The following is a 72089-nucleotide window of genomic DNA, read 5'->3' on the forward strand; positions in this document are numbered from 1 at the left end:
GTTTGGGTTGTATGGTTCTAGGTTTGGGTTTAGGTCGTATTAATGAGTAAGGCCCAATTGGGCCATAGATGTTTGGGTCTGAAGTTATTTGGGTAATGGGAGTAGCTCATTTTAGGTTGGGGCTATAGGCTAACGTTGTAGGTAGGCTTAGTAGGGGTTAGGCCTAACTAGGCCTTAGGGGTTTTGGGCTTGGAACTTAGGACAACTGTGGGTTCTGGCCATGGGTCTTTGGTAGGTCTAGGGTTGATATGAGTGAAGTCCTGAGTCAAGTTTAGGTTTTTGGGGTTTTGGTCCAATTGATCTAAGTCAATTTGTTTAATCTCCTTCAATAGTTAGATGTTAATGATGGTTAGGCCTAACCAGTACATATCTCTCTTGTTTTTTGACATGCTCATTCTCTCCATCATCTAGAAGCAGCCTACGTTTTCTAGTAGATATCTTGTTATTGTCCCATCATCTTGTCTTTGTTTCTTTTTCCTTCCTTTACATTGGGTAATCGAATACATAACTCCTAAAGTTCTAGAGTTTGTGAGTGCACACAAACCTGATCTCGCTGAGTAATCATAGAGACTGTGTGCATTATTTGTAATGACCCAGAAATTCAAAACTATTAAAATAATTAGGAAGTATAATAAATGAAATGGATTTATGGATAATAAGGAAAAAGGAAAGATTTTAGAGGAAGTAATAGCAAGCCTCGTCAATGAATGTTCTGTCTTCATCAACGACTGTCCTCCTAGAGATCATGAATGAACTCTTGTTCCTTGTCGACGAAGAAATCCCGAGAGAGTAATTTCAAACTCTGAATTTCGTCAACGAATGTATCTTCTCATCAACTAAGTCTCTTCAGTAGTTCGTTCACGAACACATGTGTCTCGTTGACGAAGTCCTACCTATAAATAGAGTTTCTTTCATTTTTAGCGAGAAACTTCAGGATTGTTCTCTCTCTCTCTCTCTCTCTCTCTCTCTCTCTCTCTCTCTCTCTCTCTCTCTCTAAAAAATGGATTTCCAACCTTCTCTCTTCGATTTTGGGTTGGATTTGACCTAGTTTGATGATCCGAAACCAACACAAGGTTTGTAGGATCATTCTCTACAAAGGCTGTAGGAGCTAATCATTGGTTTGAGAGGTTGGGAAACATCCCAAAATCAGGGTGAGTTATTTTGAGAATTTTCTTAACGAATATTGTTATTTGGAGCCTAAGAAGTATTAAATAAGTATTTTTCAGCAAGAAACTTCAGGATTGTTCTCTCTCTCTCTCTCTCTCTAAAAAATGGATTTCCAACCTTCTCTCTTCGATTTTGGGTTGGATTTGACCCAGTTTGATGATTCGAAACCAACACAAGGTTTGTAGGATCATTCTCTACAAAGGCTGTAGGAGCTAATCGTTGGTTTGAGAGGTTTGGGAAATATCCCAAAATCAGGGTGAGTTATTTTGAGAATTTTCTTAACGAATATTGTTATTTGGAGCCTAAGAAGTATTAAATAAGTATTTTTCATAAGATTTGAGTTAGTTGGGGTTTATTTAATTAAACTAGGATTTTTCATTTAAGGTCCAAGTGAACGCCACGGGTATCGGTTCAGGGATCCTACTGGCATAGTTCAGAAGTCAGGTAAGGGGCAATTGTATATTAAACTAGATTTTATGAAATTAAAGGTAATAAATTATGTTATATTTATGTATATGTTTTGGTATGGGTTATTAAAATGCCAACCATGTAAATTATGTTTTCTGAGCCTAGGACTGTTTATTTAGTTATGTACATGTGAAAATGAACTGATGAAATTGAAAGGTATTTTTTGGGAAATTATGTGAGAAATGAAAGGTATTTTCAGTATATAAAAGTTAAAAATAGGTTGGCTTATTTTCCATGCAATGTATGAATTGTACTACTAAATTATGTGGCATAAGTAAATGTAAGTTTTGTGCAAATAAATGTTAAATGTATGAGATGCAAGCTAAGCAAGTAAAGCATTAAGAATAAAATATGATATGAACCATGCTTCTTGTGTATGTTAAATGCAACCATGTAAATGTATAACAGCTGAAAGCCATGTTAGCATATTCTAGCGCATTTCTATGAGGACTAATTGATGACAGCTAAAAGGAGTTGTGTTAGCAGATTCTAACTCATTTCTACGTGGACTAACTGATGATGACTAAAGAGCGGTTGTTGTTGGCTTTTTGAGTCTGATCTATGTTTTGATGCTGGCAAACTACTAGTATCTTATGTGTGTGTTTAGTGTTTGAACAGGTTGTCATTTCAGCATAAACATAAGATACTGCAAAATGGAAGTCAGCAGGGACATAAAGCTCACACACTTCTGGCGAATTCCACTGAAAATGAAGAGCAAGAGAAGAAGACATTTTGATTCTAATTTGTATTGCATTTATTTTTATTATTTGGTCTGTAATAATGCGTACATCTTACATGATATATTTTGAATGCTCAGATGACCATAGATTGACCATAGGGAACCAAATGACCTTAGGGACCCTTCAGTAGACCGACGCCATGTTTTTGGCCTTAGATAAACCTTAGGCTCCTACACTTAAGTGAACAAAGCCCTAAAATAGTTCTCATATTATTAGGGAAATTTTAGTGCAAAGAAAATGACCTTAGGTAAAAATCAGTTAGCTTTCGGGCGACTGAACTAAGCAGTTCAGACTGCCTCGGGCAACTGAACTACTCTTTGCTCAAAAGTTTGACTTGGTTCGGGTGACCGAACCAAATTGAATTGAGTGTCTCCAAGCGACCGAACTCATGTCAGGTACTTTTTCACCAACCGGGGAGCCCGAACCCACGTTCAAAATTTCTCGGGCGACCGAATTGGCTAGTTCAGTTAACCGAAGTCAACTTCGGCCATGCGAACCGCGGACAGAAAGTTTCTAACTTTGGTTCATCCAACCGACCCTAGACTCGGGCGACCAAACTATTTAAAAATGCCTTTTTGACTTAGTCTATTCGGGCGACCGAACCTCGATTCAGCTGCCCAAATCTCGTGGGTTAAATTATTTTTTACCAGGGTTAAATTTAATTAAAATTGGGTTAATTCACTAAACTCATTTAAAATCTTTTTAATAATTCTCAACGTATCCCCAACGGTCAAAAATTTCCCTGAGTCTATATATACCCCTTCATAAGCCAAGACTAGCAACTTTGATTAGCCAACTTTTCTCTCTAATTTCAACCTAATCAAAGTTCCCCCAAAAAATATTTTTATTGCAAAAGCTCTTTCATTGGGGCAAATATTTTAACTCTCCAAATCTCTCTTTATTATTCTTTAGAAAATATTTTCAAAAAGAGCATACATTTTATTTGGGCATTTACTTCTTGCATTCATGCTTTCATAGAAAATGTTTATCTTGCAAGAATCATTTGAAAAATCAAAACCATGAGTTCTGCAATCATTTGTTGAAAAATATTTTTGGGAGAATATTTTATTAAGGTCTAAATCTTTGTTGTGCATATCATATACACTACTTTTTAAAGAATGAAAATATCATGTCTAGAAAAGCACCCTTACTCTACTCAGCATTATTGCATATCATAAGAGAGTGCATATTTTATGAGGTTAAGCGTGTACATCTCTGCTTGTATTTCAGAAGCATGTTTCATGTATAAAATGGTTTTATTGTAATGGTTGGGTTCAACCCATTAATTGAACTGGGGAGTCTCAGCCCCATAAGTGAGACTAGTTCAACTCAACCTAGTAATAGAGCTGGGGTTTTCCTCGCCCCGTAAGGAGAGGATGTAAAAGGCTTTTGCTCTGCCCGATTAAGTGGACAGGTTTAGTGGAATCCTTGGGGGAAATGCCCAAGGCGGGGACGTAGGCTGGTTTTGGCCAAACCTCGATAACAAATCTTGTGTGTGTCTCTCCCTATCTTATTTAAATTACTACACTTTAAATTCAATTTGTGTATGCCTATTTATTTACAATTATACTAAGTTGCATGCACACATTTACTTTGAATGAGATACGTATATATGCATGAACTGGTTGGCTTAATCCTTTTTCATACATGCGCTTAATATTGAATGAGATATGATATATGGTGTATCGGCGTAATTGTTCAAATTAGTGAAAAACATTTTAAAACCCAATTCACCCCCCCTCTTGGGTATACACCAATTCCAACAATTGGTATCAGAGACTGGTTGCAATAAGCTTAACCGTTATTTGCATAAAGATTGCAACGACTCATTTTTCGGTGTATCCTTGTTTTGAAGGTTATTCCTTCACAAATCCTCCATGGTTTTATTGCATAGATTTTACTGTGTTAAATTTGAAAATACTTTTGTAAAATCAAATGATTGGAGGATTTGGAAAGTGTTTGTCATGCTTATCATATCCCATTGAAAATGTTTTCAAATTGCAAATTTCCCAAATTTTGAAAATGAATTAAATTTGCATGACTTGTGTTTCAATGCATATCATTTGAGTGTGATGCATACTTTTACTGTGCCTTAGTCACTAATGCTTTTATGAGTATATATTCTTCTATGTGCTAAGGATTTTGGGAATCATAAGGATTTTGAGAAATTAGGAGAGAAAAAGACACCACTCTGAAGATGAACTATTATGGAGGAGTAAATTGTAACGGTATATCTTTCTCCTTCAACTTTGTTGAAAATTCTATGTCATGATTTGTATGACTTGTGTTGTGTTAAATTTTTATGAATCATGATATATTGGATATTGCTTGCATGATGTCTTATGAGGTACATCTCAAAGAAATTTTGTTATACTCATAAGATTTTAGAAATTGTTATACATAGGGTTAGAATACTTTAAATGCCTAAATGATGTATAATGCTTAAAATTCAAAACCTTAGTATACACTATTATCAGTCTGAGAACCCTAAGAAAAATCTAGCCAATGTGTAAGTTTTAATAATTTTATCCAATTTAAGCTTAATATATGTACATGTAATTATGATTGGTTAATACATGTTGATATTGGCTTGTGCATGCTTATATCATTATCTTTTGTTGAATTAAATCTTATAAGCATGTTTAAATAAATTTCATTCAAATGGACAAAATATTTTAATTGTTATATGATTTTTGGAGCTATATATGCCTAAATTTAAAAATCTTAAATATAGCATGACTTGTCCTTCACACAGATTTTATGTTTAGGGAATTAACATTATATATATCATACAGCCCTAAATTCACAATGAAACTTAAAGCTCATCCCCATATTCGAAAAATTTGTTATGCCAAATATTGTTATTGAATATAAAATTCTTTAATTGGACAATTGAGGGGGAGCAACAAATTTTTGAAAATTCTTCCAATATGCATTTTGTTGTATCGTGCTTATTATTTCATATATATTGGATGCTTTGTATGAGATGGACGCAAATATCATTGTGTGCTAAATGATTATATTTTCTGATGGATGGATATTATTTAAATTTGATCTGCTTTGAGCTGAATGCCACTATCCATCACTTGCCTAATGATTATATCTTCACATGGATAGTTTATATTTTATTTATTGATTAAGTTACCTGATTGCATCCTTAGTCTAAAATGTCTCCTGCATGACGGATGCAGTTGATGAGAATTGCATGCTGGTAATGGAAATAGGTTCTTGCATGCTTAAAGTGGATTATTATTTTTTGATTGCGTGAATCTATTAGGTTTTAGGTACATGGAAAAATGGGAAATATTCAATTTATAGACGAAATGTTGTCGAAATTTCGGTAGAATTCTCCCATAAGTGAAACCATGTATTAGGATAGATAATCTAATGCATGCTAAAATATTTTTGAAAGGATGAGTGAATCATAAAAGAATATTATTTTTCATCCTTAGTTATAGGTGCATGCTAAACCGTCCACTCGTGCATGTTGAATTTTAAATTTTATGTGCTCTGAAAAACATGCACAGTATTTATGTTTATTTCTTAGGATGCTAAATAACTGAATAGGTTGTACTTGTAAAATCCAAACCGCTATATAAATAGTAAAACATGTACACATTATGTTGTCCTAGGAGAGACTAGTTGATGGACACCATTTGGTACAACTCTTTGTGTTATGTGCTTTCACTCAGACCCAAATGGTAAAGCATCATCCTTCAAATTGAACATACTATATTTTGATAATGGTCCATAAACTTGGAAAATTGCATGACTTAGGGGGAATTTTTCATTTTATGCACACTCATTGTGTTTTGAGTTGTGTCATACCCTTTGATCCCAAAATTGCATTACCCTTGAGTATAGCCTTGATTGACTATTGTATATTTAAATTAAAATACAATATGTCATGTTGCATGCTAAAAGTTCAATATTTGCTCCATGCTGAAAATCTTTTGAAAGGATGAATTTTTTAGGAATGCTCTTAAATGACTATCATCCTGAACTTAATGCAAGTATGTATGCATGCAAATATACAGGGGGAGTTTAAGCCCCACTTTTAAGAAAAATGAACTTAATGTCTATAATCTCTTGCATGCTAAGTAATATTTAGAATGATGAACATGTGTTGAGTGTGCTTAAATGAAATCCATCCTTGAACGTTAATGCACTTTTGTATGCTTGAGACTATACTAGGGAGGTTAAGCCCCATCCTTGAAAAAGGATAAGAATCACCTGACCCATGGACTCACATTATTTCTATTGTTTCTACTTTTTGAGTCTGAAGGTTCTCTAGGCACCTTGAACATCATATCCTGAATATACTGAATATCTTTGATATGGATTGTTCTAGGTACACATGAACACCATGCATGACTTACTTCTTAATATTTAGTGCATGTGTGTTTAGGGACATTTTACTAGTAAAATTTATTTGTCTAACATATATCCAGTAAAATCTGAAATTAATACCAATACTGTTTGGACTTTTAATGAATTTTCACAAATTATATCAGTATAAGTAGTTGAAAGAATCTAAGCACGTATTCAAATTGATCGGGGGAGTACCTAGAAATTATTTTTCTATCTTGTTGTGCTCACAACATTTCTTTCTTAGATTTGGTCTTTGAATTCATTGTGGCTTGTGCTTAAGTGTAATGTCTTCATTAAATATAATAAATGAAAATATTTTGTTTGCCACATTGTTTTAGGCTTTGTCATATGATCTAGGTCTAATTTGTCTAAATCATTGAGAGATCTATATGGCTGGCTTCTCTGTTTATACTATGGATTGCACTTAAATGACAAATTAGAAAAATATTGCTTGCTTGATCTTTAAATTAGTTTCTTTCTCAGCAAGCATCGCCCCTAGTATTTATTGAAAAATTTTAAAGGGATATATTTTTATACATACATACATACATATATATATATATATATATATATATATATATATACATTTATGAAAGCAAGAATTGAACTTATATATAATAGATTTTATGTCTTACTTGTGTGCTTAAATGCTTTCATGACTTGTGCTATTTTGTGTTGAAATTTTATGTCATGAAATTGCATTGCTTATAATTTTTTTTTAGGGTGTTGTATAACTGGTTCATGGATCATATATGAAATGCATATGAACTAGTTAGACTGCATTTATGCTCAAACCTACATTTTCTATCATATGCCGTGTGTGTTGAACTCAAATCTTTCACGGGTCCTATGATATGTTTAAATTGCCATGTTTTGTGGATAATCCTGGTCTGATCTTGTTTGTCATGTGCCTTTTAAATCTCTTATTGACCAGTTATACTGTTGTGTGCTTTATTGCCATATTTTTTTTTTTTTTGGAAAATATAAGAATGATTTTCTATGCCCACATCTTATGCCAAAAAGAGGGAGAGTTTTTATAAGAAAAATAAAATTTATGTTAAAAGGGGTGAGTTTTCTTTGCTAAGTCTGTTTTTAAATAATAAATTTTTTTTCCACTTAACTTAGCCCTTTTTGTTGAAGCCAAAAGGGGGAGAATGTTTTTGAGTAAAATGATAATGACCGAAATATGGGGGTAAAATATATGAGTGTGTGCTTTAATGTTAAAAGTAAATACATAATCTCTTATAATGCCTTCTTTAATGAATATGCTTGAGCTATTGGTGTTATTTTTACATTATGCATATTCTGAGGGGGAGCCTTTTCAGGTTGTACCCATTTTGCTCTTGGCTGTTTTTCATCATCAAAAAATGGGAGATTGTTAGCCTTTTGAGTACGATCTCTGTTTTGATGCTGACAAACTACCAGTATCTTATGTGTGTGTTTAGTGTTTGACAAGTTATCATTTTAGCATGAACATAAGATACTGCAAAATGGAAGTCAGTAGGGACATAAAGCTCACACACTCTTGGCGAATTCCATTGAAAATGAAGAGCAAGAGAAGAAGACATTTTGATTTTAATTTGTATTGCATTTATTTTTATTATTTGGTCTATAATAATGCATACATCTTGCATGATATGTTTTGAATGCTTAGATGACCGTAGATTGACCATAAGGAACCAAATGACCTTAGGGACCCTTCGGTCGACCGACACCAGGTTTTTGGCGTTAGATAAATCTTAGGTTCCCGCACTTAAGTGAACAAAGCCCTAACATAGTTCTCATATTATTAGGGAAATTTTAGTATAAATAAAATGACCCTAGGTAAAAATCAGTTGGCTTTCGGGCGACCGAACCTAGCAACAAACTGCCTCGGGCGAACCAACTACTATTTGCTCAAAAGTTTGACTTGGTTCGGGTGACCAAACCAAATTGAATTGAGTGTCTTCGGGCGACCGAACTCATGTCAGGTACTTTTTCACCAACCCGGGCACCTGAACCCCACGTTCAAATATGCCTCGGGCGATCGAATTGGCTAGATCAGATAACTAAACTCAACTTCAGCCACGCGAACCGTGGACAGAAAGTTTCTAACTTTGGTTCATCCAACTGACCCTAGACTCGGGTGACCGAACTATTTAAAAATGCCTTTTTGACTTAGTCTATTCGGGCGACCGAACCTCGGTTCAGCCGCCCAAATCTCGCGGGTTAAATTATTTTTTACCAGGGTTAAATTTAATTAAAATTGGGTTAATTCACTAAACTCATTTAAAATTTTTTTAATAATTCCCAGCGTATCCCCAACGGTCAAAAATTACCCTAAGTCTATATATACTCCTTCATAAGCCAAGATTAGTAACTTTGATTAGCCAACTTTTCTCTCTAAATTCAACCTAATCAAAGTTCCCCCAAAAACATTTTTATTGCAAAAATTCTTTCATTGGGGCAAATATTTTAACTCTCCAAATCTCTCTTTATTATTCTTTAGAAAATATTTTCAAAAAAAGCATACATTTTATTTGGGCATTTACTTCTTGCATTCATGCTTTCATAGAAAATGTTTATCTCGCAAGAATCATTTGAAAAATCAAAACCATGAGTTCTCCAATCATTTGTTGAAAAATATTTTTGGGAGAATATTTTATTAGGGTCTAAATCTTTGTTGTGCATATCATATACACTACTTTTCAAAGAATGAAAATATCATGTCTAGAAAAGCACCCTTACTCTACTAAGCATTATTGCATATCATAAGAGAATGCATATTTTATGAGGTTGCGTGTACATCTCTGCTTGTATTTCAGAAGCATGTTTCATGTACAAAATGGTTTTATTGTAACAGTTGGGTTTTGCTCGTTAATTGAACTGGGGAGTCTCAACCCCGTAAATGAGACCGATTCGGTTCATCTTGGAATTGAATTAGGGAGTCTCAACCCCGTAAGTGAGACTAGTTCGGCTCAACCTAGTAATTGAGCTGGGGTTTTCCTCGCCTCGTAAGGAGAGGATGTAAAAGGCTTTTGCTCCGCCCGGTTAAGTGAACAGGTTTAGTGGAATCCTTGGAGGGTATGCCCAAGGCGGGGACGTAGGCTAGTTTTGGTCGAACCTCGATAACAAATCTTTTGTCTCTATCGCCCTATCTCATTTAAATTACTGCACTTTAAATTCAGTTTGTGTATGCCTTTTTATTTACAGTTATACTAAGTTGCATGCACACATTTACTTTGAATGAGATACGCATGTATGCATGAACTGATTGGCTTAATCCTTTTTCATACACGCGCTTAATATTGAGTAGGATATGATATATGGTGAATCAGCGTAATTGTTCAAATTAGTGAAAAACATTTTAAAACCTAATTCATCCCCCTCTCTTGGGTATACACTAATTCCAATAGATGTAGTGTGAATGAATGAAATGACAATGGAATGAAATGTGAAATGTGAACGATGTAAATGGGAAAGAGTCACTTAAAGTGAAATGTAATGCAATGTTTAAGCTATGAACATGAACAGATGTGAAAGATTGAATAATGACAGAAAGAATCATATATTATGATATTAGAAGTATCTATGCACGTAGAACATGTTATGATTGGGCGAGGTGTATTCTTCGCCTGAGAGCTTGCTAAGAAAGGCGAGTGCGCTAGTAACTTCAGATGTGGCAATAGCAACATAACGAACTAGGGCAAAAGGGAACCTACTTGTCTGGGCGGGCAGATTTCCCTATCCTTGGGGCCGTCACTGATAAACCTTTGTTTGAACTATGTGAGTACGAGATCAATCTAATACTTTAGGGCTTACTAAGTAAAGTGAGTATCCTGGGATGCTTCACCAGCGACCCTAGGGTTGCCTAGGTATCAAAGTAGAGGGGTGCTACTTGTATGAGTGGGTAATCACCCCTATCCTTAGGAAATCTCATGAATTAAATCTTTTGCATATGAATGATTAGGTTCAGAGAATGATTTCAGTATTATGATAATGTTTTGCAAATGTTATTAAAATGATATTTATAAACCTCATGTTAGCCACACACTATTTTTAATATATTATTTCTTCTTTTACTGAGATGTGTCTCACCCGAATATGAATATTTCTTTTTCAGGACATCCTCGAGATTAAGCTTAGAGAGCTCAAGGGTCTATAGCATTTTTTAGGATTATAAAGAGAAACTGTATATTTTTGACAATACTGTTGGGTTATATAAAGTTTAAGTTTATGTTTTTATGTTTTAAGTCTACTAAGAAAGGAATGATTATGAATACTGAAATGTTTTAGAGATATGTGAATATATAGAAATGCAGGTGATGAATGGATAATATGGATTATAGATAGGAAATAGTAGACTCTGGTATTATATTTAAGGGCTTGGGGTGTTACATTTTGGTATCAGAGCAATGGTTTTGGAATTATATTTTGAGGATTTAGGGATGATTTATACCAGAATATAGGAAATAGTTAGGATAAGGATACTAGATGGATAGGTCAGGTGTTGATAAGTATAGGATTTTGTCTTATAACTTGGAGACGGAAATCCCTTGGTGGACTTCTATGATTTTCTGATTCAGTCGACAGTCTCAGAAAACCACGGTAAATCCATCGACGGTGATGTTTCTTTGCCTTGAGATTGGTCTTTTTATGGAGATTTTGGATTTCTATTTGATTTAATTTAATGATTATGTTGTTTGAGGTTATGATATGAAATTCTTATCTCTTCTTTGTCTAATTTTTAGGATGGATTTTGGAGATGAGAATGTAGAGGTTGAAGGAAGGGAGGATTCAGTGACTTCTAGTGAAGACGAAATAGATACCTCTAAGGTGTTGTGGGGTATCACACGTCAGGTTAAAGCAGAGATGAAGAAGGATCCAAAAGAACAGAACTGTCCACTTGTAGGATAGGGCTGCAGCATTAAAGAATTTATGAGGATGAACCCTTTAGCCTTTACAGGAGGACTTGACTCAGTGGTTGTAGAGAATTGGGTACAGGAGATAGAGGAGATCATGGTTGTATTCAACTGCACAGACGAATAAAAGGTCTGTTATGCTGCATTCAAGATGACTGGAGAGGCAAAGCGCTGGTGGCTTTCTGCGAAGCTACTAGAAGATTAAAGGGTGGTAAAGATTGCTCTTGCCTGGGAGAGATTCAAGGAGCTATTCTTTGATAGGTATTTTCCTTCATCTATTAGAGAGGAAAAGATTAAGGAGTTTATTAATCTGACCTAAGGGGATATGACGGTTGCGGAGTATGCGGCTAAATTTATGAAATTGTCATGTTTCACTCCATTTCTGATCCCTAATAAGGTAAGGAAAGCAAGGAAATTGGGGAAAGGCCTGAGACGCAGAATCTATGAGCTGGTGGTTGGATTTCAGGTTTAGAGTTTTTAAAAACTAGTTGATAAGGCCTTGGTGTTAGAGAAGAGTATCCAAAGTAGCACTGAGTCTTTAGAGCAAAAGAAGAGACCTACATCACCTAGTTTTCAGTTTGAGGCCAGTTAGGGATCAACAAAGAAAGAAAAAGAAGCAATGGGCTCTGTATGCCTGAAGTGTAATAAAAGGCATATCAAAAAATGCTGGTTTGGCACGCCGAATTGTTACAGGTGTGGTAAGCCAGGGAATGTTAGGAAAGATTGCCAGGAGCCGTTGTCTATGGTATCTGTGCAGAATCAGGATTGGGGAAAGCAGCAGGTACCGTTAGGAAGAGGTGCTCCAGCTCGAGTGTATACACTCCAAGCTGAGGAGGATGCCATCAGAGAAGTAGGTATGAGATTATATTTAAGATATTGAAATTTTAATTTAATGAAGAATAATTGAATGGTTTATATGATGATATGTATGCTGAGTTCTTATAGTTGTAGTTAGCAAATGAATTTGAAGGTGAAAGGATGATTAGTTAGTAAAATTTCAAGGAAGAAATTTCTTAAGGAGGGGAGAATGTAATGACTTGGAAATTCAAAACTATTAAAATAATTGGGAAGTATAATAAATGAAATGGATTAATGGATAATAAGGAAAAAAGGAAGATTTTAAAGGAAGGAATAGCAGACCTTGTCGACGAATGTTCTGTCTTCATCGACGAGTGTCCTTCTAAAGACCGTCGACAAACTCCCGTTCCTCGTCGACGAAGGAATCCAGAGAGAGTAATTTTAAACTCTGAATTTCGTCGACGAATGTATCTTCTCGTCGACGAATGTATCTTCTCGTCGACTAAGTCTCTTTAGTAGTTCGTCGATGAACTCATGTGTCTCATCGATGAAGCCCTACCTATAAATAGAGTTTCTTTCATTTTCAGCGAGAAACTTCAAGATTGCTCTCTCTCTCTCTCTCTCTCTCTCTCTCTCTCTCTCTCTCGAAAACGGATCTCCAACCTTCTCTCTTCGATTTTGGGTTGGATTTGACCCAATTTAACGATCTGGAACCACCACGAGGTTCGTAGGATCATTCTCTATAAGGCTGTAGGAGCTGATCGTTGGTTTGAGAGGTTTGAAAAACATCCCAAAATCAGGGTAAGTGAGTTATTTTGGGAATTTTCTTAACGAATATTGATATTTGGAGCTTAGGAAGCATTAAATAAGTATTTTTCATAAGATTTGAGTCAGTTGGGGTTTATTTAATTAAACTAGGATTTTTGATTTAGGGTCCAAGTGAACGCCCTGGGTATCGATTCGGGGATCCTACCAGCGTAATTTAGAAATCAGGTAAAGGGAAATTGTATATTAAATCATATTTTATGAATTTAAAGGTAATAAATTATGTTATATTTATGTATATGCTTTGGTATGGGTTATTAAAATGTCAACCATGTAAATTATGTTTTCTGAGCCTAGGACCATTTATTTAGTTATGTATATGTGAAAATGAACTGTTGAAAGTGAAAGGTATTTTCTGGGAAATTATGTAAGAAATGAAAGGTATTTTCAGTATATAAATGTTAAATATTGGTTGGCTTATTTTACAGGCAATGTGTGAATTATACTGCCAAATTGTCTGGCGTGAGTAAATGTAAGTTTTGTGCAAATATATGTTAAATGTATGAGATGCGTGCTAAGTAAGTAAAACATTAGGAATAAAATATGATATGAATCATGCTGCTTGTGTATGTTAAATGCAACCATGTAAATGTATGACAGTTGAAAGCTGTGTAAGCAGATTCTAGTGCATTTCTATTTGGACTAACTTATGACAGTTAAAAGAAGTTACGTTAGCAGATTCTAGCTCATTTCTATGTGGACTAACTGATGACGACTAAAGAGCGGTTGTAGTATGAATGAATGAAATGAAATGACAATGGAATGAAATGTAAAATGTGAACGATGTAAATGGGAAAGAGTCACTTAAAGTGAAATGTAATGCAATGTTCAAGTTATAAACATGAACAAATGTGAATGATTGAATAATGATAGAAAGAATAATGTATTATGATATTAGAAGTATCTATGCACGTAGAACATGTTATGATTAGGTGAGGCGTACTCTTTGCCTGAGGACTTACAGAGAAAGGCGACTGCGCTAGTAACTTCAGATGTGACAATAGCTGCATAACGTACTAGGGCAGAGGAAACCTACTTGTATGGGCGAGCATATTTCCCTATCCTTGGGGCCATCACTAATAAACCTTTGTTTGAACTATGTAAGTACGAGATCAATCTAATACTTGAGGGCTTACTAAGTAAGGTGAGTGCCCTAGTATGCTTTAGCAGCGACCCTAAGGTTGCCTAGGTATCAGAGCAGAGGGATACTACTTGTATGGGTGGGTAATCACCCTATCCTTAGGAAATCTCGTGGATTAAATCTTTTGCATGTGAATGATTAGGTTGAGAGAATGGTTTCAGTATTTATGATAATTTTTTGCAAATGTTATTAAAATGATATTTATAAACCTCATGTTAGCCACACACTGTTTTTAATATATTGTTTCTTCCTTTACTAAGATGTGTCTCACCCGAATATGAATATTTCTTTTTCAGGACATCCTCGAGGTAGGGCTTAGAGAGCTCGAGGATCTATAGCATTTTTGAGGATTATAAAGAGAAAGGGTATATTTTTTACAATACTGTTGGGTTGTATAAAGTTTAAGTTTATATTTTTATGTTTTAAGTCTGTTGAGAAAGGAATGATTGTGAATACTGAAATGTTTTTGAGATATGTGTATATATGGAAATGCAGGTGATGAATGGATAATATGGATTATAGATAGGAAATAGTAGACTCTGGTATTATATTTATGGAGATTATGTTTATGTTTCCGCTGCATATATATTCATTTATGGATTATCAGGATTTTATCAGGTATAACGCACTAGACCTGAGTTTAAGGGTTCGGGGCATTACATTATGACTATTTGCATCGAGAGATTTTCTTTGTAGGCGCAGAATTAGTTTTAAGGACGATGGTCCTATCACACCTCTTTGCAATAATTATTCCACTAGTTTAATTTAGTTATTATTTTCTTACATCTTAATTTCTTACAGTATCTTCGTAGGCATTCCATGCTTTGTTGTGCAATATTGCCTAGTAATTTTTCTAAATAAAATGTTGTTCAAATTCTTTTTGTTCTTATTTCTCATAGGATAAGTACTCTTGGCTTCAAAAATAAATGGAAACAAAATCTTAGATATTGTGATTTTCCAAATTTTGATTTTTTAAAAAAGCACAAATAAAATGGAAGAAAAATATCAAATTTATAGTGAGTTTGAAATTTTAATTGTACATAATGGTTCGATTCAAGTAACCATTAGATATTGACCTAAAATTCAATTAATCGAACCATACCCACCTCTATTTAAGAACATCTCTAGGTTAGGCCATTTGATATCATTGTCAAAAATTAGGGGGAAAAAACTAAAAAAGAATTAAATACTAAAAACAACCATTTTTTGGCTAATATTATAAAATTAATATAAGTCCACATTTTTTGTCCTTAAATCAAATAACAATTAAAAATATAACTACATACTAAAATACATAAAAAGATACAAATTAAAAAATTTATTAAATAGAATATAATTTCAAAACACACTTTCTAGTACTACAACAATCTCATTATAATACATGACAATTGGAAAGTAGTTAAAATTTTTTTTCAAGTTTTTATAAATTTTCTGATATTTTATTTTAATTATATTTTAAATTCATATTAACTTTAATTTTAATTAAAAATCAGGTATAAAATGGATAATTTAATTTAAAAATTCTAATTATATATATTAAAATATTTTGGTAGTATATTGCTTAAACTCCACCTGTGATGCACTTAATGTCCTAATTTTTTCACACACAGTCGGTCCAAAGCCTGGGTAAAGAAGGAGCGTTGCGTTAGGTAACTAACAGCCAGCGTTAAATTTGTCAGATAACTATGATATGAATCCTTACTGAATATTTGTTGGGGCGTCCCCTACGAGCGACACATTGCACTTGAACCACCCGGGTGTAGCGAAAAGTGGGCGAGGGTAGGCTAGGTCATCACCCCAAAGCAACGTGCTGTGTTGGCACCCAAGTACGGTGTCAAATATGGAGGGTTCCTGCATCATTCTAGACGTGGGCAGGTAAAGATGTTAGTTTAGGAAACTATGATTAGATTAGCAACTTTGAATATAGGGACACTTACGGGTAAAAACATGAAAATTGTTGATACAATGATTAGAAGAAGAATTAATATAATTTGCCTTCAAGAAACTAAGTGGGTGGGGGAGAAAGTTAGAGAAGTTGATAAATTAGGATTTAAACTTTGGTACATTAGAAAAAAAAAAACATAAGAATGGAGTAGGCATTATTATAGACAAAAAACTTAAAAGATAGTGTTGTGGATGTAACTAAAGTATGAGACAGAATTATAAAAATCAAGATGATATTAGGACAAGAGATAATAAATATCATTAGTTCTTATGCTCCTCAAGTTGGGTTAGCAGGAAATCTTAAGAGACAATTTTGGGAAAATATGAATAATATTATACAAGACATACTAAGGACTGAGAAAATATTTATAGAAGGAGATTTGAATGGACACGCTGGAAGAAATAATAAAAATTATGAGAAGATACATAAAGGATATGGATATGGAGACAAAAATGAGTCTGGGGAGATGATCTTACACTTTGCCATGTCATATGATTTAAGTATAATGAATACTTGTTTTAAGAAGAGAGAAGAACACTTAATAACCTTTAAAAGTAGACAAAATAGAAGTCAAATAGATTTTTTTTTTTAACTAGGAGGATAGATCGTTTATCATGTAAGGATTGTAAAGTTATTTCAAGTGAAAGCCTAACCACACAACATAGTCTTAGTGTTAGATATATTTATTAAAAAAATTGAAGAAAATGGATAAAATAAGCCAGTATAGGAGAACTAGATGGTGGAACCTAAAAGGAGAAAATATAATAAAATTTAAAGATAAAATGATCAAAATGGGGATTGGACCATAGAGGATGGAATAGATACAAAGACTCTTTGGAATTGATTAGCTAGCTCTATTAAAAAGATAGCAAAAGAGATAGGTAAATTAAAGGAAAGATTCTCGAATAGCAAAGAGAGTTGGTGGTGGGATAAAGATGTACAAAAAATCATAAAGATAAAAGGAATTTGGTATAAAACATGACAAAAATATAGAAATAGAGATAACTTTGAAAAATATAAGAAGACAAGAAAAGATGCAAAAAGGGCCATTAGTGAAGCTAAATATAGATATTTTAATAGTTTGGATGATAGATTAGGTATAAAAGAATGGGAAAGAGATATATTTAAACTTGCTAAAACTAGAGAAAGGAAGAGCAAGGACTTTGGAAATGTAAAATGTGTAAAAAGTGAGGATAATATTGTCTTAGTTAAGGATGAAGATAGTAAAGAAAGATGGCGAAGTTATTTTAGTAAGTTATTTAACGAAAATCAAATAGAAGGCTTAAACTTAGAATTGTCAAATGAGGAAAAGACTAAAAATATAAGATTTATTTCCAAAATTAGAGTTAGTGAAGTTAAGTTTGCACTAAAAAAGATGAAAAATGGGAAAGCTATGGGACCAAATAACATCCCAATTGAAGTTTGGAAATACTTTTGTGATAACGGAATTATATGGTTGACTAATTTATTTAATACAATTGTAAAAACTAAGAAAATGCTAGATGAATGGAGGAAAAACGCTTTTATATACAAAAATAAAGAAGATATTCAAAATTGTAATAACTATCGTGGAATTAAACTTAAGAGGCATACGATGAAACTATGGAAAAGGGTAGTTGAATAAAGATTAAGGTTAGAAACGAAGATCTCAAAAAATCAATTTGGTTTTATGCATGGGAGATCTACCACAGAAGCTATTTATCTTTTAAGAAGATTAATGGAAAAGTTTAGGGAAAAGAAGAGGGATTTGCATATGATATTTATTGACCTTGAGAAAGCATATGATAGGATACCTAGGGAAGTTCTATGGTGGATTTTAGAAAAAAAGGGTGTATGTTGTAGGTATACCAATGTCATTAAGGATATGTACGATGAAGTAATGACTATTGTAAGGACTATAGATGGAGAAACTAGAGAATTTCCAATTACCATAGGTGTACATTAAGGATTTGCTTTGAGTCCTTATCTCTTTACTTTAGTGATGGACCAATCGACTAAGAGTATCCAAAAGGAGGTTCCATAGTATATGTTGTTTGCAGATTGTCGACACCCCAATTTTAACTAGACTACCCTGACAATGCCCAATATAATAAAACTGATCTTAAGTCTCATCAAACCCTAATGTTTAATGTAGATAGGAGTCCCGGTTATCTCTAATTAAGTTTTCGTCAAAATTTGAGTTTTCTTTTAGGGTAGGTTCAAATAGGTCCAGTGTGTCCAATAATCGATTCCTTTCTGCTTTAATTTTAAATTTTGAAAATTGCTTTAAATTTTGAATTTAAATCTATTAGATCTCAAATTCAAGTTTAGGTACATGAATAGAGTAGAGCCCTTTATTTCTATTCAGGATTAAGCATATAAGTTCTGATATCATTTAGTTGAGTCCTCCATTTCAGAAAAATTTGAGTCTACGAAAAAAGTAATTTCAAGGTTTACATTTTAAAAATTAATATATATATATATATATATATAAAAGAAAAAATAATAAATAAATAAATAATGAAGTCCTTGTAATTAAATTGTTTAGTACGAACTTTTTAACTTTAAGAAATTTAATCATGTTCTTTGAATTGAGTATAGGAAATTGTTAACTAAGTTTTTTTCGATTTTAAATTTAGTCTTTTCAACCATGGTTTTTGGTTCGGTCATTAAGGTCAGTTTCATTGACTAAGCTTTTTGGGACAAAATTGGTCAACTCCCAAAGTCAAAATTAGAGGAGCACACATCACAATTTTATTCAAGGTGCCGTACATGCTACAGCAAATATAGAAAGGAAAAAAAAAAAAAAAACAACATACACAAGTCACTGAGTGCATCATACGAAGAGTGGTTATAAAAATGAAAAGTACAAAATACAAGGGAGGGTACGTACATGCATAGAAAATATTACAAAGACAAAAAATAAAGCACAAGGAAAACTCTAAAAGCCTCCAATCCCTGCCAGCCATCTGGGAGTATCCCTCAAAGCCCTCCAAACCCTACAAGCCATCTGGAAGAACCCAAAAACCCGCAAGTCCTAAACTGCCACTTGGACCTTCACTTGTGCACAGAAAGATGAGAGAGGGCTCAATTGGTTAACAGAAATTCAAAATAATAATAATAATAAAATAAATCACACATGCAGGTTTGTTAAAGAGAATTATTCCTTGACAAAGGCCATTGGTGGGGAATTCTAGCAACCAATTTTGGCGCCAAAGGACCCCTGGACTCCCTATAAATAGAGAGCCCGACACTGTATAAAGGAGGGGAGAGAATACAGAGACACCCTGACAAATTAAGAGAAAGTGAGAGTGAGAATTCGAGAGGGGAAGCTCTGCTTGGTTGCAGAGAGCCAAGAGGGAAAGACCGATAAGTGTTGTAGACCCACTAGACACCAGACTTAGAAGCTCGTCTAGATAGACACATGGAGTTGGAAGTGAAGACTGGAGGAGGAAAGAAAGGAAGGAATAAGGAAAATCTATAGCCCTTATTCTAATTTATTTCAATTTACAGAATAAATTGCAATGCAGGTACTCCTTTTGTTTTCAGGCCCTCAAACCTGAGCTCAACCCGAACCAATACCCAAGTATGAACCTGTACCCGAGTTTGAACCCCTAACCATGTGACCCGAACCACTTGACCTGAACTGGGGCTCGAGTTCAAAGTCGAGCCCTATTTCAATTTAACCTAATCGGAGCCCAATTTCATTTTTAAAAGCTAACCTTGCCTTAAAGCCCATTCTGTTTTGACCCACGAGGCCCTATTTTGAAATCCAAATTGGGTCAACCCGTCTTTTTAAAATAAAATGAGGCCCTATTTTCTTTAAAACACAAATTGGGCTGGCCCATTTTTTTTATTTAAAAAATAATAATAAAATGAGGCCTTATTTTCTTTAAAACACAAATTGGGCCGACCTATTTTTTAAAAACAAAATGGGGCCCTGTTTTCTTTAAAACACAAATCGGGCCGGCCCGTTCTTAAAATCAGATGCAGGCCATGTTTTTTTTTTTTTTTTAGAGCTTGTAAAAAATCTAAGTTGGACCAGCCCATTTTTAAAGACTCACCCCAAGCCCACTCTCATAAGTCTCAAGGCCCACACATGGTTTGGACACGAGACAGAGCCCATGTGGCTCATTTGGGGTCCCTCGAGTCCCCACAACCCACCTGGTTGACTCATGCAAGTCAACCCTAGTTTGAATCACACCACTCACCCCGAGTTGACTCTCACGAGTCAACCCTGTTCCCATTCACTGGGTTCGGACGAGTCACGCTCGATCCTGAACCTGGACCTGCAACAAAACCCTAACACCTGGGTATTCGGACCCCTAACTAAAAAACACAACTATTATTCACAAGATCTCCAAACCACTAATTACACAAAAAAAAATAAAAATGAAGAAACTTATTTGGCTAGCATCTTTGGAAGGTTGAAGATTTTTTTTCTCAAAGGATCTGGGCCATTCCTCCCCTTTGAACGCGTCTGAGGTGTTCTTTGTGGCCACAGAAGCCAAGGTTTTGATCACAGTTCTAAGGAAACTTGAATAAGAGGAGAGCTGGAGGGACTAAGAGAGGCTGAGAAAGCTGAGGATAGGATTTTAGGGTTTATAGTTGCAGGAATACAGAGAAGAGAGAGATAGAGAGGGTGATAGAAGAGAGAAAGACAGAGGGGGTGAGAGAAGAGAGAAAAGGCATAGAGTGGGGTGAGTTGCAAAAGAAATGCTAGGGTTTCACTTGTGGGGGAGAACATAGAAGGAAATGAGAGAAGGAGAGAAGGAGAGAGAGAGAGAGAGAGAGAGAGAGAGAGAGAGAGAGAGAGAGAGAGAGAGAGAGAGCTTTTGGGTGAGATAATAAGAAATGAGAAAATACAAAAAAATTTGGCTTAAGAATCTTAAGCTTGGGAACCGTAGGATCATTCCACGTGGCAGTCTCCGTCCCGTTGGATCCAACCGTGTACGGGGTCTCCTTGCAGCTGCTAGATCCCAGACCTTATCAATGGTCCAGATTGCTTGTGACAAGAGCCATCATGAGGTTCTGCACGCACCTCCACTTACTTGACGACACGTAGAAGCACTACTCCCCGAACAATCGATGCTTATGGGTGCTGCTTTCCTCCACCGTTGGATCACTATTTCCATCAACGATATCAATTTCATCAACCTTAGCATCTTTGACACATTCAGCTATCACCGTTGATGGAGATTCGCATGGATGGCCAAGATTTCACCCATATCAGCAGTCCTGACATGCCTCACCGTAGCCATTTGATCCATGCCCCGATCAATGGCTAAGAATGCCAGTTGTCATCCCCCGAGGCAGACTCTCCCCTGACACATGGCCATTTCCGTTGCCTCGCATTAATGATCATGGCTTCCTGCCAGCCGTTGGGTCGGCTTTGTATCAACAACCACGATGAGGCCACGTGGTTGATCCGGAAATCCCCCCTAACACCATTCACCGAGCGACACATGGACGTCCTTTCCCACACGCACAGAAGTCGTCTGATTGCTTCTCTAGATCAACGACCATGGTTCAGCCATGTGTCCGATCCTAGCCATGTGTCTTCACCCGCTAGGATGTTGCCACATGTCCCTCTGGTCTCGACCGGGACCTTAAAATCAGTTGACCCATTTTGGATCAGTTCTCCTCTAAATCGGTTCGAGTCCACTGAACCAGTTTAAAATTGGTTCAGTTTTTATTCCTTTTTTACATTTAAATATTTAAATAAATCCCCGAAAATCTATGATTATCATAAAAATTCATAAAAAGCACATAAAATTTAGAAAAATTCCCAAAAAAAAATTTAGAAAATATTTTAAAGCTTTAGAACTAATTTGCACTTGAAAATTTTGAAGGAAATTTTGATAAAGTCCAAAAAATCTCCAAAGTGCTTTTGAAATTGAAAAGTGTTCTTGCATTCAAAAATTTCACAAAAATTCCAAAAAAAATATGTTTTAAATTTCATGCTATTTTTTTTTACAATAAAAAAATTCCTAAAAACTTGGAAAAAATTTAGAAAATTTTCTAAGTTTAGTTTCCATGGTTTTTATCTTAATTTTATTTGTAATATTTTGAAGTTCGGGTAAAATATCGAAAAATCACAAAAAAAAAAAAGCACAAAAAACATTTTCACACTTAGAAAAAGTCACAAAAATATTTTAAGTTCTACAAAAGTCATTTTCATCCCGAATGAGCCCAAAACCTCCCGAAATATTACTTTCATACTTTAAAAAATCCTGTAAATTTCAAAAATTCGGAGAGCGTATTTTGTACCTCATTTTCTCGATTTTCCAATCTCGATGATTTCAAAGGGAGGCATGAGCTCTTCGGAGTACGGTATGACCCAGTTCTGAGGGAGTACTTATATAGTATTTTCCTTTGTGCATTTCTTCACATTTTTTGAAAAGGAGTAATTTTCTAAAGCTTATTAAATTTATTTTGGGATAATTTTTAATTAATTAGGTACCATTCGTAAGAACAGACGCGGGGGTGCTGATACCTTCCCCTCGCGTAACCGTACTCCAGAGCCCAACTTTGGTGACGTAGACCGATTCTACCCTTAATTGGGCAGTAATCAAGTGTTTTAACCATACTTCAAAAGATTAGTGGCGACTCTACACAGATTTGTTTTCCACGAAAATATTCTTTTCAAAATTCACCTATTTTTCCCAGTTTGCAGTCGCACCCGTGCGTGTTTGGCGGGTATAGGACGTCGTGACACAGATGATATTGTATTAATTGATGAAACTAGGGATGGAGTAGAGGCTAAGTTAGAATTATGGAGAAAATCTTTGGAATCTAGAGGCTTTAGGATAAGTAGAAATAAAACAAAATATATGAAATGTAATTTTAGTAATGATAGAAGGAATATTGGAGATAAAGTTAAACTTGATGACAAAAAAATAAATAACACTTGTAGATTTTGATACCTTAGATCTATTATGCATGTTGAAAGAGAAATTGAAGATGATGTAATGCATAGAGTTAAAGCAGGTTGGGTAAAATGGAGAAGTGCTTCAAGTGTGCTATGTGATCATAGAATACCCTTAAAATTGTAAAGGAAGTTTTATAGGACAACTATAAGACTAGCTATGTTATATGGATCGGAATGTTGGGTGACAAAGAAACATAATATCCAAAAAGTAAAGGTTGTCAAGATGAGAATGCTTAGATAGATGAGTGGTATAACATTGAAAAATAAATTAAAGAATGAACATGTTCGTGGTAAGTTAGGTGTAGCTCCTATAGAAGATAAGATAAGGGAGGGACGACTCAGATGGTATGCACACTTGCAACGTAGGCCATATAGTGCACTTATGAGGAAGAGTGACTTAGTTACTGTGGGGGGTAGTAGAAGGGGTAGGGGTAAACCTAAAATAACTTGGGAGGAGATAGTGAGTAAGGATTTAATATCCTTGAATCTATTAAAAGAAACGGTCAATGATCACATAAATTGGTGGAAAAGGATTCATATAGTCAACTCTACTTAGTAGGACTAAGGCTTGATTTTGTTGTTGTTTGTTGTATTGCCCAATAACTAAAAGTCACAAATTTTGATTTTAATTTTTTTTAAAAATATATAATAACTCGTAACATAAATAAAAAATTAACTGCATAAATAATACAACGTTATAATGTATTTTTCACTGTAAAAAAATAAAAATAAAAAATAAAATGATGTGAAATAAACCCTTATTAAATATTAGAACTTTTCCATATTGAAGTTACAGTGAAAAAGAGATGTGAAAGTGATGGGGATCAACATGCCTTATGTATCCCTTTTACTGATATGATGACACATGGACGACCTCTCAATGTCCACTCATTTGCTGACATGGTGACACGTGGACGACCTCCAGATGTCCACTATTGTTTATATCTATTTTGCAGGAACACATGAGATTAATTGAAGATCTTCTACTTCTTTGATGGAAGAATTTTTTTATGTGAAGACTTTGTTATTGTGTTAATTTATATTTTTTGTGGATATGTTATTTCAAGATTATTAGGTGCTTGAAGACCCAAGTGAAGTATTGAAGCAAATTCCAACTCAAAACCCATGTGGGCCCCACATGGCTCCAATGGGTCCCACGCGATTTTGGTCTTCCTTTTGAAATACGTTTAAATTTCAAATTTGAATTGTAATAATGCAAGACAACTAAGCTTGACTTGTGTGCTTATAAGTTGGAGTTCCTTGTTTTTTCGTAAGTATTAATTGTGTTAGGTTAATAGTTGTTGAAAGTTGTTAAGAGTTATTGTTGAAAGTTGTTGAGAGTTGTTGAAAGTTGTTGAGTGTTTAGTGCTTTGACTCCCAAGCTATGCCTATAAATAGTCTTCTTATTGTAAGAACAAGATACATGAAGTTGAAGTTGAATATTGAAGAAGCATCTCTTTGCTTGAGCTTGTAAAGCTTGTTCCTCTCCTTGTGAGTGAGTAGTGTGAGGCTACAACGCTCTCTCTGGAGATCAAGTGGTGAGAGACTACTAAACTATCCAACAACTCCATCAACCCCTCCTTCATCTAATACTCTCACGGCCCCCATCAACACCACACGACTAGCACCTTCATACACCCACACGATGATCATCATCTGCACTTCATTGCTGCATTCATCTTGTGATTCAAAGCTTGTACGAAGGACCTACGGTATGACCTAATTACGTGTGGAACTACATCAAGTCATCCAAATCAATCCCTTGGTAACTTTAGTACTTGTTTTTGAATCCTTTGCTATATCTTATAAACCCTTGCTAGTAGATTAAAATCACATTTTGAATAACCTATTTGATCCATAGATTGCAATATTGATACTTGCTAGTTAAAATAATTTGTATGAATATTAATTTGTTAACATAGAACTTTTATTCTTGAATATTTGAAATAACAACTTTTCAGCATATAACTTGAGTCCTTTGTGAAAAAACCAATCAAGACTTAATTGTTGGACAAGTCATACATCTTTTCAAAATCCTTGAACATGTGAAATAAAACATGATTTATTGTGTTTATATTCGAATAATTAAATTCTTAAATTAAAGTGTTTAAGTGTATGTGCTTGTGTGAGGGTTGAATCGTAGGATATAGGTCGACCATTCCCGTCTTACATCAGAAAGTAGGGGTAGCAAAATGGGTCGAAACTCGACGGATGACTAGTGACCTGCCCATTTAAAACGGGTTTGGGTTTGTGTAAGATAATCTGTTTATAAATAGATCAATCCGTGACCTGCCCATTTATTAACGGGTCAAACCTAGTTCGGATCGAGTCACCCGGCGGGTGGCCCATTTAGTTGGCTCCTATTCCCATCCTATATATAAATCCAAAACATCATTGTATAGTAGTTAGGAACAACCATAGTCACAATCTATTTGTTCACCTCCGCCTTGTCCCATTGCGCTGCCACCATACTACTCAACTAGCCCCAAGGCTCCATGGAGAACCTCCATTTGGTGGCGCCGGTCGCGACTACTCCCTTAACTACCAGGACCACCCTCTTCCATCAGGTGCTAATCCTCTCTCCTCTAGTTTATCTTTTCTCCTTCTTCTTCATCTTCTTCAAATTCCCAAATAGATTTTCATTTTAAATAAATTTTAACCCCCAAATCAATTTCCAAGCCTGCTGCCATGAAGGAGATGTCATTGCTTTGAGGGGCTGCTGATGTGAAGGAGTATTTGTCATGGTGAAGATTTTCTCTCATAAAGAAATAGGGAAAATTTTGGGGAAATCTTTGCTGCCATTATTGTGTGTGTGTGTCTCTCTCTCACACACACATTCGATTTTGTACCTATACAATTAATTTAGCAAAATAAAACCTTAGAACTTGATTTAACAATTGGACTTGTGCATGCAGCTATTGAAGTGTGCAGGTGAGTATGTTTTGGGTTGCTTTGCTATTTCTTTCTTAAATGTATAAACTGATTCCTAATCTTCAAAATGATTTTCAACCTCTTTCTGCAAATAATTTCATAAACTGATTTTGTCAAATGTTTTTATAAACAGGGAACCGTGATAAATAGGCGAGTTAGAGTTTGTATGGTTGTGACCCGTTTAACTTTGACTCATTTACGATTCGACCCATTTACGATTCAATCCATTTACAACCCGCTCAGACTCAGCCCGCGAGCACGTTTTGCCACCCCAATGTGAAAGGGACGGTTGTTTTAAAATGTAGCGTGAGACCCATGGGCCTCCAATGGGCGCTCAAAAATGTGTAAGAAAGTCTCTATGTTGTGGGCTGTTCTTTGGGCTGGGCTTTCTTATCGACTGTTCCCGTCTTTCGCCGGAGAGAGACGAAGCGTGGAGGTCTCTTCCCCATCCTAGCTCCACAACCCCCCCGCCCCCTTGCTGAACTCCATTACCAGGTACCCTCCTCCTCCGCCTCCTCCTCATATTCTGTGTTTTTCCTTTTAGTTTTGCCTTGATAATTTGCTGTGTTGCTCTGTCATTTCAGCTTTATTCGTCGCCATCATCTTCTTCTTCTTGATATAAGTTTTTTCCCTTTCGGCTGTTTGCTCTTTTGTTTTTGGTCTACGCTGTTCTTCCTCCTCCTACCAGCTCTGCTCTTCTTTCTTTCTGTATATATATTTTTTAATAATTTTACTCGGTACAGCATTGTTATTAGGCTAGACAACTTCAACGTGCAAGTGTTCGGTGTTGTGCAGTCGGCTCCTTAATTTTTGTTTTCCCCGGTTTTGATGTGTAATTAACTCAGAATATTTTTTTTCACGTCTTTGGTTGCTGTGATTCCAAGCCATGCTTTTGGCTATGTTGCAATTTTTTTGTTATTATTATTGCTAATGATCTATTTTAAAATTTCGATTGCCAGCTCTAAGATTTTAAACCATGTTTCAAACTTAGTAGGTAGCAACACGATTTTTAGAGTACTTGATGCACAGGCTATCTATTAGGTGGCATAGAGATGATGATACCCTATCATCAGTTGTTTCAGGTTTTAATTTTTCTGTTTTTTAAATATGCTTCTTGGTTTTATCGGATGAAGTACATCATTTTATGTAGGCTGTGCTTTGTTGTTTTCGTCTGTAACATTCAACTCATTTCACATCATCTGAAGTTCAGGATTGAGAATGCTGTCAAAGTAAGTAATTGGGATGAAAGTTTGAGCTACGATATGCCCTAATAAAATGGTGTTTCTCTTGTTTCATATATAATAGATTTTAGCCAAAAACGTTGTCTTTATTCTTGTTAAATGATATGATAAAATGTGGAGTTTTATGGGTGCTGCATTCTTTGTGGACTAACGAGTTTATGTGGGCATTGTGTACTTTCCATTTAACTTAGGGGTGATCCCTTTTCATTGAACTATTGTTGGTGCTTTGATTGGTTTGAGGTTTGATTTTTATTTTCCTCTTGATTGGAAAGCATTGAATATTTAATTTTCTTGTATGAAATCTCAATCTCTTTTTGGTTATAAAAAAAAAAAAAAAGCAAAAGCCCAAAAGAGCTGAAGTCTACATTGGTAACCAAGCCACTGCCAGCCTTTGCCAAGTGCCAACCATGTAGGATATCTGTATTCTTTTTTTAATTAGAAAAAGGAAAATGTTTATGGGAGAAGATATGTAGATTACAACCTAGGATAGGATAACAACTCATCTAAAGTGACAGTCAACAAAAGGATAAATTTTTTTTTAAGGAAAACTAAATAAGAAACCCTCTTCAAACCCTTTCCATTGCCCAAAAGAGCTAAAATACACATTGGTAACCTAGTCACTGCTAGCCTTTGCCAGTGTCAACCATCTAGGATATCTGTATTCTCTTTCTAGTTAGAAAAAGGAAAATGTTTGTGAAAGAAGATATGTAGATTACAAACTAGGAGAGGATAACAACTCATCTAAATTGAAACAGTCAACAAAAGGGGAAAAAAATTCAAGTAAAACTAACTAAGAAACCCTCTTCAAACCCTTTCCATTGCCCAAAAGAGCTAAAGTACACATTGGTAACGAAGCCACTGCCAGCCTTTGCCAAGTGCCAACCATGTAGGATATCTGTATTCTTTTTTAAGTTAGAAAAAGGAAAATTTTTGTGAAAGAAGAAATGCAGATTATAACCTAGGAGAGGATAACAACTTCTCTAAAGTGAAACAGTCAACAAAAGGGAAAAAAATCTCGAGGAAAACTAAATAAGAAACTCTCTTCTAACCCTTTCCATTGTAATTAACAGAGCATTGCACATTTGGTAATTCCTGGGCCTTTCCTCAACCTTCTTTTTCCACCATCCAATCAAACCTCTTTTCCTCTGGGATCATACAACCACAAGCCTATCTTTGTCCATCTGATGATTGAATTTTGATATATATTTGTGTGCATTTTTTTCCCTTTAATCAGATGCATTGGAATTTCTTTAATTTTTTGTTGTTCCTTTTGCAATCAACTGTTTTTTGATGATCCCCCCCCCCCTTTTTTTTTTGGCATTATATTTCCCAGGGTTTGCAGTCAAAGTTTGAGTTTGCTTTGTATCAGCTGGGTTTTGTTTAGTTAGTTGCAAGAATTGTTTTGGGATACTTTTTTGTTGGTTAAGCAAAAAATATTGTTGTTGGTTAAACAAAGCATAGGCTTTCTTTGATATATGAATAGAGAATGTATTCATGCAGTTGTATTTAGGATGCAATGGCTATTATTAGTATCTTTGATTTTTGTGCTTGCAAAATGTTGTACTTCAATTTATGTCTTTGTGGAAACTTTTGACATGGCATATACTTCTCAGAAAATGTCATAAATTTTGCATTCATAATTATTGATGAGAATACTGTTTGGCAGTGAATTGTGCAAGTTCAGCTTTGCCTTGAAGCTTTTATTAAATGGGCTGGAAAGCAGCTGAGAAACTTATTAGACACTGGAAAATTCTTAGAGGAGATAATGTAAGGAGTATCAAATATTATTTCCTTTCCAACCCTTTGGTGTTCTTTTTTCTTTGTGTTATCTTTTTAAATAAATAATTTGCAGGTAATGATTATTAGGGGTAAGGATAAAGGTGAAACTGGCATTATTAAGCGTGTCATTCGCTCTCAAAATCGAGTTATCGTTGAAGGCAAAAATCTGGTGAGCTGCTTTGAGTCTTAGTTGTGCATTATTAGTTTCCATGCGATGATGCATCACTGTCTTACGTACGCATTTCTAGGTAATTTTCAGTTGCATGTGCTTAATTATTAAAAGATTGAAGAAAAGACAATTTTCTTCACTGAGTATAACTGTTAAGGTATATAATGTTTTCAGGCGTCTCCACTCCTTTGAGATTGTAGCAATTGAATTGTTCTTTATCCTGGTTATGCAAGATTTTCATTGTTCTAAGAACCTCAAATTGTTTGATGATCTGTGCTTTGTAAATCTGATTAAATTTGTATAAGGTGCTTGCTGCTTCTATTATTGAACACTTACAGCCAGGTCGATCGCAAATACTATTTAATTAAAGCTTCTTATAAACGAGGACATTTTCTCATTTGAAACTAGGCGTAATTGATGAATCATAAATTGCTTCTAAGATTCACACAAACTAAGGGGCTAATTGGTATCATTTGTGGTTTTTTTTTTCTGTTTTCATTTTTTATTGTGAAGAAACATTTTATGAAAATGCGTTTGTTTGTGGCATAAGAGCTGAAAATAAAAAATTTAATATTCAGAATTGACTTTTGTTGATTAAAATATTAATTCATTCATTTCATTCTATACAAAATTTTTAATTAAAACTAAAATAAAATGACCATGTGAATTTAAATTTCAAAGTATAATTAAAATAAAATATCCATATAATTACAATATTTTTTTTGAAAAATAATAAAAATTCATTGAAAATTATATATATATATAACCTGTTTTCAATTATCGTGTAAAATAGGATTGTTCTTGGAGCACTGAAAAATGACCTTAAAAATGTAATAGTTAACTACTATAGTACTATCATTATAATTAATTTCTATTTATATTATAATATTTTTAATTTTAATTCTTTTGAATTTTCATTAATTTAATAATATTTTCTAAATGTTGTTTGATTGAACGACAAAAATGAACATGAGTTAAATTGGGTTTTTTAATTTTTTGTTTTACTGGATAGCAAAAGAAGATGAATTCATTAGATTAGAAGAATATGCAGAAAGGAGAATAAGAAATCCTCCTAAACAAAAGGAAGGAAAACAAATAATGAATCTTCTACCACGACAAAGATGAATTCATTTTTTTCCCTGTAAATTTACAAGCATTTCATTCCAGCCATAAACTCCACAGAACTACGAAAACTACACAAGTCCATAGGGCATGTGCATCATTCCTTCTACCAAAACCAGAAAATGAACTGATCAGTAGATCCTCCAATGACACTGAACAAACCCAACTTTCTTCCAAAAGACTGAAAGCTTATTGCATATATTCCAAGCAAAAAAGTAGTGCAGGAACATATGAGATGCTGTTTTAGAAATATCATGACATAAAGAGCACATATTAGGAGAAAGTGCATTTGAACATCTCCTACTCTGCAAAACTTGTTGGTGCCAACTCTATTAGGAATAACTAACCAAATAAAAGCCTTGATTTTTGAAGGGACTTTGGCCTGCCTTCCAAATAATATTATTGAGTGGAAAGGATATTAGCATTAGTCGAAAAATCAAAGAAAGATTTGCAAAAAGATTAAACCCCCAAAGAATAGAAAGACAAAGAATGACTACTGCCCTAAAGAGAGGACAACAATGTCCCAGTTACAGACAACTCCTCTACCTCCCTATCATTTAAGGACTTTAGCCTTTATTGAATTTATGCCAAAGAGAGGACTCCTCTAAGGGAAACAACCATAACCATTTAGCCAAAAGAGCAATGTTCTTAGACACCAACTTACCAAGACCTAAACCCTCATCCAACTTAGACCTACATACAATGTCCTCTTAACAAGACGATCCCTTTGATCCCCAATCGTAGACCAAAGGAAATCTCTTATAATCTTCTTAAGCTTACTAGCTATCCCTAGAATCCTAAAATAAACATTTAATAAAGAGGGATATTAGCAAGAGAAGCTTGAGAAGAGTAATGCGACATCCTAGGAAAAATAACGCAACTTTCTGCCCATCCAAATGCTTAGACAGCCTGTCCATCATGCCAAAAACCCTCAAACTTAGGATTACCACCTAATAGAATTCCTACATAAGATGAGGGCCATTCTTGAAGACCAAAACCTGCTAATGAAGCCAATTCCCTAGATCAATTGAATGTCAGATTTCAGATTGATAGCTGCAATACATCTCTTTCCCAAATTATTTTTTAGTCCAGAAACCTTCTTTAAGATTTGAAGAAAAGTCAGAATGTTCAATAAAGAATTTCTAGGGTCATGAATGAAAAACATAGTATCATCGGCAAACTAAAGATGGGACACACAAACTCCCTCCATCCCTACTTCAGCCCTTTTACTAAACACTTATAAATCACCCTCTCTACCATTCTACTCAAAACATCAAACACTAACACAAACAAGAGGAATTCCTTTGCCTAACACCCCTCGTCACTCTAAACCACAATCTCGGTTCTTCATTCACCACAAGTGAAAGAAAGCATTAGATAAGTAACCTCTCATCTAGAATTGCCATCTCTCCCCAGACACCTTTTTAGTAAAAATATCAAAAAAATTCCTACTAGCTCTATCATAAGCCTTTTCAAAATCCAAATGTGTTTGGGATGGAAAGGGATAAAGCTTTGGGTCTAGATGGGTTTAATTTGGATTTTTTTTTCCTTTTTTCCAAGAGTGTTGGGATGTGGTTAAGGTGGATTTTTTTAAGATCTTTAATGAATTTTATTGTAAGGAGATTCTAAGCAAGAGCATTAATTCCACTTTCATCCCATTGGTGTCTAAGAGGAATAAATCTATTAAGATTGCTGATTTTAGGCCTATTAGTTACTAATAGGTTGAGTAAGTATGGTGCCCCCAGCGGAGTCGCCAAGTGGAGAAGAAAGACTCTATTTACAAGGCATGAATGATTGAAAAAGTGGAGTTGCTACCTTAATTATTTTTTTAAAAGGAAAAACAATGGAAAAAAATCCTAAAAGGTTTACAAAACAGAGAAAAGGGTTCGGGAGTACACTTGTGCATAATGAAAGTGGTTGACCAACCATTCTAAGGGAGATCAGTAGACTAGCATCCCTACCGAGTACCGACACTCGTTCTAAGAACAATTACTGCTGATTACGTGTGTATGTGCGCTTTTTTAAATAAAAGAAAAAAAATGAATTCCCTTTTTGATCATTCGATGAAAAAATCATCGTCCAAGAGACCTAACAACAGAATTAGAAAACCTCGATATGCTCCTGCTTAAAAACAGGTTGGCCTCATGAAATCCTAAATTTTGAAAATGAAAATGGGTTAGGATGGAAAAAGCTTTGATTGATTGTAATCAATGATTCAAAGATGATCGTATTTAAAAAAAAATGGATTGTCTTAAAAATAGAGAAATTTAGTTGCCATCAAATTTAGAATGAGTTTTCTGACTTCTGAGATGAAATAGTTGAATTATAAAATTGGTTTTTGCTTTGGAAAAATGGATATGGAATTTTGATTGGCAACCAAATAAGACCTTGGTTTGACTTGAAATCAGGAATATGCTGGAAGTCAACACTGAAATCGCTTAATTAAAATCAGGGATTGATTGGATTGCATGAAATCATTGATTGGGATTAGGGATTAATGGAGACTGAAATTCGAATTCCATAATTGAAATAAAAGGATTAATGATGATTGATGTGAAAATCAGCTTATTGCAATCAATAATTTATAGTGATGGAGATTTAAAAATCCTAGATTAAAATTAGAAATTTAATGGTGATTGAGTTGAAAACCCCCTGATTGAAGTCAGGAATTTATGGAGATGGTGTTTCAAATCCAAGATTAAAATCAAAGATTTAATGGTGATTGAGTCAAAAATCCCTTAATTGGAGTCAAGAATTTATGGTGATGAAGGTTTCAAATCCAAGATAAGAGATTTAATGGTGATTATCCTAATTGAAGTTTGGAATTTACAATGATGGAGGTTTCAAATCCAAGATTAAAATCAAAGATTTAATGGTGATTGAGTGGAAAATCCCTGATTGAAGTTAGAGATTTAATGCTGAATGAGAGATAATTTGTTAATTGCAGTCCACCATTAATGGTGATTAGAAGACTTTCGATTTGCAATCAACAATCAAGAAAATGGATCTTTAACGATTCCAAGAATGGGAACTTTTCTTTTGAAATGAGAATCTTTGACAAATAAAGGGGATTTTGAAAATGTTGCTAGGGTTTCATGATCGGCCATTGAAAGGAAATAATTTGAAATCAAAGTGAAAAACTCTTTTTAGAGATGTGGCATTTTGAAAACGAAGAGAGAATTCCAAGTTTTCCCTCCGTGCGTCAATCTCGTGGTGTAAGCACCTACTTCTATTCACCCATACAGGCTTAAGGAAGAGTACTTACACCATGTCTAGAGAGGGAAGAGAGAAAAGTACCATACTATCGGATTCTCTCACCCGTCCCATCATAAATTGAGGTGACATCACAAAGGTTAACAAGGAAACACCCTTTTTTTCTAAGATGGACTCGAGTGCAATTAAAAATTCTAATTTTGCACAAGTAAAGTGAACAAACATGATAATAGACCCAATAATGCAACTGAGATTAATATATGTGCATGCAATCTAGACTAAATGCTTTTTCTAATTTTTTTTTGGAAATTTAAAACTTATTTTATTTTTTTGTGTGCTTCTAGCAATTTTATGCAAATAAAAAAATAAAAAAAAATGAAAGAAGAAAACCTAATCTATTTTCAAGTAATTAGTAGTAGTAGTAGGTGGTGACAATAAAGCCAATGGCAAGAATTTATTTATGTTTACAAATTCTACCCATGGTCTTACCATCCTGCCATAAAGACTTATGTAAAAGTTTCCACAATGAAAAACAAAATAAAGGAAACTAAAAAAATGAAAAACTATCCAAACATTTGCAAGGAAAATAAATGGAGTAATAATATCTCTTACCATCCATCTTAAAGATCCATGCAAAAACTTACCTAATGAAAAATAAATAAAGGAAACTACAAAAAAAGTAGAAATCTTCCAAACATTTGCAAAGAAATAAAATCCAACATAGATATCACAAAATATATATATATATATTTTAAATTTCTTTTCTCTCATTTTTTTCTCCCTGGTTGACCATGGCCGCTACCCTAACCCCTCCATAGTCTCCACCTACCAATAGGTCCCAACCAACCCAAAATCGAGTCACTCCAAGCTTAGTTCTGGCCTCCAGGGGGCTTAAATAATTCAATAAAACAACAAAATGGCCAAGGGAAATCAAGTATATTTATATAATAATCCAATAAACATCACATTCAAGGCATCACCATACAATATGTTAAAACATGATTTTAGATTGCCAAGAATTTGAATAACATTTGAAAGAAGGTATGAAAAATGAGATACTATACCTTGCACTAGGGATCGTATTTATATTTTGGTAAGAACATGCAATGGAAGAAGATCGACCTTTGCAAGCCAATGGAGCCTTTCTTTGGGAACTCTATAACTTTCTTTTCTCCTTTCCCAATTAATTTAATCACTTTCCCTCTCAAGTCCCTTTAAGCATGAATGCTCTCCTCTCTTAAAAAATGTGTGTGCTCACTCACCCCCCTAGCCTCCTATTTATAAGTAAAGGCTAGAAGGCTAGGGGTAAAAATTATGTTCCTCAAAGTGCCCCTGGGAGCAAGGAAGAATTACCTCCTTATTCCCCAAGGGTTTTTGGCACACAAAGAGGGTTAAAATAACCTTGTAAAGGCTTACCCTAACCAGGATAGGGCCTTAAAACCCCAATTGGATCTTCTAGAGGCTCCTAGAGTGCAATTGATCATGAATAAAAACAAAAAAAAAGGCCTTGGAGTCTCTTCTAGCCCACTAAATTAAGGAAAAATAACCTTGGTAAAAATGGGCATCGATAATTGCCTCTCTTTGGCTAATGTCTTCATATGTAGGCATTAGGTAAAGAAAGAAATGACCATTTTGACTTTATTGGTAAAACAGGGGAACCCACGAACAAGCGAAATTGGGTCATTCATAGGGATTGATACCCTGCCTCAAATGAGCCCAGAGCACAAGTAACAAAGCAAAACAAAAATGAGAAACCAGAGCATCTATAGGGATTTCACACTTATCCTACCTAGGATGAAAATTATAACATCTATAAGGATGTCGTGCTTACCCTACCTTGGAAGTAACTAAAAATTGAAATTGAATGAATGCGAGTAGACTCTTGATATGCATGACCACATCCTAAAAATAAATGAATGCAACCAAGAGCCATTACGTGCAAAGACATGACTTGGTATTGAAAGAATGTAACTAGGAGCCATTGCGTGCAAGGGCACGACCTAGTGTTGAAAGAATGGAAATAAGTAGTCATTACATTCAAGGGCACAACTTGATATTGAAGGAACGAAAACCAAGAGCCATTACATGCAAGAGCATGACTTCGTATTGAATAAATGGAAACTAGGAGTCATTACGTGCAAGGGCACAATCTGGTATGAAAGAATGGAAACCAAGAACCATTTCGTGCAAGGGTACGACCTTGTATTGAGGAATGGAAACCAAGAGTCATTATGTGCAAGGGCATGACCTAGTATTGAAGGAATGGAAACTAGGAGCCATTTCGTGCAAGGGCACTACCTAGTATTGAGTAAATGGAAACTAGGAGCCATCATGTGTAAAGGCATGACCTAGTATTGAAGGAATGGAAACTAGGAACCATTACGTGGAAGGGCACAACCTGGTATTGAAGAAATGGAAACTAGGAGCCATTACATGCAAGGGCACAACTTGGTATTGAAGGAATAGAAACTAGGAGTCATTGCATGCAAGGGCACGACCTAGTATTGAATAAATGGAAACAAGGAGCCATTATGTGCAAGGGCATGGCCTGGCATTGAAGGAATGGAAACTAGGAGCCATTACGTGCAAGGGCACGACTTGGTATTGAAGAAATGGAAACCAAGAGCCATTATGTGCAAGGGCACGACTTGGTATTGAATAAATGGAAACCAGGAGTCATTATGTGCAGGGCAAAATCTGGTATTAAAGGAATGGAAACTAGGAGCCATTGCGTGCAAGGGCACGACTTGGTATTGAAGGAATGGAAACCAAGAGTCATTACGTGCAAGGGCACGACCTGGTATTGGAGGAATGGAAACTAGGAACCATTACATGCAAGTGCACATCCTTGTATTGAAGGAAATGAAACCGGGAGCCATTACGTGCAAGGGCACGACCTTGTATTGAAGGAATGGAAATCAGGAGGCATTACATGCAAAAGCACGACTTGGTATTGAAGGAATGGAAACCAAGAGCCATTATGTGCAAAGGCAGGACCTAGTATTGAAGGAATGGAAACTAGGAGCCATAATGTGCGGGATTTTCCATTCACTCACCATTAAATCTCTGATTTTAATCTTGGATTTTTAAATCTCCATCATCATAAATTCTTGATTTTAATCAGGGTATTTTCAACTCAATCACCATTTAGTCTTTGATTTCAATTATGGATTTTAAATCTTCACCATAAATCCTCTATTCCAATCAATGATTTTCATACAAAACATCATTAACCCCTTGATTCCAATCTCAATCTCTATTAATCCTCGATTCCAATCATTGATTTCGTATGAGTCATTCAACCCTTGATTCTAATTAAGAGATTTTAATGCTGACCTCGATCAACCTTTGATTTCTAATTGAAAAACCTTTTTATTTGGTTGCTAATCAAAATTCTGTCACACCCATTTTTTTTTTAAAAGAATCAATTCAATCATTTCACTTCAATCAAGTTGAATTTCATCTTGAATTTGATGGCACACCAAATTTCTTTTTTTTTTCTATTTTTTTTAAATTATCTGATTTATGAAACACGATCATTGTTGAACTCATCGTTGCAATTAATCAAAGCTTTTTCCATCCCTTTTCCAATTTTCTCCATTTTTTTTAAAGTTTCCTAAGACCAACCCTTTTTCAAAACAAGGGCATGCCAGGGTTTCTACCCTTGTTGCTTTGAGGATGACGATGTTTCGTCAAATGATCAACAAAGGAAATTTTTTTCTTCCTTTTCCTTTATTTAAAATAGACACACACCCACACACAACGGTAACCATTTTTTTAAAACGGGTCTCGATAAGGATGCTGCTTTACTAATCTTTTCTAGAATGGTTGTCTACCACCTTCTCTACACACAAATGTACTCCTAAACATGCTTCTCTATTTCGTAGATCTCTTAGGGTTTTTTCCTTTGTTTTCCTTTTAAAAAATATAAAGGTGGCGATTCCGCTCTTTCAATCATCATATCTTGTAATTAGAGTCCTACTTCTCCCTTTAAGTTTTCTTGTTTGAGGTGATCGCCATGTAACTCCCATTCGTTGGTGCACCCCTGGACCAAAATCTAGTGTCAACAGATTGGCAACTCCACTAGGGACAAGCTGTCGACACCAGATTTTGGTTTGAGGGTGTCGACGAATGTGAGTTGCATTACGATCCCCCAAACAAGAAACAAAAAGGAGAAATAGACACGAATGATTGAAAAAATGGAATCGCCACTTTTATCATTTTTTTAAAAGGGAAAAAAAGGAAAAAAAGATGTCTACAAAATAGAGAAAAAAGGTGCAGGAGTACACTTGCACATAGATAAGGTGGTTGACCAATTTGATTATTTCTAAGGCGCAAAGTGCTTTTTATTTTTTTTTTTTTGGGGGGGGGGGGGGGGAGCAAATTTGGGAGTGCTATTTTGGTTGGTAATGAGGTTGTATAGGAGGTTCATATGAAGAAGGAGAAGGGCATTCATTTCAAATTGGATTTTGAAAAAGCTTATGGTAGGGTTAGCTGGAATTTTTTGGATAAGGTAACAACAACAACAACAAAACCAAGCCTTAGTCCCACTAGGTTGGGGCGGTTGATAAGGGTTTAGTTAAAGGGCTAGAAGTGGATAGAGAGGGGGTTTATGTGTCCCATTTCAGTTTGTCAATGATACTTTGTTTTTCATTCGTGATTGTATAGATTCTTTTTTGAATATTTTGACTCTTCAAATTTTTGAGAGGGTTTTTGGGCTTAAAATGAATTTGGGGAAGAGTGCCATAGCAGCCATCGATTTAACATCTAGTATGTCTAGGGAGTTGGCTTTGTTTGCGGGTTGTGGTCTTCTAGATTGGCCCTTGTCTTATCTAGGTGTCCTGTTGGGAGGCAACCTAAGGTCTATGGATTGTGTTGGAGAGAGTCTCTAAGCGTTTGGATAGGTGGAAAGGCGCGTTATTTTCTTTATGGGATTGCCTTGCTCTCATTCAAGGCTCTTGCTAGTATCCCTCTTTATTACTTTTCTGTTTTCTGGATTTCCGTGGGAGTAGGCAGTAAAATTGAGAAGATCATGCGAGATTTCCTTTGTTTGGGGGTTGGTGATAAGATATATCACCTTGTTAGGTGGGAGACTGTTTGTAGGTCTAGGTTGGAGTGGGGGTTTGGGTCTTGGTAATTTCGTGTCTGAAAAAACTTTACTCTTTTGGCTATCTAGATATGGCGGTTTCCCTTAGAGGAGTCCTCTATTTGGCTTAGAGTCATTAAAAGAAAATTTTGTATGCATGTGAATGGTTGGGATGCTAATTTAGGAATTAGATGTTCTTTAGAAAGCCCATGAAGGTGTATTTCTCAAGTTCATTCCCTCTTTGTTCCTCATACTAAGTTTGTCTTGGGTACTGGTTCTCGTATTCATTTTTGGGAAGACTTCTGGCTAGGTAATGCTGCTTTATTATTTTCTTTTCCTCATCTTTATCATTTGAGTCTAGGTCATAATGAGGTTATTAAAGTTATTTCCTTCTTTTTGATTTGTGAAGGTCATTCATTTTCTTGGGACTTCCATTGCCGTTGATGTTATTTGGTGACTTGTCCTTCCCTTGAGGCAGATAGGAGGTCTTGGTCTTTAGATTCTTTGGGGCTTATTCTTGCAAATCTTTTTGTGACTACTTGATTTATGCTAATATTTCCTGTCTGCTCCATAGACTTATTTGGAAGGTCAAAATTCCCTCAAAGATCAAGGCTTTTATTTGGTTGGTTGTTCTCAATAGAGTTGACACCAATGATCTGTTTTAGAGTACCTTCAAAGGCACTTTCTGGTGGTATATGTTTTCTTTGTTGTGATAATTCTGAAACAGTGTCTCATTTTTTTTTATATTTTTTTTATTTTTGCACTGCTCGTTTGCTTGGAATATACGGAATAAGCTTTTTGGTCTTTTGGGAGAAAACTCGGTTTGTCCAAAGTCGGTGGAGGATTTATTGGCCATTTCTTTTGTTGGTTTTGGTAAAAGGAAGGATGCTCATGCTTTGTGGATGTGTATGGTTTTTACAGTTCTGTGGGGTTTATGGATTGAAAGAAATACTCAGGGTCTGTTTGGTATTGTTGTTGTTTTCTTTTTTCTGTTTTTATTTCTACATAATGAAGAAATAGATTATAAAAACCTATTTGTTTATGTCATTAGTTTTCTGTTTCTGTTGCCGATTTTCAGCTGTTTGCTCAAAAACTGAAAACCAGATTTTATGGTTTTTAGTTATTTTGGCAATATATAGAAATAGTATTTTTGAATTAAATTATTCATTTATACACTTTTAAATTAAAATCAAAATTAAATGATCATATGAATTTAAATATAATTAAAATAAAATATACATAAATTTCAAAAAATAATAATAAAGCCTATTACAAAATAATTTTACTATTTTTCAATTGTCATGTCTAATAAAATTTTTATTATAAAGTTAAATTTGAAAGTAGAACAATTAAGTAAAACAATTATAAGAAATTTTATTTTATTATAGTAATTTTTTAAATGTGTATTATTTGTAATTTTATTATTTTAATCATATTTTTATAATAGTAGTTAATTTAAAGATGAAAATGAGCATTTTTAATTAAGTTTTTAATTTGTATTAGTTTTATAAATGTTAACCAAACATGTTGCTGGTTTCTAAGTTTTAGTTTCGGTTTCTAGTTTTTGGCTTTCTTTTCTAGTTTTTGTTTCTCTAATTTTTGACTGTGATGCCAAACAGCCCCTCATATTTTTATGGAAAAAAAGCTAAACGAATCTTTGTTATGGGAGAAGATCCATTACTTAGCCTCACTTTGGTGTGTTCTTCTGGTTGTTTTAAAGGAGTGAGATTTTTGGATATCGAACAGGCTTGGTTGGCTTGTTAGTCTGATTGTTTAAGTTTTGTTTTATTTTTATTTTCTATTTTTCTTTCTTTTACTTTAGAGGCTTTTTTGTTCTCCTTTTGTACGTTCTTCTCTCTCTAATAAAGTCATCTTCTTTTGGCTATCCAGGGAAAATTATTCCTGGCAATTTATCAATTATATACTTCACTTGATTGTTGGGAAGTGATGAATTTTGAATTGGGCTTGAAGTCGAGGTCATTTGTCTGTTCTACAGAGTTACCAGCATCTCCATCTTTATACTGATGGGCTTCGCTAATAAAAGTAATACTCACAATGGACTTGACCACACCCATCTGAATTTCCTTAACTGAAACCAGACCATCTTGATTCTGTGGGTCTCTCCTATTAAATCTACCAAATTGGTCTTTACCAGGCCCAACTCCCTTGTCTTATTGGAGACAATACCAGAAGCTTCATTGGGCTTAGATTGCCCTTTCTTCTCAATCCATCTAAATACTGCCCATCTCTTAGCAGGCCAATTACCTTGAGGCCCAACTATTTAAACCCCATTATGATTTAAATTTAAACTTGAAAATCCACTCCCTCCAAATTGCTAAAAAAGGTACTGATTCTGAAGGATCCCTGCTGTTCCAGACAAACATTTTCCTGGCAGTGTTTGAAGCCTTCGCTGAAGAAATTCTCAGAGCATGAAACCCATGGCGACAGCCTCTGAAATACACTTACTTTTTCTCCCAGAACCTCACTTCTCTGAACATTTTCTGAACAACAGTTGGCACACCCCCACCTTAACTCATTGATCGTCTGCATGTCATTGGCATTTTTGATTTTGATAGTAGCTAATACTAGCTATATCCTTCAAAGCTTGAATTGGATGATTTCCAACCTGACAATTCCACTCCCACAGGAATAAGAACTGACTGAGGCTAGCCTTGATCTTTCAATGTCTCCAAACACAAAAAATAACCCCTTCCATTTGACAAGAATTTCAGACTGAGAACCTCATCGCCTGTCCTGAAGATTTGGATACCAGGGCCATATATCCATCTCCTGTAAAGTCCACTGGAACTCATCAATTTCAACAATAAAATTGAGGTGAACCTTCCTGCAAATACTGATTTGTGAATGAACACATTACCCAAACAATCTATGTTAACCACCTTTCAATCAGTTTTAAAATTGTGATGAACGTCCATGAAAAGATCAGTTGCTTATCACTTCTCCTCAGATTGAAAAAGAAGCATACCAGATCGCTATTAAATCTGCACCAACGACGATGGTAAGCTTCCCAAGAAGGAGTTCCACCAACAAGGAGACACCACTTGGCGATGATACATCCTTTCTGTGTTCTTAGTTTGTTTAGAATAGGGCTCTCGCCGGAGCAGATCATTGGAAATCAGTTACATAGCAAAATCAGTCATGGTAATTCTGAATTGTTCTTTGAAAACAAGTGGTTTAGGTCTGAGGAGATAGCAGTTATAATTCTTCAGAAAAATGAGGACCTGAACAGGACCCCTAATGAAAAATTCAAAATGAAATATCTTAGTCACTTAGCTAAAACTATAAATGAATAACTCATGCACTTTGCTAGAAGATGTATAATTTGGTCATACTAACAAAACAAGTTGCTAGTTTTTATTTTGGGTTTTCAGTTTTTGTTGTTGGTTTTCATTTCCTGAACTTTTGACTGTGATACCAGAAGGCGCCTATACTGAGGATTTGATAATTAGTTTCCTAAAGTTGACATCAAGCCACCTCCCTTGCTTCTAGTACAACTGCTTGAAATAGTAACTGAATCACTCTGTAGCTAGTCAAAGCTTCACATTATGTAGAGGAAAAGCCTCTTTTATAATTGGAACAGTTTATCAATGTAGGCTCATGATTTATTCACGCATTGTATGAAATTTAGATAATGCTAGATGTGCAAGATTAATTGTTCCTAAGTGTGAAGAATGGATGTGATGTCATGGAGGCAAGAAGCCTATGGTACCATGCTCTGTTAACTGCGTAAAATTTTTTTTACATGTTTGCTGAAATTATATTTGTGTTTGGTGGTTAATTTTTTAGTAAATACTATTTCCATCCTTTTTGGGCATCTGGAATTCAAACGAATTCCCGAATTTATTCGACAATGAACATTTAATTGACTCAAAGATTTTCTGATTTCTTCTCATTATTGATTTATTGTGTATTTATGTCCTCTTTTCAGGTTAAGAAACATATCAAGCAAGGGCAAGGCCATGAAGGTGGGATTTTCAGTGTTGAAGCGCCACTTCATGCTTCCAATGTTCAAGTTGTCGACCCTGTAACAGGGTAGGGATGTTCTTTTGATTACGATTTGTACATTGTGTTTTCATCTCTTTCTTTATTAAATTCTTAGGGACTAATTGATCTTTGTTTATGTAGGAAACCATGTAAGGTTGGAATCAAATATCTAGAAGATGGTACCAAAGTGCGAGTTTCTAGAGGTGAAGGAACTTCAGGGTCCATAATACCTCGCCCTGAGATCTTGAAGATAAGGACCACACCAAGGCCTACTGTTGGTATTTGTTCAAAACCTATCACCTTTATTTGTTTTATTCATTGTATTTATGCTCTGAATTCCACTGTCCTTCAAATGTGTTGTTCTTGTTTATTTATTTATTTTATAAATGCTATGAGTTCTCATGTGTTTTTATTCTTCTTGCAACCTTTAGAGTGGAGAAATTTTATGGCACATAATTGTTTCTTGTCTCAAACTATGAGTTTATTTTGCATTTTCTTAAGGAGAATATAGGAACTTTGGCAAGACACAAGCTTTTGAGATGTGAGGTTCAATCTCACTATCTCACTCTTTCTCATTTGGTGTGCTTGATTATGTCAAAACGAACTTATAGCTTAGTATTGTGATAGTTGACCAGATATTTTCTTACAAATTTCCTTTGAATTTTTTTATGGCATGTGGGCATATATTTGAGTGCTACATTCTGCTATTGAATAGTATGCCAATTCTTAGTTAGACCCATGGGAAAATTTCTTAAAGAGTTCTTCTGATTTAAGAGTGGTGAAAAATTAAAAAAATATGGAGGATATAAGAGAGTAAAGAATAAAGAATTATTGAGTCTTTTGTTAAATTTAATGTAAAAAAATTGTGATATATATTTAAAGAAAAGTTAGGAATTTGCCTTTTCCTTCCTCCATTGTAAGAGATTTGTGGCCATAAACCGATAAAGTTTTAGCATGCTCTTTTTGGGGGGGATTTTTCTTCTACGCTAAAGAGCTTCTTGCCTTCTTTTTTCTTTTCTTTCTTCTTTTCACCTTGATTGAAGCCTCTTTTCTGTGATAGAGATTCTTCAAATAAAATTCTCACTTTTTAAATGGACTTTAGTATGCTGGCATTTTTTCTTCCACTTGGGAACATGTTTTTGCCAATGGATTCTCTTTTATTTTGAGAAGGGTGACTTGCCATGGAACTGTTTTTGTAGAACCCAGTTTATTATCTTCTTGTTTCAATCCTTTTATTCTTCTAAGGGACATGTGGAGGCCTACTGGAGTGTTTTCTTTTCCTTTTTTCTTTTTTTGATAATGAAATAAAATTCCATTAAATAAAAACAAAACAGAATATGATACATGGAGGACAAGGCCTCCTCTAGGAGTCAACTAAAACCACTACAATAATGCTGCCCTCCATTCCCTTTGAAGATTGGACAGCCATATCCCCCAAAAAATTTGAAAAGAATGTACCCAAAAAAAAGCGAGAAAGACAACTGTCCCACAGAAAATGGAGTGTTTTCTTGGTCACTGTGTTGTTTTCCCCTTAAATTCTTAATTGGATCATATAACCATATTTTTTGACTGTTGGACTCAGGCCCACAGTATTCCTAAAATATGGTTATTGTAGTTTCTCAAGTGTGACCGGCCTTTCGATCCCAATATAATCCTTTTGATGGACAGGTCACTTTGCCAAAAATTGTTGAAAGTGCTTTGAGTAGTATGAGCCTGAGTGGTGGCAAGAAAGGGGATTTTTTTTTTTTTAAGAAAAACAAAATTCATCAAGAAAAGAAACATATACATGGAGGATAAGATGATACAAATGCCAAAAGTCAACACAATAAAGACTATCAGTCGCTCTATAAGTTCAAAAACCAAATTCCCTTGAAGCAACCATGTCAGTAAAACTCATAAACATGCTAGGAGACCCATTATTTTCCAAAGCAATTGCAGAGAAAGAACCTACCCTTTAAACAACTACAAACCAAGCCCTAAATCCCACTAGGTGGGATGATGTACGTGAATCCCTTTTTGCCAATTTACATGATCGTGGGTAATTTCCTATGAAATTGTGGGGAAAAGGTTAAACTTGATGGTTAAGAAATCACTGACACTAGTAGATTTCGATACTTCGGATCTATTATGCAAGCTGAAGGAGAAATTGAATAAGATGTAATGCATAGAATTAAAGCTGGTTGGGTAAAATGGAGAAGTGCTTCGAATGTACTGTGTGATTGTAGAATTCCTTTAAATTTAAAATGGAAGTTCTATAGGATGGCTGTAAGACCAACTATTTTATATGGATTAAAATGTTGAGCGATTAAGAAACAACATACCCAAAAAGTAAAAGTTTTCTAAAAAATAAACTAAGGATGAACATATTCATAGTAAGTTAGGCGTGGCTCTTGTAGAAGATATGGGAGGGATGACTCTGATAGTTTGGGTATTTGCAACGTAGGCCAAGTAGTGCACAAAAGAGGAGTAAGCTAGTTACTGTGAGGGGCAATGGAAGAGATAGGGGTTGACCTAAACTAACTTGGAATGAGATAGTGAATTAGGATTTAATAGCCCTGAATTTGTTAGAAGAAATCGCCTATGGTTGTGTAAATTGGCGGAAAAGAATTCATGTAGCCGACTTCACCTAGTAGGACTTAAGGCTTGGTTTGTTGTTGTTGTTATTGTTGTTGTGGGTAGTTTCCTTCCACAATTTAAGTGCTATTAAGTCCTTATTTACTATCTAATTTCAAGTTATTTTAGGTCTATCCCTATCCCTTCCTTTCTACTACCACTAATAGTAGCTAGCCCACTCCTTATGAGTGCACTATTTGGCTTATGTTGCAGATGACCAAACCATCTGAGACGCCCTTCCCTTATCTTATCTTCTACAGGTGTTATGCCTAACTTATAAAGAATATATTCATTCCTTAATTTGTCTTTTAACATTATACCACTCATCCACCATTAGCATTTTCATTTAAGCAACTTTTACTTGTTAAACATGTTGTTTCTTGCTTGGTACTCTAATCCATATAGCAAAATTAATCTTACATTCGTCCTATAAAACTTTCCTTTTAATTTTAAGGGTATTCTACGATCACACAATAGAGGATGGGGCTCTTGGATCAAAGGTAAGGTTGCTTCATCGTAACCAGTTGGCCAATGATTCAAGTTGAAGGATACAACCTCTTTGCATAAAAGCAGGATTAAAGCTGCGTATACTGTGACAACCCTCTCCCTACCCTCGCAAAGAGGGGGGCCTTGTGTCCTAGGAATGCTTTTTACAATCACATAACACACCGAAAGCACATCTCCATTTTTACCCACCTTACTTTAACTCTATGTATAACATTTTCTTTAGCTTCTCCTTCAAATGCATAATAGATCGAAGATATCTAAATCTTGTAGTGCTATTAATTTTTTTTTTTTCCAATATTCCTCTTACCTTGGCTGAAATTACATTCCATATATTTTATCTTATTTCTACTTGACCTAAACATTTAGATTCTTAAGCTTCTCTCAATAATTTTAACTTAGATTCTACTTCACCCCTAGTTTAATTGATTAAGACAATATCATCAGCAAACAATATACACCATGAAACCTCATTTTGCATACTCATAGTAGCTCACCCATCAAAATGCAAAAAGATAAGGTCTTAAAGCAAATCCTTGATGTACACCTAGGTTGGAAATGATCTGGACTCTCCGCCAGAATTCTTAATGTTAGTCATTACTCTATTATACATATCCTTAATGACATTAGTCTATTTAAAATACTCCCTTGTTACTATAAAACTCACTATGGAACTTCCCTACGTACTCTGTCACAGGATTTTCTAATTCTATAAGAACTAAATGCAAGCCCCCTCTTCTTTTCCCTAAACTTTTTCATTAATCTTCTTAAAAGGTGTATGACTTCTATAGTTGATTTTCTAGGCATATTTTTTTAAGACCCTAGTTTCTAACCTTAGTCTTTCTTCAATTGCCCTTTTTCACACTTCCATTGTATGCCCACTCATAAGTTTAATTCTACCATAGTTATTTACAATTTTGAATATCTCCTTTATTTTTGTATATAGGTATTAAAGTGCATTTCCTCCATTTGTCCACCATTTTTTTTTTTTTAATTTTTGTAATTGTGTTTAATAAATTAGTTAACCATATAATTCCATTATCACCTAAGCATTTCCAAACTTCATTTGGGATGTAAAATCCATTATTCCTATCCAATCAAATCCCTCAAACTCGCAGTCTCACAGACTGCACAAATCTGCAAATTTTTAGCATCCTTTCTTCCTCCAAACGCTGTAAAATTAGTACTAGAAGAAACCTCTATGAAATCCGGACACAGCCAACATTCTCCAAAATAACAGAGTAACCTATTCCACCAGCCCCAAGTAGCAGAGAAGTGCAGAAAAAGATGAGAATATGATTCATTGCCTACTAAAACACATCACACGAATATCGGGTGATTAAAATTTCAGAGTCCTTCTAATCTGAAAGAGATTGTTTTTAGTCCACTTGTTAAATGCTGTGCATCTACCAAATTTTTGTGGTGCCATTTATGTCTTGATTGATTTCTCGGCAGCCAACGTATGTGGTGTCAATAAACACAATGTGTCCAATCATGTGAGCATTTGAGTGCTTATTCTTGCAGACTAAAGCCAGAGTCTATTTTCTGAGGTAGTAGGAAAGAAAATTAGAAATATGAAAAGACTGTTGGGACTTTGTGTTGGTTGGGTGTCTTTGAGAAAGAAAATATAAAGGACCAATTATTTCTATTAATCTGTTGGCAACTGAAGTCATTTCAAATAGCAAAGTTTAATTATTGCAATGTGGAAGGGTTTATATGCTTGAAGATTAATTTAACTACAACAAATAATTCTAATTGATGGTGTAGGAAGAAGGAGCTTATTTGAAATTCATGAAAATTTTATTCTTGTTAGTTGTCATCCAAGGCTCCAACTTGATTTTGATCACCTGTTCTCAAAAACTTATTATTTGTAGAAGTAAAATTCATTGATTTCCCTCGAAGGCTATCAAAGATGCCTACCTCATGTATCATTTGAGAAATCACATAATCTCCCCAAATATGTAATTCTTGCGACATGTATACCCTTTATGTTAGTTCACCATAAAATAACAAAATAGAAATTGGCCGATGCATAAAAAATGTAAAAGTTGTCTTTTTTTCTTTGACATGGATAGTAGAAGGCTTGTTATAAGGGTGGGAGTTTGGAGTGCTATGGTTGAGTATCATCCACCATTTGAATTTGGTAATGTTCCAAAGGCTGCTGTTCCTTTTCCTATGTGAACTAAGGCTGAAAATGAGTCGAGTTGTTCATGAACAGCTCACGGACCCCCAAAATGGGACTCAAGTAAGGGTCGTGTGGCACTCGTTGAGAGCTCTCCCTCGACAAGTCAGCCAAGTCTCACACGTTCAAGCCTGCAATCCCGAGCACCTGGTGAGTCTCAATACTCAAGAAAACCAAGGAATAATAGGATATCACATGAGCAATATATTCTTATACACCGAAATAAGACTATAACAATCAGAGACATCACAATCCAAGGCAACAAAACACCACAATGAAAATGACTACTTGTATTATTCAACTACAAGAGAATAATCATACAAACGATAACACAGATAATCATATATTCATTCTAAATCCCTGGAGAATACAATTATAGCAGTATCTCACTCCCCCTTTTCCCCATTACATTGTCACTCCCTAACATCCTCCCCACTCATTTTATCGACGTCCTCGTCGATGTATTGTAGAAGGGCTTCGCACTCTGCTGATGTCGAAGTAGATGTCGTTGACTACAAATTTCTGAAATCTTCAATCTTCTGTATGGCATGCTGAAGGTTTTCTGCCTTTTCCCAACTATTCTCTTCTTCCCTCAGCCCCCGCCACTGAACCAGAAATTGTTGTTGTTGACGACCTTCTGCATTGACGGCTCTGTCTGCAATGATCTCTTGGACTTCCTTGTTGACAGGCTACCTTCTGGAAATTGTTGATCTCCTTGACTTTTGTCGGTGCAGATCTGCTGCATTTGTGTAGAATGGCTTTAAATTGCTTACATGAAACACGGGATGGACTGGACGTCTGTGGCTTTTCATCCACTCGGGTTGTTCAAGCCGATAAGATGTATGTCCCACCTTCTCGATCACTCTGATTGGACCTTCGTAACGGCGTAACAGCCTTTTATCCTTGCCGCGAAGAAATTGAAATGTCTCCGGCGGCACTTTTACAAGAACCAAATCTCCAGCTTCAAATTGTTGTGGTCGTCTTCCTTTGTCAGCCCATTTCTTCATGCGCTTCAATACTTTTTCTAACTGAGCTCGAGTGACTTCGATGTTTTGCAACCAATTTTTCGTGAATTGGTATACTTTCGGGCAATTTCCTTCGTGTGGACCATCTAGAGTGTGTGGGAGAGTCGGTTGTTGACCTGTCACAATCTCAAAAGGGCTTTTATTAGTTGCAGAAGATTTCATAGAGTTAAAACAGAATTGTGCCGTGTCTAGTAAAGTAACCCAATTCTTTTGATTGGAGTGAACAAAATGTCGCAAGTATTCTTCTAGCTTCCCATTAAAACGTTCGGTCTGATCATCTGTTTGTGGGTGATAGCTGGTGGACAGATTAAGGTTTGAACCCATCAAACGAAAGAGTTCACCCCAAAATCCCCCTGTGAATCTAACATCACTATCACCGATTAGGCTTTTTGGAACACCCCAATATTTCACCACATGCTTGAAGAATAGCTAAGCTGTCTTCTCTGCTGAACATGGCTTCGAGACTGGTACGAAAGTAGCATACTTAGAGAATCAGTCAATCAGCACCAAAATTGTGTCACTCTTCTACTTTTGGCAACGAGGAAATGAAGTCCAAAGAGATACTCTCCCATGGCCTGGCAGGTACTAGCAATGGCTCCAATAAATCTAAGGTCTTCTTTCTTTCTACCTTGTCTTGTTGACAGATCAAGCAAGTTTTGGTGTAACTCATCACATCATCTTGCATATTCGGCCAATAGTACCCCTGTGTAATCAATGCCTAAGTTCTTCGCCATCCCGGATGACCAGCCCACAACGTATCATGGCACTCTTTTAGTAAGGTTTTCGTCAAGTTTCCAGCTTTGGGCACATAGACTCTCTTGCCTTTAGTCATTATCAGTCCATCTTCTACCCAGAATTGTTGTGTCTTCCCTTCTTTTATTAGTTTGCTCAGTGACTGCGCCTGCTGGTCTGTACTTAAATGTTCCCTGATAAGATTCTTCAAAGGTAACGCCACCCTACTAGTTAATAGATGACTGATGAGTTTCAATGCTGCCAATTTGGTTTTTCTACTTAAAGCATCGGCCACTTCATTCGTCTTCCCTACTTTATATTCAAAATCAAATTAAATTCAGCTAGCTTCTCCTGCCAACGTGCTTGTTTTGACGTTAGTCCTGGTTGTGACAAAAAGTGAGTAACTGCTACATTATCGGTTTTTACCACAAATTTGGACCCCAAGAGATAGTGCCTCCACACCCGAAGACAGTGTACCACTGCGAGAAGCTCCTTTTCCTGTGCTGTATAGTTCCGTTCGGCACCCAATAATTTTCTACTTTCAAAAGCAACTGGATGCCCTTCCTGCAAGAGAACTCCCCCTAATGCAAAGTCTGAGGCATCTACTTGCACTTCAAACGGTTTTGTCACATCAGGAAGGATTAGCACAGGATCTCCTACAATCTTTTCCTTTAATTCAACGAATACTGATTGGCACTCTTCTGACCACCCCCATGGTATCCCCTTCCTCAATAAATTTGTTAACAATACAACTCTTCTGGAGTACCCCTCTATAAACTTCGATAGTAGTTGGCTAGACCCAAGAAAGATTGTAGTTCTCTAACGGATGTAGGTGCTCGCCACTCCTTGATAGTTTTTACTTTAGCTGAATCCATCCGTATCTAGCCCTCCTCAATGATATGCCCCAAGAATTTAATACGCTTTTGAACGAAAGCACACTTCTCCCCTTTTACATATAATTGATTTTCTTTGAGTTTTTGAAAAACCTTCCGAAGATGATCTTTATGTTCTTCTAAGGATGCGCTGAAAACCATTATGTCATCAGGTAAACAACCACAAATTGATCAAGGTAATCCCGAAAACCTGATTCATTAGAGAACAAAAGGTAGCGGGTGCATTTGTCAGCCCAAAAGGCATGATAAGGAATTCAAATGCTCCATACCGGGTGACACAAGTGGTCTTCGGTTCATCTCCCTCAACAATGCGCACTTGATGATATCCCGACCTCAAGTCCAGTTTCGTGAAATATCTTGCTGTACTTAACTGGTCAAAAATATCAGCAATCAGTGGAATGAGATACTTGTTGCGCACCGTCACCTTATTAAGAGCCTGATAATCTACACACAAGCGCAAACTACCATCTTGTTTCTTCTGAAATAACACGGGGCCTCAAAAGGTGCTTTTGAAGGACGGATGAACCCTGCTGTAATAAGATCATTCAGTTACCTTCTAAGTTCAGCTAACTCTGGCGGCGCCATTCGATAAGGGGCACGTGCTGGCGGCTTTGCTCCTGGCAAAAGTTCAATTTCGTGGTCAATTTGTCGTCGAGGTGGTAAAACCCTCGGTAGCTGTTCCGGGATCACCTCCTTGAACTCTTCTAAAACATCTTAATCTCAAGTGGATATTTCCCTATCTCTGCATCTTCTGAGACTATCGGTAGAACCACGAAAGAAGATTCTTCCCTTTTTACTCCCTTTTTGAATTGGAGGGCTGAAAGCAACTTCCTCTTATCAAAATTGTTGTGGGCTGCGGGGACCACACAAGGTGCACTTCCCATTATCACAAGACAATCTGCAGCTGGGATCAGCATTGAGCGTGTCACTTTAAGAAAATCCATCCTCAATATCACATCAAAGTCGTCAAGGGGTGCCACAGTGAAATCAATTGTTCCAAACCATGATCCCATTTGGCATGCCACTTTAGGTGCCACCCCCACCGTGGTTAACGCTTGAGAATTCACTATTTTTAACTTGCTCACATCCTTATCTACTTGCAATTCTAACCATTGAGCTTCAGAATTAGCAATGAAATTATAGGTGGCCCCTGTATCAATCATGGCCTTGATTTTCTTTCCATTCAAAAGTATATCAACGTACATTAGTCCCTTCTCCCGAGACTTGTTGTTAATTACTTGACGCTCTAATGCCCTCAAAAATCTCAATGCTCCCACCATATTTGGTTGTTCTTCTGGGGTTGCTGTCGGGGTTTCAGTTTCCCCTCGAAGGGCCTTTATATCATTGAAAGCCTTACGTTCAGGGCACTCCGCCACTCGATGTGGTCCCATGCAAAGAAAACAAGAGATTGGTCGACGCTCTCCACCCCTCGTTCATCTGCCCCTCCACTCCTTAACCATGGGCGCTCTTTTATCTTTCCAAGAACTATTTGTCTCCCTATCCCTTCCCCCATTTGTGGGCTTATACACTTTACTGGGCCTAAAATCATTATTGGCGGACGTAGGGAAATTCCATTTCCCAGAATTATCTGAAAAATCATCCAACCGTTCAGCAGCAGCGAGGGCAGAAGAGAGATCACCAGCACCCTGTCGACGCAATTCATTCCTTGGCCATGTCTTCAAACCCCGAAGAAAATGAATTAGTTTGTCCGATTCGGTCATGTCTATAATGTCCAACATCAAGGCTTGGTATTCTCGTACATAGCTCCTTATTGAGCCGGTTTGTTGCAATTCCATTACTTTGCACTTTGCTATGTACTCCACATTTTCAGGATAGAATTGAGTCTTCAACGCTTGTTTCAACCCCTCCTATGTGTTGATAACACATCTATTGTGATGAATATCATTCCATTTAGTTCTCCACCACACTTTTGCATCCCGTACCAGGTATACCATTGCCAGATTTACTCGGTCCACTTCTAGATCCACTCGTGAGCACGTGAAGTAGTGCTTCATATCAAAGAAGAAATTATCCAGCTCCTTGGCATCTCGCGTACCCCCAAAACTTTTAGGTTCCAGTACCTTCAATTGAAAACTCTCAATTGGATCTGCAACCGGCCTTCGGGCTATCTGTGCCACTGCATTCACTTTCATAGTGATCTCTTGTAAATCCCTCTGGACTTGGACCACCGCACTTTGGACATTGCCCATCTCCTTCAAATCTTCCTTCAAAGCAGTAATGGACTCCTTAACATCTTCTGTAAGGAAATCAAAATTATCCGTTCGCTCCCGTAAGGAGGCCTCAAGCTCTATTGGCTCTCCCCGTTGGGACGAAAGAGATGGCAATATGCCCTCAATATGTTCCAGCCTACTCTCAAAGGCTTTCAACTGCTCGATACTCTTCTGGAAGGCCTCAAGCTCTCTTGGCTGTTTCTCTAGGGATTTCACATGTGGAATGAATTTTTCAAGTTCCTCAAGTCTCTATACAACTTTTGATACCCCATAGAGATTTTCTCTAGGGTTTTCTTCAGCGGCCTCAAGCTCTGTTGGCACGCTTTTCTCTTTTATTAATGTTGCCACCAACCCTTGGAGTTCACCGCACGTTCTCTCCAGGGTTACAAGTTTCGTCTCAAGCACCTCAATGCGCTCCACTTTTCCTGACTTGTTTCTCATATTACCACTCATGGTGCTCGCACACACTGTGCTCTGATACCAACTGTCACGGACCCCCAAAATGGGACTCAAGTAAGGGCCGTGTGGCACTCGTTGAGAGCTCTCCCTCGACAAGTCAGCCAAGTCTCACACATTCAAGCTTGCAATCCCGAGCACCTGGTGAGTCTCAATACTCAAGAAAACCAAGGAACAATAGGATATCACACGAGCAATATATTCTTATACACCGAATAAGACTATAACAATAAGAGACATCACAATCCAAGGCAACAAAACACCACAATGAAAAGGACTACTTGTATTATTCAACTACAAGAGAATAATCATACAAACAATAACACAGATAATCATATATTCATTCCAAATCCCTGGAGAATACAATTATAGCAGTATCTCACTCCCCATTTTCCCCATTACATTGTCACTCCCTAACACTTGGCTCAGTAAGGGCTTGTTCATTTGCATATATGAGTGATTATTATGCCTACTTTTGAGGTCAGTTAATAGATGAGCCAAGTTTGAACAGCTCTGCTTGTTCAGGCTTGTGGGTCTGTTTACTATATTTTATAAGCTCAAAATTTGGCAACTTTAAAAGATCATTAGTGTGTGGGCAGTGGATATATTTAAGGACTCAAATAGGATTTGCAATGAAGATGTCAATTTTTGCAACCCACTTAATCTAACTCTCCTTCAGTCTTCATCTTTCACTTTCCCCATGTCCCAAATTTCAAATTTGAAAAACCTAACCCAACTCTCTACTTTGAGCCATTCGTATCAGAAAACGCTAACATCCTAGTGGTACGAATGTTCGAAATTGTGGTACATTTTATCTTTATTAATCTATTCCCCAATAGAAAATCTCTTTTGCATTTAGAAACACCTCAATTTCCTCTACAAAATATCAAATGCCATTACATTTTTTTTATTTAATTATACCCCTAACATTCCACATTTTAAAGCATGTACTGCACCACAATCATGTTCCTGTTCCACAAACAAGAACGATCCACATTCTAGGTAGCTTTGCTTTGTACACTAAGACCTAAGAGGCAAGAGTTGTGAGTTCATTCACTCTCAAAAGTTGCTATCCCTGAATAGGACAGAAGGGTGTCAGCGCAACAGCATTACCACATTACTCTATATTTATATTGATATATGTTTGTTTCATAAGTTATGAAATAAACTTGTTTTTAAATTAAAATCAATTACTAATTTATATTTCTTTAAATTAAAAGCTCAGTAGTGAGCTTGGGCATAACTCGAACTCAATCAATACATAAATGAACAAGACTAAGTATATTTATGTTCGTTTTAATTTTGGCTCAAAGTCAAGTTTGGTTAAAATTTTAAATCAACGAGGCTTGAAATGGTAAAGCTCGGATTGGCTCTACCTGAACTCAGTTAATATTTGAACAAGCTTGAACAGGTATATTCAAGATTGGTTGAGCTTAGCTTAAGCTTGAGCTAGGTTGAGTTAATTTAATGTAAAAGCTTGAATATGACAAAGCTTGGTTTGGTTTGGCTCATTTGCATCTCTACTCTTTGGCTACTTCTTTCTCGCTCTCTCTGTCTCTCTCTCTGTCTCTCTCTCCCCCCGACATTGTTGTATTCTAATACCTCATGTTTTTTCTTCCAAACTTACACATCTAAATGTTTTCAGCCAATTCCTATCCTGACAATCTTTCAAATTTCACAATTCAATCAAACCATTTCGTCATTTCCATTTAGCTTTGCCAATCACCAATCCAAGAATCTGAAGAGCCTTTGACCCCAGTCAGCCTCTTCCTCTGCCTAGGGTTGTATGTGAGTTGATTCAAGTTGATATAGACTCCTAACTCTATTCAAAAAATTATGCTCGTACTAACTCAAACTTCATTGATCATAAATTTGTTAAAATTGAGCTTCAGTCAATTAAGCTCAATTTGGTTGTAGAATAATATTATATATATATATATATATATATATATATGCATAAAAATATTTATTATATAATATTGAATACCATGTGTAAAATTTACATTGTTGAATATTAAATATATGCATAAAATATATAATATCACTTGTTATATACACAAATAATTGACTTACAAAAACTCGATTAAGGATTTCAAGTGGTATTGAAAAACTCGAACTCAACTTATTAAGCTATTTGAGTAGCTCGACCTGAAGTTGAACTTGAATAGAGTCGAGCTGAGTTGAGATATAGAGTTCAATTGGCTCGTGAGTTAGCTTGACTCACTTATACTCCTATCTCTGCCAGAAACAAAGGACAAGATCTTATATTCCTTTTCTTGACCCCTGTACTTCAAATCTTACTACTGTTAGAACTCCAAACTGATGGTTATCGGATTCCAAGCTTTGAGGCTGATTCCATTGTTCTCCATCTTTTTGCTTCCTAGAAGCATGCATTTTGTTTTAATCACAAGACCAATCTTGTGTGATTAAAACAAAATGCATGCTTCTAGGAAGTATGGGAAGTATGGATTCAGCTCTTCAGGTCCAAAGAAACAGCCGCTCTGCATAATAGCAGGCACAAGGCTGTGTACACTGCCCCCTTACCTTACAAAGCGGTGAGCCTTGTGGCCTGGGGACGCCCTTTACTATGATATCACAAACATACAAGATACATAGTACATACAGATAATTATGGAAAGGCAAAAAATCAGTGCACGCATTTGGCATTACTCTGGACACTGGATAACAGATAAAACAGCAAAATTAAGCATAGAATATTAATAGACAAGATTGCCAATATCACTTGCTCCATTTCTAACCTCTCTCCAGCTAAAACTGCTCATAGATCTGAGTCTTGCAAAAGACAAAATTCCACTCCAAACAATTTGCATGCAAAAGCCCTATTCTCATCAATTCATGTGGAAACTCTTTGATATCTCAAGTTACTGTCCCCAGAAGATGGCTGGAGTAGACATTCCATAAAATTTTATGCTATTTTCTCTGAAAAGAAATTCTTCCTTGTGTAACTTTCCTCTGTTTCTTAATGCGAGTTGGGAGGACTGGTTGGACTTGATGAGGGTTAGTGAGCCAACAAGCCCTTGCTAGGGAATTCCAGTGCCCAGGAGGTAAAATCTGGGTAACCTTTGTTAAAATTTTCAGATGTGGGAAACACATGCTTTTTTCCCACTAAAACAAAGTCGTTTAGGGACAAATACACTCAAAATGGTGTTTTCGAATGAGGAGGCAAAAGGGCAAATGTCATTAAAACATGTCTCGCCCTTTTAACCATCCCATATTTATGAGAGAGAGGCCTGCATAAATATTATAAAAGTTAAATAAGAGTTCCGAATTTTTTTTGGTTTACAATTCTCTACAATGTAATCTGCCCTTTTCATAATTATCAACTCTTATTGATGTGCTTGGGTGGTTCAATATCTTCTTCTTGCAGCTGGCCCCAAGGATACTCCAATGGATGCTGCGTTGGAGAAGACTTACGATGCTAAGAGTGGGAAGGGCATGCCCGACCTCTGAGCTAATTAAACCCTCATTCCATTGTATTTGACAATAGAAAATGTCAGCTGGAATATGCGTGCAAGTAGAATTAGAATTCCTGTAGTAACATCTGCTTGTTTAGTATTATATTGTTGATGCATCTTTGTTTTGAATGTCTTGGTTTTTAAAAGAAATTCCAAGCTTGGTTTGTTCACAATCATGATACTAGCGCAGGATGTACCTTATCAAAATTCATAAATTTTGATCATATTTCAACAAAAATAATAATAATAATAATAATAATAATAATAATTTATTGCATTTTTTTAACCCGCTAACCTATTGCCTTTTTAAAGGTATTAGTTACCCTTAATTACTTTAAAATTGAATCTAGTTCCTAGACATAGGACTTCACAAGTTCATGCTACTAATGTCATCCAAACAGTTCACAAATTTACAAATTATTGTTAAATTTCACCTATCTTGGTGGAGGATGAGTAATTTATATAGATATGAATGCTAAAGACTTGATGAGTTAAGCTTTCACTGCAAGTTAGTATTCACAAATTTGTATTACGATTACTCGTAAAACTTTCTTGATAATAAAACAAATAAGTTAATATCTTTCAACATGACATCGTCATCTATAAGTACTTAAGAAGACACCAAATACTTAGGGATGTCATTTTCTATCATTTTACTTATATATTTGCCTTTTTAATTATATTAGAGTTCAAATTATGAATTTAAAATTTTATTAAACTTGAAAATATACTCTATTTTAGTCAAAATTTTAAATTTACATAATTTTAAATTTAGAACTTTAAAATTTGCTCTCAAATTTGAGTCGGTCACTTAATATAAACTAATAATAATATGCGCTCCTCATCCCTCCGGGCCTTAAAAGGAGGAAAGTGTTTATTTTACAAAGAATATTTTGTGGGGTTTGGGTTAAAAATCCTCTTTAATAAAATCTGATGCGTAAATGTGTTTTTGGGTTAAAATAATTTTGATATCTGCTTTAATTTTTTTATAAGATAAATAAATTGCTAATCTTAGCAATATTATTCAAATAATAGGAGGATGTGTAAATAATTTCTCATTTTTTTTATCTTATATATTAAAATAATCACAAAAAAGGCAATTTATTTTTAAAATTTTTAAAGTTATAGTAAGTATTTTTCAATTTTGTATAAGATAATATTTAAAATCATGAATTTTCGGGCTTGAACTTGAATTTGTGTGAATTTAAAAGAAAATCTCTACATAATTCATACAAATTAAAGTACAAGATCCGAATTAGATGCGCTCATATATAAAGTAAGAATTATAAATTTAGAAAAATAATAAGAAGAAATTTTCTAACTTTTCTATATAAATTAAAAAATTGGAAGACAATGTGGCAATTTGTAATTATTTGAAAATTTTAAATAAAAAATAAAACAATTTTCACAAGCAAATAGTCCGATAACTGTTTATTCTTTATCATTTATTTTATACAAACATTGTAAAAATGAAAAATTAGCTAAGTTTTTATAATTTTTTTTTTTGGAAAACTAAGATAAAAAATAAAAATTACTTTCAACAACTACACTGCCCTTACAATATCCAATAAATAACAATGTAGTAGCAACTAGCGCTAGGGGTGGTTATTATTACTCATACAAATCATATATAAATGTATTAAATATGTATAAACTTAATTATGTATTATAAAACAAATTATAGAGATCCATGTATATAAATATGGGGAGTGTATGTGCATCTATGCTATAATATTAAAAAAGATCATCTTCCCACTCATGGAAATATCTATGTTAACCCTCTTTTTTTAAATTGAGAGGAGCATCGGAAAATGAGTCGCAAGTCATAAATACCCCTAACTAGGATAATCTTGATATTGATGCATAGACCATCATCTCTCTCTCTCTCTCTCTCTCTCTCTCTCTCTCTTACACATACACACACTAACCGTAGGAATCCAAAACAAGTCATTATCCCTATGTTAACATACTAATGGTACGAATTAGAGTTTTGGTGAAAAGATGAGTATCTCCCTTTACATTTCAAAAGTTTTATAAATCTCTCATGAGATTTAACAAAAAAAACAAAACATGGATCATTTTTGAAAACTTGAAAATTTCGCTAGACCTTTTTTGTGAATTGACAAAAAGATGCAAACTTCGTTTTATATTCTAAAAGAAGACACACAAGAAGAAGGTATAAAATGTCTTAAATAAAATGTCATAAGAGGTATATAGAATTTATGAAACTTGAGAAATATTTTATGAAAATTTTGATATTTCAAGAGAAGTTTGTGTTTTTTTGTCAAATTTTAAAAAGTGTCAGCATCTTTTACTCTAAAAATTTGAACCGTCATTCTAACCAAACTAATTTGGGCAATAGAAATCTATTAATCTTTATTGGGAGTCACCATATTCTTAGTTTTAGAAAAAATAAGCGGAACCCATTAAACACTTTTGGTACCTTTTTTGGTAAAATAGCAATATGTATATCCTTTAACTAATATAAAATATAAGGAGAAACATGCTTTAGTATAACCAAGAATGTTCTCTAATCACACATGAGAGAAAAAACATTAGTACGCTAACTTGATGGCTAGTCCTACATGAGAGACCTAAGTTGAGCAAATCACAAGAAAAGAACAATCAAACATTTTAAAAGAATGGTATAGGACCGTGAATGGCACCTAGGCCTACATAAAGGATTTAAGTTAAGGAAGTCTACTTTGGCATGCGTGAACTAATCATAAATTGCCTACATAAGATAAGCACATAGAATCACATAAGATAGTGCACATTAATGCATCCTAATTATTGTAGTAGAATTGCTTGAACATAGTTAACATGAAAAAAGATTAGAGAGATTTACCTTGTTTAGAGAGTCATTAATAATCCGAGCTCTGAGCAACTGATTATCCTCCTTCAGGAGTTTCTCAATAGTCAATTTCCAATGGGAAAGTTTTTCCATGGTCTAGGGCATTTAAAAATTAGAAGTTTCAGCAAGTAAGAAGGAGCATCGGAAATTCAATTCCAGGTAGATACACTCACGGAGCTAGCGGTACCTGTGGATGGTAAGAGTTTACTTTGTGAACCAGCGGAAACCGTGGATGGTGAGAGTTCGTTCTGTGTGCCAGCGAGACCGTGGATGGTAAGAGTTCTTTGTAAGCTAGCAGGGACCATTGATGGTAATGGAGATGTATCCTGGGGGTCGGGTTGGCCGAACGTCCAATTGATGCATAGAAGCCATGTTTGCATTCTAGACTTTGCCTTGATTAGCGAGACTTGGGGGCGGAAGATACTGATTCGTAAGTTTGGTGTCGTACCAAGGGGTCCGAAAGGCTCGTTGGTGGCTATAGTTCCTATGTAATAAATATATATATATATATATATATATATATATATTATTAGGGGATTTGGGAATAGTTATTTCAGAATTAAAATGTTTGGAATAACATTAACGTTTGCTTTTTAATGTATAGGCTGCATTAAAATTATACATATGCCTAAACCTATGTCTTGAATTTGGATAAGATGTAACATTAAATTTATTGAAACTTGTCCAAATCCATCCAAATTCATATCTAAGGTCTCGAAACTCATACTCCCAAACATTACTTAAAAGCATTTAAAAGAAGTAAAATGGATATGTATTTTTAGAAAGTATAATTAATACTTTGATAGTTTTGTAATATTTGAAAAATAAAATTAAGGATGACAATGGAATACAAAATGTTAAAAGAAAAGAAGTTAGTTTTTAGCTTTTAAAAACTTACAGGTGAGTTGACTCTTTTTTTGCCTCAACTTCTCATTTTAAAAGTAAAAATTGAGTTTAACATATTTGGTTATCAATTTTTAGAACTTTTAAAAGTCAGTTTTTAACTTTTTGGAGGGTTTTTAAAAGTTGACTAGCTTTTTTTTCCAACCAATTTTCTATTAGATTATTGTCTTTTAACTTTTTTTTTCCCAAATATTACAAACTATCATTACATTAATTATATTTCTTAAAAATTCATATTTATTTTAATCATTTTAAATACTTTTAGATACCTTATAACTTTTTTACCAAACACTCAAAAGCAGTTTTTTCTTTATAGTAGTTTTTTTCTCACGAGGGGAGTAAAATATTTTTAAAACAATATCAATAAACTTATTTTCATTAGTTCATTTTTAAAAGGTCCTCTTAAAAAGTCACAAGAGGACCAAAATAATCCTAAATTTGTAACTTTTTAAAAAACCTTCCAAGATAAGATTTTAAAGTTGGAAAACATAATCACCAAAAACATTAGATATCTTTTTAAAAGGAGAAGTTCAAGAAAATGACAAATCAAATTCACTCTTAGCCTATTCTTATACTCTCTTATTAGGATGAAACTAAAAAAGATGCTACCTTCCTTTGAAATTTGACGAAAAAAAGTATATAACAGACTTCCTCTAAGGTCTTAAAAATTTTATGAACCTAACCTAAGAGGATGTTAGGTTATCACATCTTTTAATATACTTGAAAATGTAATGCGCATAACATCTCATTTTCATATTTGTTTGGACATTAGAATCTTATTGGATAGACATCTTAACATTCACGAGAATAAAATATTCGCACAAAATGTGGACATCTCATTGTCATCCTCTTTTATGTATAAGTTTCATAAAACACCCATTCCTGTGAGGATCTTATTTTTTCGATTAAATTTCGTTGTTATTTTAGCAAGTTAGGTAATCATGCCTCTATAATTTAGTATTTTTACACTCTATTTTAACCTTTCAAATAGTATATTATCAATAAAATGAATGTAATATTTTTATTGTCCTCTTATTTATTTATTATTTTTCAGTAATAATTGGAGTATCACAAACTGTACAATTGGTGAAAGGTGAGTGAACCGCTCAAGTGAAATCTCCATGAACGGCTTGATTTATGTTACAGAATTTTCAGAAATATATACAAAATTTGTAAGTTAACATTTAGTTAAATATTAAAATTTTAATAAATATTTCAAGAATTTAACACAAATAATTACTATGACTATATGTTTAATGAAATCCAGTGTCCTAAATATTAATGTTCGAGGACTGAAGCGTGTAGCGCGTCTGTCCCTTCATCTCACGATGGAATTGAATGATTCTCAACTCTCTGGTCTCGTGGTCTCCAATCTCCCTGCAATCCACAATTTTATTTTTCTTCCCTGAAATGGGCTCTCAGGTTCTCAGAATCTCATCATTTCCCCCCTCCAGAACTTTCTTCTTCCTGAACACCCCCACAAAAACCTCTCTTTCACGCTGTGTAACTTCCCGTCACTCCCCAACGCAACCCCCCGCCCTACCCAAGTGTCTCTGCAACATCCAGTTTCCGTTTTCTTCATCAAAACCAATCAATTCCTCCATTTCAACAACTGGGTCTGTTAAATTTTTTCATTTGAGCAAGAGGAGCTCGAGTTCTGGAGTTGTGGCCATGGCTGCACCTGGCTCCGTTCAGAAGTCAGAGGAGGAGTGGCGGGCCAACCTCTCGCCGGAGCAGTTTCGGATTCTACGCCAGAAGGGAACAGAGTAAGACTAAGATGAATCAAAGACATTTAATTTGTTTTCTGGGTGAAGATTCTGATAAGAGCTAAAATTTTGGGTTCGTTTGATTGTTCCATGTTGTTCTATTTTTAGCCATGGTAGTAATGTTGGATTCGGAAATTATTTGGCACTAGGATACATTGGAGTTTGGGTGTCATTCGCGGAAATATTGTGGCTAAATTGGGGAAAATATAAGCCTGAATTTGCAAGTAAGAAAAGAGGAGCATGTTTAGAAACTAGTGCTTTTTGTTCCATTATTATTTGGCTCAATTCGTGGGCGTTTGTAAAACGTTTGTGCTTTCTTTTCTGAGTGGAAATGCTTGGATCACTTGTAATATCTGTGACACACCATACATGGCGGAAATTTGGGATTATTGAAAGACATGGAACAAATTTGGGAAGATCTACTTCTGCCGTGAATAAATTGGGATAGGTTCAGAATTTTTATGTGTAATTTGTTTCAGGAGTTCAACCCACAAGCTTAACCCATTAATTGAGGGCCTAGAAAAGGTTTTATTATTTAAAACTCCCTCAAAAACAAGTTGTTGGGCTTGAATGCGTGGACATTGTTGTGAAAATTCACAAGTGCACGAAATTGTAACAAGTAATATAGTGATAAAGAAGGATGTCAAACCCATGAGAACTATTTACATATTAACTATTGAAATTGTTCTAATTCCAAATTATTTGAAAATCAAGAAAAGTGGTGGATTTTGAATCTGAAAATAAAAATAAAAATAAATCAACTAAATACTTAAAATAAGAAGATTAGGCATTCAACTCACGTAATCAATCCAATCCCAAATCCTAATCATTCAATCAATCAATGATCATCCTATTTGACGGCAAAATATTCTAACTTATATAAGACCCTCTCTCGAGTAGAATTAGAATTACCCAAAATACGATAACCCGTGATATGTTAATGCCAATTTAAAAGCATTTGAGCACATTAAGATTAATAATATTTCACATAAAAACCACACAAATCACATTGGCACATTCCCGTCTTTTGTTTAATTCATAGCATACATCATACGAAGTTAAACTAGATGCATCATCTCTCGAATTAACATGCACAACAAATCACTCAACTATTGGCTAGATAATTGAAAGCATTAAATTCAATGATGTATACTCAAAAGGAATGATAAAATTATGATCACATAGAAATAAGATTCGGAATTGTCATGGAGTGGTTACATCTTAGGCTTCGTAGCCTTAGCAATAGCAATTAGCTCATAATAGAATCAAAATAAACCATAATGATTCTAGAATTCATAATGCAAATTGTACAAAGAAAAAATGTAAGAATTAAAAAGGAAACTGTATGTAGATCGAGAATCTCAATTGTCAACAACTCCAATTAGGCCTCTCTCTTCTTATTTTTCTGAGCTTCAAATTCCTCTCTAATGGTGAAGAAAATCCTCCTCTTTCTTCCAGCTTCGAATCCTCTCCTTTTATAAATCTCTGGCCATCCTCTCTTCTTTTCTCCCCAAAACAAGATTCTCCAAATCCCCTCCTTTTTTGCCGCTGCTTTGATGTGCGATTTTCTCTATCGAGATTTTCCCATCTTCGAAAATTTTCAACACGAAAGTTGTGAGATTTTTTCTTAACTTTCCATAGATACCTAGATCGCCTTTTTTGGAGTTCTCTAGAAAAAGTAATGCTCCAAATATTGAATGGTGTTTCAGGAAATTCGAGAGAGGAATTTGAGTTTGAAGAAGACTCTTGATTAAGGGAATTTGAATTTGAAAAGGAAAGTTTCCTCCTTATCCATGACTCCTTTAATTTATTTATTACTAAACAAAATAAATCAAAACTCTACTAAATAATAAAATTAAATGCAAACTAGCATAAAAATAAGAGTGAAAGTATGAAAAAACTTGTATATAAACACATGAAAATACCCCCATACTTATGATTTGCTAGTCCCTGAGCAAAAAGAAAAAGAGAAAATAAAAATTAAACAAATAGAATAGGTTGATTTCTAACAATGATTGCCTCATGGATTGCATAAAGAAATTGATTCAAGGAAAAGTCTAAACATTTTAACAAGTTTTTAGATTAATTCAAGAGCATGCTTAGGTTTAAGTAGAAACCTTTGAGTGTGTGTTTGAGTAACCAATCTCAACTTGCTACTCTATTAACTCAGATCAATTTATGCAAACTTGATTGAATTATGATTGATATCTAGGAGTATGAGCTTCTCGAACTTCATATGCCTATTTTTCAAATCAACTCTCCACTAATGTAGTACAAACACACCACAAAAGATCAAAAGGTATTAATAAAAGCTTTTAATGTTCGTAGGGTAATGGAAAAAGAAAAAAATGGTGTGAAATTCAAAGCAAGAAAATTCAACACAAGCTTCACCAATGAAGAGAGAGAGAAAAAAATTTACATTTACTCCCTAGAGCAAATTATGAGCCATTTATTCATCTTTATATATTTTTTCTTCTTCTATTTTATTTATTTATTATTTTTTCAATTCGCCAACCCCCAAACTTATTTTTTTGTAATTTGGGTTGTATTATTTGTACTATTAAATTTTTTTTTTTAAATAACGAAACTTGCTCTTGCTCTGTTAACTCTTAAACAAGCTTTTTCACTTCTCTAATGATTAAGCAAATAACAAATTTTCTTGAAAAGGTAGGATGAGTGTTTATGGGTTAAAAGGTGTGGTTAATGTGGGTTAATAAAAGAAAAACGGCCAATGTGTTTAAGGCTCAAAAGGGGTGACTAGAGATAGATAATTAGGGTAGGCTAGAAAAGCTCAAGCGTTCCAAAGATGACCTAGATCATTTCTCTAGTGGTCTGCTGCCTAGGATTTCGCCTTGAGAGATTATCAAATAGGTTCTAGAGTTTAGTGAGATCTTATAAAATATCTAATTCACATAAATATACTCTAAGCTAACAAAGCAAATTATTGATCATGGTTTTGTGCAAAAGTGTTCAAAGGAATTCAAATAAATCATGCAAATACAAGAATTAAGCACAAGACAAGACAAATTTAGCATTTTCCACAAATCCAATTCAATTTCAATCAAGTAATATCATAGGCTTGTGATCATTAACCCAAAACCAAAACAAAATGGAAAAAAAAATAAAAATTATTTTTGTGATTTTAAAAAATTTATATATATATATATATATATATTAAAGTAAATAGATACTCTAAAATAAATTACCCCTACCCCCAAACTTAAAGTACACATGGTCCCCAATGTAAAGAATGAAAAAAAATGAAAGAGAAATAAAAATAAAAAGAAAAGGATAAAAATAAACTTACTTGAAAATGTTGCATGAGTGCAATGATAGGTCTAGAGTAGGGAACACCTTATTCCATGCCGCTGCGTATCCATCTTGAAAACAATAATAAGCATGACCAGCAAGCTGTTCCGACATTAGGTCAATGAAAGGGAGTGGAAAGTGATCTTTTTGTGTGGTATCGTTGAGCTTGCGGTAGTCTATGCACACTCTCCAACGCGTGACTGTTCTTGTGGGGATGAGTTCATTATTTTCATTCTCTACCACCGTCACTCCTCCCTTCTTAGGAACTACTTGCACTGGACTTACCCATGAGCTATCAAAAATAAGGTAAATAATTCCGGCATCCAACAATTTGAGAACTTTTTTTACAACTTCTTGCAAGTTCGGATTAAGTCTCCTTTGTGGCTGCACTGTAGGCTTATAATTTTCTTCCATTAAAATCTTGTGCATGCAAAGTGAAGGGCTTATTCCCTTAATGTCAGCTATAGTCCATCCCAAGGCTTACTTGTGAGCTCTCAAAACTCTAAGTAACTTCTCTTTTTCAAGACCTGTCAAGATTAAGAAATTATAACGAGTAAAGAAGAATCATGTAAATACGCATATTTAAGATGAGAAGGAAGAGGTTTGAGTTCTAAAGATGGGGCCTCAATAATGAATGGCTTTTGTAGAGTAATGCTTTGGCCCAGCGTTATGTTTTCCGGCTTCCCTTTAGGCAAGTAAGGCGGAGATGCTTCCAAGTAGTGTGCACAATTGCTTATCTTGGAATTCTCAGAATCGGTAGTGCCAGATTGAACAAGACATGCCTCAAGTGGTTCCTTTGGATAACTCTCTTCAAAAGTGTCTACCACAAGTTCATCAATCACATCTATTTTGAAGCATGTACTGGTTGTTGATAGATATTTCATTGCTTCAAACACATTAAATGTAACTTGTTCATCTTGCACTCGTAGTATTAGTTTCCCTTATTGCACATCTATGAGAGTTCTTCTCGTGGCTACGAATGGTCGATCAAGAATAAGTGGGATTTCTCGATCTTCCTCCATATCTAAAACAATAAAATCTGCAGGGAAAATAAACTTGTCAACTTTAACAAGAACATCCTTCATTATGCCTCTTGGTCGTTTAATGGATCGGTCTGCCAATTGAAGTGAAATGGTAGTGGCCTTGACCTCTCCTACCCACAATTGCCTAAAAATAGAAAAGGGCATCAGATTTAAGCTAGCAACTAAATCACACAAAGCTTTTTCGAAATAAGAGTTTCCAATGGTGCAAGGAATAGTAAAGCTCCCTGGATCTTTAAGCTTTGGTGGCAGCTTATTTTGCAAAATGACGGTGCACTCTTCCGTCAACATCACGGTCTCATACTCTCCTAATTTCCTCTTGTTTGATAGAATCTCCTTCATGAACTTCACATAGCTACGCATTTGTTCCAAGGCATCTGCAAAAGGAATGTTAAATATGTAATTTTTTAAAAACATCAAGGAACTTAGAAAATTGTTTATTTGGATTATTTTTCTGAAGTCTTGAGGAAAAGGTATAGGAGGAACATAAGGAGAAATATGAGAAGAAGAAACGGGAGGGTTTCCCTAGTTTTCCACTATTTGGCTCGAGACAGGGATGGGTGCTGCAGCCTTGGACTCCTCTTTTTCGGAATTTGGCTCTTTCTCTTGTAAATTAAGCTCTCTTCAACTTCTTAAAGTTATCCTTCACTTGCTCTTTCTAGTTCTTTCCGTGGTGCTTGGAAGTGATCATTGAGGTCTTTCGAACATTAATTTTGCCAACTGACCAACCGTCCTTTCAATGCTCTGTATAGTGTTCTCGTTGTTTTTTAGAGCAATGTCATGATCTTGAAATCTAGTATCCACCTTGGCCATAAATTGTGCCATACCTCCTCCATATTCGACTTCTTCTCTTGTAGTTGATTTTGAAATCCCGGTGGAGGCTTGGAAACATTTTGGGAGTTGCCCCATAAGAAATTTGGGTGGTTTCGCCGTCCTAGATTGTAAGTATTGGAATAAGGATTGTTTTGTCGTTGGTAATTCGATACAAAGTTTGCTTGCTCTGAACTATTGTTGGCGAATGGATTTCCCACTTGACAATCTACCCCCATATGATTCCTTGCACAAAATTCACAAATTATATTAGTGGATTGAATGGCACTCACATTGACATTGTCTAATTTCTTAGATAAAGTTGCGAGAAAAAGAATCAATTTCGTGAACTCCCTGGATTCTTTTAGATGTCACTCATTCCGCTGGCCATTGGTAATTGTTGGTTGCCATCTCCTCCACCAACTCATATGCTTATTCCAGTGATTTCTTCATTAAAGTCCCTCTGGCTACTGTGTCAATCATTGTAGGTGTTGTAGGCTGCAACGTATTATAGAAGGTTTACTTGAATCCAAACAAGAAGCCCATGATGTGGGCACTCTCTAAGCAATTTTTTATACCTATCCCATGCTTCATAAAGTGACTCCATATCAAATTGGAAAAAAGTGGTGATATCGTTTCGCATCTTCATGGTTTTGGCTAGGGAAAGAACTTTGCTAGAAATTTTTTAGGCAAATCGTCCCATGTAGTTATAGTTAACGGTGGAAGTGAGTTTAACCATGCCTTTGCCTTGTCTCGGAGGGAGAATGGAAAGAGTCTCAACCTAATAACATCATCAGAAACTCCGTTATGTTTAAAAGTATCACATAACTTTAGAAAATTAGCTATGTGAGCATTTGGATCATCATGTGACATGCCACTGAATTGCACCATTGAGGCCACCATTTGAAGAATAGCTGGCTTTATCTCAAAGTTATTGGCTTGAATGGCAGGCTGTCTAATGCTGGAGGTAGCTCCAGTGATCAAAGGAACAACATAATCTCCCAAATTTTTGTTTGCAAGTTGATCTTCCATTGCTTCGTTCTCGGTTGTGGAATCCTTCTTCTTCTCCTTATTCAGACTTTGAAAGGTGCGTTCAATTTCAAGGTCAAAAGGTACTAAATCCAAACTTTGAGTACGTCTCATGCACAACTTGAGAAGCCTAAAAATAAAAAGAAAAATAAAAACAAAATTAAAATTTAAGACTAAGATAAAGAAAAATCAAATTAACCTAGAACTAGTTGGTATCAAAAGTAATAGAAAATAAATAGTCCCCGGTAACGGCGCCAAAAACTTGTGAAAATTTGCAAGTGCACGAAATCGTAACAAGTAATATAGTGATAAAGAAGGATGTTAAACCCACGAGGACTATTTACCTATTAACTATTGAAATTGTTCTAATTCTAAATTATTTGAAAATCAAGAAAAGTGGTGGATTTTGAATCTGAAAAAAAAAAAAAAAAAAAAAACAAATAAAATTAAATCAACTGAATACTTAAATAGAAGATTTCACCCAAGAAGAAAACACTGAGGCATTTGACTTGCCTAACCAATCCAATCCCAAATCCTAATCATGCAATCAATCAATTGTCATCCTATTTGATGGCAAAATATTCTAACTTATCTATGACCCTCTCTCGAGTAGAATTAGAATTACCCAAAATACGATAACACGCGATATGTTTATGCGAATTTAAAAGCATTTGAATACATTAAGATTAATGATATTTCACATAAAAGCCATACAAATCACGTTGGCATATTCCTATCTTTCGTTCAATTCATAGCATACATCATACGAAGCTAAACTACATGCATCATCTCTCAAATTGACATGTACAACAAATCACTCAATTATTGGTCACATAATTGAAAGCATTAAACTCGATGATATATACTCAAGAGGAATGATAAAATTATGATCACATAGAAATAAGATTTGGAATTGTCACGGTGAGGTTACATTGTAGCCTTAGCAATAGCAATTAGCTCATAATAGAATAAAAAAAAAAAAAAACCATAATAATTCTAGAATTCATAATGCAAATTGTACAAAGAGAAGGTGAAAGAATTAAAAAGGAAACTATATGTAGATCGAAAAACTCAATCATCAACAACTCCAATTCGGCCTCTCTCTTCTTATTTTTACAAGCTTCGAATTCCTTTCTAGTGGTGAAGAAAATCCTCCTCTTTTTTCCAGCTTCGAATCCCCTTCTTTTGTAAAGCTCTAGTCGTCCTCCCTCCTTATCTCCCCAAAACAAGATTCTCCAAATCCCCTCCTTTTCTGCTGCCGCCTTGATGTGCAATTTTCTCTATTGAGATCTTCCCATCTTCGAAAATCGACATGAAAGTTGTGGGATTTTTTCTTAACTTTCCGTAGATACCCAGATCGCCCTTTTTGGAGTTCTCTAGCAAAAGTTATGCTCCAAATACTGAAGGGTGTTTCAGGAAATTTGAGATAGGAATTTGAGTTTGAAAAGGACTCTTGATGAAGGGAATTTGAATTTGGAAAGGAGAGTTTTTTCCCTATCCCATGACTCATTTAATTTATTTATTTGTAAACAAAAATAAACAAAATAAATCAAAACTCTAATAAATAATAAAATTAAACACAAACTAGCATAAAAATAAGAGTGAAAGTATGACAAAACTTGTATAGAAATTAAACACATCAGACATACTTTTTCCGTGTTCTAAAATTTAATGCAAGAATGAAAGTGTCTACGAATCAAAATTTGGACCCTTAGGTGAAGAGGCTCGAATACTGTGTTTAGGAACTACACAACCTTCAAGCTTGGGCCACTAGGTGATGCCTAAGAACATATTCTTTGTATGGTTGTTCATAATCATGAGGTACCCATTTGGATATCCAACTTAATTCTTGAGTTTAATATGTTGTGGATCAGATTTTCAGAAATTTTTTTTATTTGATTGGATCTCACCTTATTAACATAGCGCTGTGAGGTTAAGGACTGCCTGTTTGAAGCCTAAACCAAGTAGATGATTTTTAGTTGCCTGGTAGATGGAAGTTATATGCTCAATGAACAAATTTATGCTGTTGCTTGAGTTGGATAAGATTTACCAATTAAACAATTTCAGTCAAGTATTTGAAGTGTTTCACACCAGCGTGTGTTACTCATGTTGATTTTTTTCTATCAAATATTAACTTCTGCAGTAGTCGAATTTAACTTTTGTTTCACAAATGGTTTTCTAGGTTGGGAATGGTGGTTTTATTTATTTTTTTTTTTTTTGGGGGGGGGGGGGGGGGGGGGGGATGGTTGGGATGAAAATATTTAAGATTGTAATTCTGTTTCTTTTAGTATGTTTAATATTTGATGGCCAATTCATGTCATTTGCAGTGTTATTGTGTTTTCTTGGCAAGTGTTGACTTTCAACAAGATTCTGATTTGGATCCTTTCTGAGGCTGTATTTTTCAATGAATATATCTTTCTGAGAGATTCTATAGTATAACTTGCCTGTGTAACATAAATTACTGCCATTAAATTTTTTATTATCTGTGTGGACATGAGTGGGAGGGATGGATGGATGGTCTCTCATATATATTAAGTGCTGGAAAAGTAAAAGGAAAACAAGAGGCTTGTGGGAACTAGTTAATGTAGTCTAAAAGGAATAAAAATTTGATACTTGAGAGTGAGGGATTACAAAAGTATTAGTCTTGTCACTAGTGTACACAAGATTCTCTCCAAAACGTTAGCTAAGAGGCTTCGAGTGGTTTTTTTTTTTTTTGGGGGGGGGGGGGGGTGGGTATAGTAACCGTGGCTGCATTTATTTTAGATACCATTCTTGTAGATAACAAGGTGGTTGAGAATGTGAGGAGGAGAAGGAAGGGCTTTTATTTAAATTGGATTTCAAGAGAGCCTATGGTATGGTGAATTAGGGCTTTTTGGATATGGTGATGTGTAGGAAAGATTTTGGGGATTTGTGGAGGAAATGGATCAAAAGGTTGCTTCAGTTCAACCAAATTTTCTATTATTTGTGGTTTAGGGAATCTCGGGGGATTAAGCAAGGTGATCCATTGTCTCCTTTCTTGTTCACCCTGGTGGTGCATATAGAGTAGGTAAGTAGGTTGCTATTGCATACCCAAGGTTTGTGGGGAGGGAGGAAGAGGAGATGTCTCATCTTCAATTTGCTAATGATAGACAATGTTTCGGAATTCTATAAGGTCATTATCGTGCTTAAAATCTTTGAGAAGATCTTAGGTTTAGGATCAACTTGTTGAAGAGTGAGGTATCAATTTGGGCATTAGGAACTTAGTGAGCTTCAAAACCTCCGTGGGTTATCTTGGCCGCCCACTTTCTTAACTTGGCCTTCCACTTGGGGGCACTCCAAACTCTGTGGCCTTTTGGGACCCTATGATTGAAAAGGTGGATAGGAGATTGGAGGGTTGGAAGAGGGTGTTATCTCTTGGGGGTCATGTCACACTTAATTAATGCCTCACTTCCCAAAATCCCTATTTATTTCTTTT

General features: G+C 35.2%; 2 protein-coding genes across 4 annotated transcripts in view; both read left to right on the top strand.

Moving 5' to 3' along the window:
* Positions 1-26503: 26503 nt before the first annotated feature.
* On the top strand, positions 26504-57097 carry LOC131164153 (uncharacterized). Of its 2 annotated transcripts, XR_009139222.1 has the most exons (7): positions 26533-26692; positions 29105-29205; positions 29291-29386; positions 42757-42860; positions 42954-43090; positions 56439-56513; positions 56837-57053. XR_009139222.1 is itself a non-coding variant. In XM_058121145.1 (6 exons), exons 2-6 carry the CDS (start codon positions 29146-29148, stop codon positions 56917-56919), a joined length of 480 nt encoding a protein of 159 aa, XP_057977128.1. In that variant the 5' UTR covers positions 26504-26692; positions 29105-29145; the 3' UTR covers positions 56920-57097. The 2 variants fall into 2 exon arrangements, 1 of the variants encoding a protein (XP_057977128.1); XM_058121145.1 differs by lacking the exon at positions 56439-56513 and having other exon boundaries at positions 26504-26692; positions 56837-57097.
* Positions 57098-61939: 4842 nt separating this feature from the next.
* The window catches only part of LOC131164203 (peptide methionine sulfoxide reductase B5-like), a 20068-nt gene continuing 9918 nt past the window's right edge, over positions 61940-72089 (top strand). The window contains exon 1 of one of the 2 annotated variants that reach the window (XM_058121219.1): positions 61940-62447. In XM_058121219.1, the coding sequence (XP_057977202.1) occupies positions 62020-62447 (428 nt within the window). In that variant the 5' untranslated portion in view covers positions 61940-62019. The remainder of the gene's footprint in view (positions 62448-72089) is intronic. The other variant, XM_058121220.1, reaches the window with a different exon arrangement.

Source organism: Malania oleifera, chromosome 9, assembly GCF_029873635.1.
Source record: "Malania oleifera isolate guangnan ecotype guangnan chromosome 9, ASM2987363v1, whole genome shotgun sequence".
Taxonomy (NCBI): domain Eukaryota; kingdom Viridiplantae; phylum Streptophyta; class Magnoliopsida; order Santalales; family Ximeniaceae; genus Malania; species Malania oleifera.

Coding starts and splice junctions, on each gene's coding strand:
- LOC131164153 (XM_058121145.1), top strand. CDS start 29,146: ATGGGCTGGAAAGCAGCTGAGAAACTTATTAGACACTGGAAAATTCTT. Junction 29,206..29,290: donor AAATTCTTAGAGGAGATAAT/GTAAGGAGTATC, acceptor AATAATTTGCAG/GTAATGATTATTAGGGGTAA. Junction 42,861..42,953: donor GTTGTCGACCCTGTAACAGG/GTAGGGATGTTC, acceptor TTGTTTATGTAG/GAAACCATGTAAGGTTGGAA.